General features: G+C 44.7%; 3 protein-coding genes and 1 pseudogene across 3 annotated transcripts; 2 read left to right on the top strand and 2 right to left on the bottom strand.

Annotated features, from left to right (window-relative positions):
• Positions 1-25692: 25692 nt before the first annotated feature.
• On the bottom strand, positions 25693-29165 carry LOC136450299 (uncharacterized). The gene is made up of 3 exons (XM_066450691.1): positions 28454-29165; positions 26979-27564; positions 25693-26009 (listed from the first exon to the last, which is right to left on the bottom strand). The coding sequence occupies exons 1-3, from the start codon at positions 29083-29085 to the stop codon at positions 25848-25850; spliced, it is 1380 nt and encodes a 459-aa protein (XP_066306788.1). The 5' UTR covers positions 29086-29165; the 3' UTR covers positions 25693-25847.
• A 2499-nt stretch (positions 29166-31664) lies between these two features.
• Positions 31665-42725, top strand: LOC136450300 (beclin-1-like protein; annotated as a pseudogene).
• Positions 42726-44052: 1327 nt separating this feature from the next.
• Positions 44053-49558, top strand: LOC136450301 (long chain acyl-CoA synthetase 4-like). The gene is made up of 19 exons (XM_066450692.1): positions 44053-44446; positions 44755-44818; positions 44961-45050; positions 45186-45242; positions 45676-45724; positions 45905-45981; positions 46323-46362; positions 46454-46548; positions 46733-46900; positions 46990-47100; positions 47185-47272; positions 47376-47442; positions 47537-47612; positions 47709-47826; positions 47941-48189; positions 48475-48614; positions 48742-48924; positions 49033-49152; positions 49242-49558. Exons 1-19 carry the CDS (start codon positions 44286-44288, stop codon positions 49272-49274), a joined length of 1986 nt encoding a protein of 661 aa, XP_066306789.1. The 5' UTR covers positions 44053-44285; the 3' UTR covers positions 49275-49558.
• A 3746-nt stretch (positions 49559-53304) lies between these two features.
• On the bottom strand, positions 53305-60479 carry LOC136452719 (dynamin-related protein 5A-like). The gene is made up of 16 exons (XM_066453315.1): positions 60251-60479; positions 59879-59942; positions 59686-59790; positions 59048-59149; positions 58421-58471; positions 58266-58327; positions 57883-57973; positions 57600-57664; positions 57192-57386; positions 56972-57091; positions 56523-56593; positions 55564-55789; positions 54944-54994; positions 54309-54537; positions 53968-54107; positions 53305-53700 (listed from the first exon to the last, which is right to left on the bottom strand). The coding sequence occupies exons 1-16, from the start codon at positions 60377-60379 to the stop codon at positions 53572-53574; spliced, it is 1830 nt and encodes a 609-aa protein (XP_066309412.1). The 5' UTR covers positions 60380-60479; the 3' UTR covers positions 53305-53571.
• Between the last annotated feature and the right edge of the window lie 11454 nt (positions 60480-71933).

Raw genomic sequence — 71933 nt, forward strand, 5'->3', positions numbered from 1 at the left:
ATTTCTCATAGGAGAGGGCTATGATAAGGTGACCCCCTCTCTCTAATGTTATTTATCTTGGTTATGGATGTCTTGGGGTACATGATTTTGAAGGGCAAAATTGAAGGCTTGCTGCTGCTGCTATTTAGACGTAACTTATAACATCGAATTTCCATTTATGTGGATGATGTTTTTCTTTTCCTCTGACCTAAAGCGGGCATTGTTTCTGTAACTCTAGGTATTCTCAATCTTTTTAGAGAAGCAATGGGGCTCAAGACGAACTTACAGAAGAGTAATGTGCTGTGCATCAGATGTGGCAACATAGAACTTGTTGCTGTACAAAGCCTACTGCCTGTGCACTTATAAATTTCCCATGCAAATATTTAGGATTGCCTCTCTCATGGAAGAAGCTCACCAAAAAACTAATCCAGCCAATTATTGACCGTATTGCTGATCTGCTCCCTAGTTGGAAAGCAGATTTGATGACTATTGATGCTGAAGATGACCCCAAGCCAACACACCAGCAGGGCCTTGGATGCCCAAAGAGGTTGTAGATCAACCTTCAATGCAACAAGAACATAGCATAATTGACCAAACTGATCTAGAGACCAATAAGGCCGATGTAGAGCCCATTCTTGACTAAAAACACTCCTGAACCACTCCTAGGAAGACCCCTGTTGACGGTAGTTAAGATTCATCATAAACCATCAATATAACTTGTATAAATGGCTAAAATCGATCACCAATGTAGACTTAGGAGTTTAAACTGGCAAATTCCATGAGTTTTCGTGAATCTGTGTTTCCAGTAGGATTTAATCAGAAAACTACCAAGGAGGACCTATTCATCAAAGAAAATTATGGAATTTCGCCGTGTAATCAACGTGGGAAGACTCTAGAAGACTCCAGAAGATGAATCACTAAAACGGAGGCCATGTCTCTAACATGTGGGGTCAGGCGGCCCCACCTAGAGGCCGCCCGACCTGTGGGCCCCTCATGTAAGCCTCCCATTGCTATGTTAGTTCTCTACCACCTTAAGGATTGCATCTTCGTTGTTTTTCAAGTCGGTTTGATCCGAGGGCTCAGGATTGACGCTCTAGCCTATATATAGCAGACTACACCCCCAGGGCAGATGCCTCATTTGATCCTAAGAGCTGAGAAAATAGAAACCCTAATTCATATGTCCACTAGGATCAAGGCTAGCAATCATGAGAAGATTAGTCCTCGATAGGATCTAGTCTTGTATTAGAGATAGTGGGATAGAGTAAGAGGGAAGAGTTTCGGAGGAGTCTCAGCCTGTGGTGCTCTCTCTATGGCTTGTACCCTGGCGGAATCAAGTTCTTCTTGAGCTTGCTTCTAAGTTTTCTCTGGTAATCGACTTCTAATTCAAGTAAGCATCTTATTCATATTGTTCTTTAGGTTTGTGACTCTCTTTTGAGTACTTTAATCCTTGTAGCTCCTAGGTTAAAGTAGTATTCATAGTGTAAGCATGGTGCTTAGACTCGGTTACTCGTGAATGTATCCTATTTTCTAGATCAGTGGTAGCTCACGAGGGTGACTCTTATAGCCTCGTTGAATCCTCTGTCTCGTTGAATCCTCTGTAGTCCACCTCCTATTAGTAGGCCTAGCAGGACCTTGTTGCCATAGGAAACATACTATGCCTGTGTTTTCTCTAGTAATATCCCTAGAATTGAACAATAGAAGACAAAGCTTACCAAAGTTAGAACTAGAAGACCTTAGCAGTCTCCTCTATGCTCCTATTATCTAGCCTTGATTGTGAAGTTGGGATAAGTTAGATTTGGTTATTCTCACATATGTTTCCTCGAGTTCGATATAAAACTTGGTACTCCTAGTGAAGTGCTACATCGGTATAATATCCGTGCGCTTGTGGATTATTCTATGTGCATTAATTTATACCAACAACCCGTTAGGGAGGAGCACGTGGAGGATCTCCTATGACCAGTAAGGCTATCTAGGATGCCGACAAATCTCATTGAGAGACGTGCCAAACAGTAGGAGGGGTTGATAGAGGGGAATTAGGGCAAAATGAGTTGATATGTTGTGTTTTTGATGATTGGATAGATGGGAACTCAATCGGCTGTGATCCTTTCATATATATAGTGGGGGTGGTCTTATCCCAGTAGAAAACATCTCCAAGACGTGTTCTCCAAGTTTCCCATGTCAAAATATACCAAAAACCATTTTTAGGAAGTCTCCTACTCGGTTTCTAGGACGAGTCAGCTTACCCGACCAGGGAAGTTGGCTAAGCTGACTTTTGTGGGTTAGATTAGCCCATCTAGGCTGGATGAAGGGGCAGTCGGCTTAGCCGACTTAGGATGTCGGCTAAGCCGATAGGGGGGTGAGCTGACCAAGCCAACTTGGCAAGTCAGCTAAGCTGACTGGCTTGGCTTGCTGGCAGCTCGTTGTCTTCTCCGTGTGCTTTGTTCGCTATTTTACCACGTTACTTGACCCCAAACATGTCCAAGATGTTTATAACTTATTTATGGTGCCCAAGACCATCCTAGGACATTTTTGAGTGTCAACATATGCCCCCATATTTTCAGGTGAATGATGCATGAACCTAAAAACACTTGATTAATCAAACACAATAAAACCGAACAACGACGATACCCATCTCAATGGCTGCTCAGCAACTAAGGGCGATGTATACATGTATCGGCCATTACTTGGAGAGCGCTTAGGCTTCTTGCCAAACACTTGGAAAATACTTTTTTAAGTACCTCCCATTGAATGCTCTTGTAAGACGTTCACCTTACAATGTCTCTAGCAGATAAGAATTACCGAATATGACTTTGATCACTCTATAAGGACCATCCTAATTTGGTGACCACTTGCGAAACTGATTGCTCTTCGATCCAATTGGTAGTATGGTTTTCCACACTAATTCTCCCACTTGGAAAGATTTGCTCTTGACTTTCTTGTCATATGCTTTGGCAGCTCAAGCTTTGTCTTTCTCTATTTCCTTGAGAGCTTTTAATCTAACATCGGTCACTTCATCAATATTATCCATCATCAAATCATCATACATAACAGCAGATAGATCATTTTGTTTAGCAGGCCTATATGCATCTAAATTCACCTTGATGGCTAACATGGCCTCTTGACCATATACTAGCTCAAAAGGAGTAACCTTTGTAGCACCATGCCTTGAAATGCGATGTGCCCATAGAGCTTCAGACAAAACTTCATGCCACCTCCTTAGATTCTCCTCAATCTTCTTTTTGATAAGCTTGATCAAAGTCTTATTACTAGACTCAGCTTGGCCATTAGCTTGAACATAATATGGAGATGAATTGAGCAACTTGATCTTATATAATTCGGCAAATTCCCTCACCTCCATAGACACAAATGATATCCCTTGATCTGTAGTTAATGTTTGAGGGATGCTGAATCTATGGATGTTATGCTCAGTGATGAACTCAATTACCTCCTTGTGTGTCATATTCTTTAGAGAAACTGCCTCGGTCCACTTAGTAAAGTAATCCGTCGCAACCAACACAAATTGGTGTCCCTTTGAAGATGGGGGATGAATTTGGCCAATGAAGTCTAGCCCTCAACCATGAAAAGGCCATGGTTTGATAATAGGATGAAGCATAGCAATAGGCACAAGCTGAATATTTCAAACTTCTATCACTCTTCGCAACCCTTGTAGTAACAAAAACATTCGGCCAACATAGTAGGCCAATAGAATCCAGCTCTACACAATAACCACTTCATCGTCGGGGCCGATTGATGCATACCACAAATTCCTTCATAGACTTCTCCCATAGCCACTCTTGCCTGATCTGATCCCAAGCACTTAAGCAGCAAGTCTTCGGTGGTTCTCCAATAGAGTTCATCATTATGCAACACATACTTGAAAGCGCTCTGTCGAACACTTTTATCAATCTTAGCACTTGGATCATGTAGATATCTCAACAAGGGAGTCCTCCAATCTTCTAAATCGTCCCCAACATCACTCGAAGTTACATTAGGCCAATTTGGTAGCTTCTCGGGCGAATTGACTGGGCTAATCATAGGGGAGTTGGCTGAGCCAACTGAGGCAGTCGGCTTAGCTAACTTAGAGGTGTCGGCTTGGCCGACTAGGGCAATTGGCTTAGCCGACTAGGCTTTAGCAGAGAGGGGGTTGGCTGAGCCAACTAGGACAGTCGGCTTAGTCGACTAGTTTGCACTTGCACGGGAAAAATTGAAATTTTCATGCATTGGCTATTCTTGAATATGGAAATTATGGCCACCGACGTCATAGCTAGATGCTTGTTGAGCTAACATGTTGGCCTTTTGATTTTAATGCCTTGGAATATGCTGAATTCAGCAAAATAGTCAACAACATTAAGGCAAGCATTAAGACAAGCTCTTAGTGATCCTTCTAAACATTGAAATTCACCAGCAACTTGATGTACCACCAGCAAGGAATCACCATAGGCTTCAACATGTTTTACTTCCATGGACCGCAACATGATCAACCTGAATAATAAAGCTTCATATTCGGTTTGATTATTGGTACAAGAGAAATCTAATTGGCTTGACATCCCAATTTCAGGGACATTGGGAGAAACAAGAATAACACCAACACCTTGACCATCTTTACAAACCGATCCATCAAAATATAATTTCCATGGAGTAAAAGTAAGGTAATTGACTTCATCATCTAAATCAATACCATGCTCAACAATAAAATCAACAAGAACTTGACCTTTTAATGCTTTCAATGGTTCAAAAGTCAAGTCATATTCTATTAATGTGTATGCCCATTTGCCTATCCTTCCATGAAGAATTGGCCGATATAACATGTGCTTTATCACATCGGCCTGGCAAGCAACAACAGATGTACTATACAAAAGACAATGCCTCATCTTAGCACAAGCATAGTACAGTGACAAGCATAATTTTTCTATATGGGCATACCTTGTCTCAGGATCAAGAAGACGACGGCCAAGATAAGCAATTGAATATTCTTTACCTTCATCTTCTTGAGTCAAAACAGCTCCAATTATCTTCTCTTCGGCAGCAATATATAATTTGAAAGGAACTCCCCTTCTAGGTGCACGAAGAACCAGTGGTGTTGATAAATATTCCTTTATCTTTTCAAATGCTTTTTGTTGCTTTTCCCCCAAGTGAATTTAGATTCATCCTTCAGCTTCAATATAGAGGTGAAAGGAATAATTTTCCTAGATAAGTTAGCAATAAATCTCCTCAAGTAGTTTACTTTTTAGAAGAACTTTTGCAAGTCCTTCTTGCATATGGGCGCCTGAACTTTCTTGATCTTCTCTATCCTCTTGGGATCGACCTCTATGCCTTATCATGAATTATGAAGCCTAAGAACTTTCTGGCCAATACTCCAAAAGCACATTTGAGTCGGTTCATCTTCAATCCATAGTGGCGCATCCTCTCAAAAGCAAGATGCAAATAGACCAAATGAGATTTATGGGCAGCCGATTTAATCATAATATCATCAATGTATACCTCCATAATCACCCTAATTAGATCATGAAAAATTAAATTCATAGCTCTTTGATAAGTAGCACCTACATTCTTTAGCCCAAATGTCATCACAACCCACTCAAAGAGACCAACAAACCTAGGACATATGATGGCTGTCTTAGACATGTCTTCTTTGGCCATAAAAATCTAATTATACCTGACATTACCATTAAGAAAGCTAATAACCAGGTGTCCTGAAGCATCATTGATAAGCATATCGGCGATATGCATAGGATATTCATCTTTTGGAGTAGCTCTATTCAGATCTCTAAAATCAATACAGACTCTGATCTACCTAGAATCTTTCTTCTCAACAGGTACAATATTAGAGACCCACTCCGTATACCTGCATGGCTGAATAAACCCCGCTTGTAACAGCCGATTAATCTCTTCTTTAATCCTATCATAAATTGTAGAATTAAATCGACATGGGTTTTGCTTGAAAGGCCTAAATCCTTTCTTAATGGGGAGCTGATGCTCAATAGGCTCTTCGCTCAATCCAGGCATCTCTGTATAATTCCATGCAAAACAATCAACATATTCCTTGAGAAGCACGTTTAACTCATCTTTGTAATCGGCTTCCAAGTTTTGATTAATAAACGTCGGCCAGGGCATAGAGCCATCCCTAATATCAACCTGTTCTAAAGGGTTGGCCGACGTAAAACCTTAGACCAACTTATCGAGCTCATCAAAATCATCAATAGCCTCATAGGCATCGGTCTTATTAGCCCGATACTGTTCAACACGATGTTTTAACCATTCAACGTTGGCATCCATTACAACAACGATTACATGATGATATTGAGCTGATTATCAATTGGCTTCAAAGATACAGGAACAAAACCTTGCCTGGTACCCTAATAAACTCAAAGCTAGAAAGGTCTCTACCAGATAAGCAAGCAATAGCATCATGCCCCCCAAGTGTAGGAGCATCGACTGTAGCAACATCAGCCGATGAATCTGAATGCACAACCTCAACAGCATCTCCCACCCATTGGATGAGAAATTGGTATAAGCTAGATGGCACGTAGCGATTGGCATGGATCCAATCACACCCAAGTATCAAATTATAGCTACCTTGCATATTGACGACGAAGAACGCCGTAGCCAAAATCTTGCTTCCAATGGTGAGCTCCATGTTAGCAACTCCTTTGACCGAAATGGGAGCACCTCCTCCAACACCACTGATGGTCATGTTGGTCTTGATCAGCTACTCATCAGTGCCACCAAGATTCTTGTAAAGCGGATATGGCATCAAGTTTACTATCGCTCCACTGTCCACCAACATGCCATGGACTGGCATGCCATTGATATGGCCCTTCACATATAGCAGCTTGAGATGGTTGATGGAGTCATCTATTTTCTAAAATACAACACTCTCCATTACAAAGTTAAACTCCACCGCTATAGAGTAATCTGCCATGATGTAGTAATCGACAGACAAAACAACCACATTGAACTCTACTCTCTTCGGGGTATCCTCATAATCAACCATCTCCTCATCAAGAACCTCAGGGACCTCCATGCCAAACATGGCAGCAATGTTAGTAGCAAAATCATCAGAGGACATCCCGGAGGCACTAGGGACAGTAGGAGTTGGCTCAACTGACTCTGAAATTGGCTTGGCCAACTCTAGAACTTCTAGAGCACAGGGGCAGCAACAGTCAGCTTAGCCGACTCCTTAGTCGGCTTAGCCGACTCTGGGCGCCTGTTGATGGTAGTCAACAACCATTATAAATTGTCAATATAACATATATAAGGGCATAAATATAATCACCAATGAAGGTATAGGGGTTTAAACAAACAAATTCCATAAGTTTTGGTGAATCTATATTTTCTGTAGGGTTTATCCAGAAAACCATCAAGGTGGACCAAGATGTTAGATTTAATTGCGCTTATCCGCAGCAAAATGAACACTAGAAGGTTCTAGAAGACTCGAGAGGACTCCACACTGAAGCAGAGGGTGAGATGCCAGCCTGCCCCACATGTAGGCTGATTGGCCCCTAGGGCCCACCTATCAGCCCCCTATTGTTATGTCGGTTCTCCACTGCCTCCTAGGTTGCATCTAAGCCATCCTTTAAGTCGGTTTGATCCAAGGGCTCACATTGGATGCTCTGACATATATATACCAGCCCCTGCCACCCCCTGAGGCATATTGCATAAGTCATTTGAGAAGATAGAAACCCTAATCATCCTCAGAGCTCCACCATATTCTAGAGCATAGCTAGTTAGGCTAGATCTAGAGGGAGGCAAGCAGGCTTTGCTTAGATTCCCGATCGTGTCAAGAGCGTGGTTTGGTATAATCTTTGTACCCCCTCTCTTTTGTACCTTCATTATTTTTATATGCTAGTTACAATTGTTATGACAATATTAGTATTCATTTTATTCATGTTCTTCGTTATAATGTTCAACGTTTATTTTGATTATATACTTAGTATAGCTAGTTTATCATTATGTTTATGCATAAGTTAGTATAGCGCTCATCTAAAGTACACGGGGTGGGTGGTTGACATTGTGTAAGCATGGTGCTTATACATTGTTTACCTACGGATTCACCCAATATTCTGGTCTCCATTATTGAGACCGGATGATGCACTCGAAGAGTGAAGAACTTTTCTCTAGCCAAGTCCTGTCTGGAGGACTTAAAAATCCAAACGCTGACCCTAAGGTAACATCGGTAGTTATCCATATTTACTTTTTAGTATTGCATAAATTACTTTTCACTTTATCATATTCATTTTTCTACATTAGCATTGCATTTAGAAAAGGAAGATAAAAAGTTTCATGACTGCATTACATCATTACATCATAAAGCCTAAGCTCCATATGAAAAAATTTCTCGGTGTGTAAAAGCCCAAGGGAGTATTCACTGTGGTGGCATAAAAATAATAATAATATATATCATGCAAGCATATTTTCTTTCTACTTATATAAATAAGAAAATAAAAAATATTAAATAGACATCCTGCTAGAACTTTGCCAATTAGGAAATCTATCTAAAACCCCAAGGATAACAAATCTCTGAATGGCTGACCGCTAACCCCTTATCCTAATCTATGCCATGAGTTTTGGTGTTCTTGTTGGAGTATTTTGCAGGATGATTAGGAGTAAAGCCATCCATCCGAAGTACATTTTCCTGAACTATCGCTACACTCGTTGCACGAGGAACACAACTTCTGAACGGATGAGAAAGACTTCTGCTGGTAGACTCACTCTAAGAAAGACCACGACAACATCTAGCTTGGGGAAAGAGCATCCCCATATATCTAGCTAAGTATTTCCTTCTCTTTTGGTTTTACTATTTTAAAGTTTGCTTCATATTTGCTAAAGAAATAAAAAGATGCATAACAAACTAAAGCAAAATAAAAATTTATCTTAGCTAGTTATATATATATTAAGGTGTGATCTTAAATTTTGAAAACAAAATAAAAGGTGTGTTAAGTTTTCTTTAAGTTTAATTTTTAAGAGGTAAATAAAAGGACTCTGAGAATAATCTCTTGCAAGGGAAATGATGAATAGTTGTTTTGTCCTAATTCCTTTCAAGTACCTAGTTTCTAGCCATGAATTCTCCCAAGTTTTAGATATGACTGTTTTGATATAAGAATTTACTCTGAACTTGAAACTCATAGGTAGCATATGCTTGATCTAAGTCTAGGTAATTGACAGATATGATATGAGAAGGATTGAGCTGTTGTTTATCTTGTTCCAAGTGACACTAAACTTCTGGAGATTTATCTTTTGAAAAACATAAAAATCCTACATGATGAGCTCCTATATGACAAAGCTTGAATTCCTACCAGAGCTATATATGATATTTAGATTAGGAAAACTTTCACTCATATATGTTGCTTGCATTGCATTGAGTTTAGTCAAGCTTTGTTGATCCTTATAAGAGGTTTGTCATGCTCTTAAAATCAAGATCACGTACACACCACCCAAATATGCACTACTCCTACACTGAGGGTAGACGCAACAACATGCCATTCCATCTAGATCCACCCAAAAATATTTTACTCCTACACTAGGAGTAAACACCAAAAATATTCTTGATAGGATATGCACCAAATAAATGCTCCAAAGTTCTTGTTGCTATCTCTCAAAAGTTCTATTATAGAAAAGAAGCATGTGGCTATGCAAAAGTTATTCATAAAAAAGATGAGAAAAAATAGACAAGTGTTCGAGATATTTAAAACAATGGGTACTTAGATGTCCACCTAGAAAAAAGAAGAAAAGATGAATAAGATAGCCCATGTTTTCTTGCAAAGTTGTTTTTAAGTTTCAAAAGAGAGATATGTTTTCAAGAAGCATAGTAGAATTAGGTTAGCCACCAAATATATCCAACATACATCCACACACATGCACATCTTGATTTGATTGTATGACTCTAACTCTCTTTGGATCCGAGGTTTGACTTTACAATATATGTATTGCAAGTATTCTCTTTCATGCTTTTTCCACTCCTATGAGCTCCACATAAGCCTTAGTTGTAGGAAGAGAAAGGCATAACATCATTTTTGCCTTGGTGAGGATCCACAAATATCACATATATTAAGAGACTTGAGAGTGTCATACAAAGGAAGCTCTAAGTTTTATTTTAAAAATATATAAAAAAAACTTTGGAATAATGGTTGAGCAAAGAACTTGAGACATAGTGCTTGACTTGATCGTTCTGTTTTTCAATTGTTCAAGACCCAAGTGAAGGCTAAAAAGCCCCATGGTTGAAGGTAATATGGGTAAGTTTGAAAGTCAGATCGATTTATTCCAATCCGAGGGAGAATTCTTGCTTGAACGCATGTGTACTATTGAGGAGTGAAAGCATCAACGCAACTCTTGATCCATTTACTAAGTTTAGCTTTGCTAAGGGACTAGCAAAGGTTAAGCTTGGGGGAGTTGCTTGATGGTAGTTAACAACCATTATAAAACCATCAATATAACATATATAAGGGCATAAATATAATTACAAACAAAGGTCTAGGGGTTTAAACTAACAAATTCCACAAGTTTTGGTGAATCTGTATTTTTTGTAGGGTTTATCCAGAAAACCATCAAGGTGGACCAAGATGTCAGATTTAATTGCGCTTATCCACAATGAAACGGACATCAGAAGTTCCAGAAGACTCGAGAGGATTCCACACCGAAGCGAAGAGCGAGACGCCACCATGTGGGGTCGGCCGACCCCACCTTTAGGCCAGCCGGCCCCTAGGGCCCACCTACCAGCCCCTCGGTGTTATGTCGGTTCTTCACCGCCTCCTAGGTTACATCTACGCCGTCCTTTAAGTCGGTTTGATCCAAGGGCTCATGTAGGACGCTCTGACCTATATATACTAGCCCCTGCCACCCCCCTAAGGCATATTGCATAAGTCATTTGAGAAGATAGAAACCCTAACCATCTTCAGAGATCCACCATATTCTAGGGCATAGCTAGTTAGGCTAGGTCTAGAGGGAGGCAAGCAGGCTTCCGATCGTGTCAAGAGCATGGTTTGGTATAATCTTTGTAACCCCTCTCTTTTGTACCTCCATTATTTTTATATGCTAGTTACAATTGTTATGACAATATTAGTATTCATCTTATTCATGTTCTTCGTTATAATGTTCAACGTCTACTTTGATTATATACTTAGTATAACTAGTTTATCAGTATGTTTATGCATAAGTTCGTATAGCGCTCACTCTAAAGTACATGGGGTGGGTGGTCAACATTGTGTAAGCATGGTTGTTTACCTGCGGATACACTCTATATTCTGGGTCATGTGGTAGATCATAGATGTGACACTCCCATTGAGTCCTTTATAGTCCACTCCCTAAATATAGGTGCAAGTAGGGTCCGGTTACGAAGGAAGAACAAGCTCTGTTCTTAATCTTCCTTAGTAATATCCCTTATGTGTAGATATAAAGATAACCTTAGTCATGACTACTAGGTGTAATTGCACTAATCAATGTATGCTTTAACTTGTAATTAAGAATGACTTAGGAATTATTCCTCTAATATTCTACCTGACCATGCTAATGCCATAGAAAGAAGTACTCTAAGTGATTTATCATTATTAATGATCAATACTTATCATATATATCTTATCCTATGACTTACAGCTGTTATGAGTAGAATATTGGTTATGGTTTACTTCTCCATCAATAGTATAAGTTATCAATACATGTCCATGCTAGACCTTTCCTGTGGTAAAAATATAAATAACGATACCTGGATTACTCCCGGGTGAAGTGCTACAATGGTATAATTATCTGTGCGCTTGCAGATCCTTTTCATTCATATATTTATATATTCTTCCTAGTCACATAAATCAATAAAGAACTACTTAGTATTATTCTAGTAGTAATGCTATGTAGTACCAACAAGCATCTCTGGCATCATCACTAGGGATGATAATCTAGTAAAGTAATGTTAGGAGATATAGGCTTATAATAGGTGGCTACTAAACAAGTGACAAGTAATACATACCAACAGCACCCTAAAGTAGTAGCAGGGGTAGCAGTCGGCTTAGCCGACTGACCATCAACAGACTCTGGAGTCAGCTGAACTGACCGGCTAGCAACGACAGTGGTGTTTTGGTCTTCTGATGTGAATAGGGTTGAAGATTTCACCCTCCATCTTTGCAAGCTTCCCCCTCTTCTATTGCTTATGTAGGGCACGCTGCAACTTACGCCGTTGATTTTTATTCAAACCACGAGGACACTATATGGGTTGTCGGTACTTGGAATCTCCTTCGGTGCATTTCTTCTCTTCAATTCCAGCAACTTCTTTAGGAGCTTCATCTTGCTTGGGTGCTAGAATTTCTTCAATTACAATTGGCCCAATATGATTAGAAACAGGAGCATCCATGGAGCTGAGTGTGATGACCGATTGAGGCCTAGCTCTTGGTGGGGAACAACGGGAACCTCAACCTTCTTAGGCACATGAACTTGCTGCATTAGAGCCTTTCCTGATTCTTGTGGAGTTAGAGTCCTGGAAGTAATCACGCGATCTTGATTTGCACCGCTGGAGCTTGATTGACCATTGTTCAATCAGCTAAACATGAAAGCCCTTGGGACTTGACTAGTAGGTTCTCCCCACCTTTGTTGACTATGCATAGGCACCACCGGAGGATACGACACCCAAACTCCATAGGGGCACCATTGTGGCATAACCGGAGGCAGAATCAAGGGACCCCAACGAGATACACGAGGAGCAACTTTCTAAGGTGGAGCTACTGGTTGCACCACTGCCAATTGCTTGGACTTATCATCTTCTCGCTTAGGCAGGGTAGACTCTCTTTTTTTATTGGCCGATTCTAGGAATCAGCCTTTTGTTGCTTATACTTAGTCATAAGCATATCAAAGGTGCATTGTTTCTTCATGAGCTCTCCCTGGTTCTTCTTTTCATTTGTCTTCCAAGTACCAATCTCTAGCTGCTGTGGAACAAACGTGCACAAAACACGGACACCAAAGGCGCTGGGATGACTAGAACTAGGGGAGTCGGCTAAGCCAACTAGGGCAGTTAGCTCAGCCGACTTGGCCAAGGTGGAAGTGGGGTCGGCTAAGCCGACCCCCTAAGTTGGCTGAGCCGACTAGCTCTGCTGCACGCTGGAATCAGCCTAGTCGGCCTTTGTTGTGCCATTGCTATTTTGTACCACCACTGCCTTATCAAGAATTGTGTTGATCCTTAGCTTGTTCTTAGCTTCATCATCCTTCTCAAGCACCACCTTGCGCCCTGAATTCTTTTTGACATTTGATGTTGTACGATCCCTGGTATGTCTAGAGGGGGGTGAATAGGCCTATAAAAATTCAACTTAAACCGAAATCAAATTCTCCCATGGCACTACCGCTCCGTGAGCGCGGCACTATCGCACTTGCAGGAGAGATTAGTTCATAGTTCAAAATCTACCCAACGAAAGTTAGATAGGATAAATTTCTTAGCTTCCTGCAGGGTGGTAGATCACAGACAATGTTTTCCTAAACGGTAAACGGTCATTACACGGTCACCCTTCGTTTAGCGTTTAGGTTGTTTACACGGTGTTTAAACGAAGTTAAACGGTCTAAACGGTTTTGTACTTTAAAAAAAAATACATATAATTATATATGTGCATGTAAAAAATCAAGTATTCTAGCATTTATACATATTTATCCGAGTAAAAATCAATTATTTTGGTATGTATATATATTTATGCATGTGAAAAGAACCAAATATAGATATTTATGCATGTAACATATCAAGTGTACACATTTATAAATATAATAAACTTAAGTATACAAATTTATCCATACAAACTGAACTAGATTTACCTCATGTTCGCCTAAACGGCCATTTAAACAGCTGTTTAGCCCGTTTAATGTTGTTTATCTCCGTTCCATTTAGGCCGTTTTTGACCGTTTAAACGGTCAACCATTTAATTTTCGTTTACCCCCTAAACAAAATAGTTTACCACCATTTACCGTTTACTGGCTATTTAAACGGCCATTTAATCCGTTTAGGCGAACACTAATCACAGATCGACAGCTAAAAGTGGTGGGAACACCACACACAAGTAGATCGGCCTCAATCCTAGAAATCACCTCAACAACAACAAGAACACAAGTGTAGCAACACAAGCACAAGATGACACAAGGATTTATCCCATGGTTTAGCTCGCCACCAAGGCTTGCCTAAGTTCATATTGTTGAGGTATACCACTAAGGCTTAGGGATTTGCAATCCTACCTCGTTCTCAAGTCAAGAGAGTGAACTCTTGAGATGAGGGGTGGTTTTACTTGCTACAAGAGGTGGTTACAAACCTCCTGGGGCTGCCACACAAGTTGGCAAGCTCCACGGGCAATGCTCTAGCTGGCTAGGAGCTAAGCTCCAAGAGTAACAAACACAACCGCCGGCTAAAACGTGAACCAAATGTTCTTTAGAGTTTAGGAATCATGGAGTTGCTCTCTAATCAAGTTGTGGACCCTTTTCCCTCAAGGATTGATGGGAAAATCAATGGATTTCCTTAGGGGCTTTAGGTCAACAATGGAGTGAGAGAGAGAGAGAGAGCTCCTGCTCTATTTTGGGTGTGCTAAAGGGAGGAAGAAGAGAGCAGGTTGGTTCATTCAGTTATCGTTGGGGAGGAAGGGGAAAGGTATATATACCCCTAGCCTCCAACGGTCACTTTCAATCGCAGATAGCCATTGGCGAGGAAAGGGAAAGGTATATATACCCCTAGCCCTCAATGGACACTACACCCAAGAGGTCAGGCAAGACGAGGCCGTGACCAAAGGGTCGGACGAGCTAGAGCCCATGACCTTGGGGTCAGGCAAGACGGAGCCCATGACTAAAGGGTCATGCGAGCCAGAGCTTGTGACCTTAGGGTCGGGTGAGATGGGGCCGCGACCAAAGGGTTGGGCGAACTAGAGCCCGCTCCCAAGTGGTCGGACGAGTCAGAGCCCGCACCACGCAAGACAGCAAGGGTAAAAGTGAAGTGTAGACTGTCTCTGCTGTGAATCTAAGGATGCTTGTAGTTGTTTGAGCACTTGGTAGCACATTGTGTCCCTCTTTATAGTACGACTTTTCCTATACTCAAATTCAAGATATAAAAGAATCTTAAACCTCTTTTGAGTTTGAAGCCATTTATATTTGTAATTGGAGGCTCCTCCGTTTCGTGTAGCATCCTCAAATATAAATTCCTGGATTGTCATCTCAATAAATCTCATTAGTTCTCTAATTGCGTGGTCATTATCACCAAAACCCATAATTAGGGATTGATTGCACTTTCAGGTGCCATACATGGTTCGCCGATAATCACATTCTTGCCTTGAGTTGTATTGGCTTGCTCTAGATGAATCAAAATAGCAGGCTCTCCTGCTTTAGCCATATGTATAGGAAAAGGAGCTTTATCAACTTGCATATCAGAAGGACTCAATCATCCCTCATTAAGGGCTTATTGGACCTACCGATGGAAAACATTGCAATCGCTAGTGGCATGAGAAAAAGAGTTATGATATTTTCAATAAGCTCTTCTCTTTAACTCATCAGCTGAAGGTAATGTATAATTAATTCTAATATAACCAAATTTTAACAATTCATCAAAGATTCGGTCACATTTAGTGAAATCAAAAGTAAATTTTATTTTCTCATTCCGATTCTTCTAAATCGGCTTGAGAGAAGGACAAGTAATCAGTTTATTTTCTATTGGCCTTTTAATTTTAGCAAAGAAAAACTCTTTATTATCATCATCAGAACAATCTCCAACAAAATGCACATTCTGATGATTAGACTTATAAGCATCACGAGACTCTATAAGGCGCGATTCAATCGAAACGGCCTTTTGTAGCAATTGATTAACATTAACAAATTCATTCTCTATTTTACCATGCTACTTGACCCCAAACTTGTCCAAGATGTTTATAACTTATTTATGGTGCCCATGACCATCCTAGGACATTTTTGAGTATCAATAATGACCAAAGTTGAAAGAAAGATTTAGGTTCCATTTGTGCTTACTAGTATGCTCATCTATCTTGTTATGGCTTTTGATTTTCCACCCTAGGCTATCAAAGCAGTGGTTCAAATTTGATGTGGTTTTCTTTGGAGAGGCCGTGAAGATTCTACAAGGCACTAGAGCAATCGATTAGTAACACAAATGGCATAATGCAATTTTGCTCTAGCTCTACAACAGTTGTAAGCCACCTATCCCAACAATCCTAGTTGCTATGATCACTAGCACACACAAGAGCTAAGTCACTACTTCACTAAGCTAGTGTGTTCTCACGGACTAACTAAAGAGCCACACTAACCAAACTATCAAGCTCTCAAAGACTAGCTACACTAAAGAGCTTGGCAACTAGTTTGCAAGAATGTAAAGGAGGGGATATGATGAATATACCGCCAAGTCAAGGAATGAACCAATCACAATCCAAACACCAGGAGAAATCCAATCACAAGAGACAAGATTTTTCTCTCGAGGTTCACGTGCTTACCAGCACGCTAGTCCCCATTGTGTTGACCAACAATTGGTGGTTCGGTGGCTAAGAGGTGTTGCATGAACCTCATCCACACAATTTGACACCGCAAGAACCTACCCACAAGTGAGGTAGCTCAATGACACGTGCAATCTAATAGAGTACCTTTTGGCTCTTCGTCGAGAGAAGGTCAAGAACCCGCACAAGCAACCGATCGAGGCCAGAGACAAACACCAACTCCGCTCAACGATCCTCCAATCACTGGGCCATCTAGGTGTCGGCAAACACCAAGAGTAACAAGCTCACAACCAGCCCAAATCACCCAACTAGTGCCACAAGATGATGCAACTCAATACAATGCACTAGAGGCTCACCAATCTTACTCAAATGATGAAATCAAGTGTGCAAATGAGTGGATTGTGTTTGCTCAGTTCACAAAGGGTGTGCACAAGTGTATGGAGTGCCAAGAGAGTGGCCAAGGCCGGCCACACCCTCTATTTATAGTCACACAAGCAAATAGAACCGTTGTACCCCTTGGAGATGTTTCTACGAGGTCACCGGACAGGGCGGTGCCTAGCAACGAACAGGGTGGCGGTGCCCTCCAAGGGGGGCACCGGACAGGGTGGCGGTGACCACCTAGCCATGCCCCCAAAAACCAAGCCTCTAGATAAAAAGGGTGGTGCACCGCCGCACCCATGGTGGTGACCATGGCAGTGCCCCCTTCGCTTTTTGGTGCTCTCGGGTGAAAAGAGGCGGTGGCACCGAACAAGTGTGACGGTGCCTATGGCGGTGCACCGCCATGCACCTGGCGGTGTACACCGGACACACTGGTGCCTGCCCTTAACTTGCTGCTCTCGGCCATGTCCAGGTGGGCACTACCCTAGGGGTGGCGGTGCCACCTAACACAGTGGCGGTGCTAGCCCTAGCACCAGCGTCTCTCGAGCTTGGCTAGTGGGTCACCGGACAGGCTACGGTGGTGCACCACCTCTGCCATGGTGGTGACCACCCCGAGGCAAACACCTCCGTTAGCTGTGTTTTTTATTCTCGATTCGATCCACAAATAGTCTAACACTCCTTTGCAAGCGTTGCTAACCCTCAAAGTGTTTTCTCAAAACATGTTAGAGCCAAGTTAGCATTTCTCAAATTATTTTTGATAAATATTTTTGCTTGCTCTCCGATGTGCGCTAGGCCTAAATGCAATACATGAAATCCAACACCTAGTGGCACTAGATGACCAAACTATCTAATTGAGAACCCCTCTCAATAGTATGGCCATCTATCATAAACGTGATCACACTCTCTATAGTGTCTTGATCACCGAAACAAAGCCCCTATTTAGCTTTGCCTTGATCTCCATAGGGTTTTGCTTTTCTCTTTCTTCTTTTCCAAGTTGAGCACTTGATCATCATCACATGTGGCCATCTCATCATTCCATGTGATCATCACCATCACTTGAGTGCCACCATGCTCCTCACTTGGAACTCATATCACAACTCATGACAAAGGTTAGTATATATGTTTCATCAATTATCCAAAACCAAACTAGGGCTTTCAACTTGTCCCTTTTTCATCTTCTTAATATAATGATGTGTAGCTCTCCTGCATTTTTTAGAAAAAAAATCAATATAAAACTAGAGCACCCACACGACCAACTAAAAATGACCCATAATTTAACTACACTGACAGAAGTAACAGAACTGCAAAACATCCTATCCCAAGAATTAAATTGAGTATCATATTGATTGCTGCATCAGAATAATATCGAATAAAACTACAACAGGCAACTGGTCTCCTCAGAAATAACTTCCAATGTAAGCGAGGTGTTAGGCAGGGGGTCCTCTATCCCCTTGCTAATTGTTCTGGTAGCTGATCTCCTTCAGTGCATCATCAATAAGGATCATCAGGATGGTCTCATTGAACTCCCCATCTCTTCCTATGAGTTGGATCAATACCCCATAATACAATATGCTGATGACACCCTGCTGATCATGAAAGCTTCCCAAAGAGAATTGTTCACGCTAAGGGGTTATTAGAGTCCTTCTATACCTCGATTGACCTCAGGGTCAATTATAAAAAAAATCATGTCTTGTTCCTCTCAACATGTGTGATGATAAAGCACAACAGCTAGCAGGTGTCTTCAGTTGCAAACTAGAAACCTTACCTTTCACCTATCTAGGTCTGCATTTAGGCACCACCAAACCGATAGTAGAGCACTACGACTTCATAATGAGCAAGATTGAAAGAAGGGTTACTGCTACCTCTAGCCTCTTAACCCATGCTGGAAGACTCCAACTTGTCAATATAGTTCTCTCTTCTTTTCCTACTTATGCCATGTGTACTTTCCAAATCCCAGTGGCTATCCTGGAATGCAATGATAGAGCTAGAAGGCACTGTTTGTGAAGAAGAGTTGATAGCAATGCTAAAATGTAGCCCCTTGTGGCTTTCTAGAAATGTTGCAAACCAAAATGAAAAGGTGGACTGGGAATAATAAACCTAAGAAGCCAAAACAAAGCTCTTCTTCTCAAACGCCTAGATAAATTGTACAATAAGAAAGAAGTTCTATGGGTTAAGCTCATCTGGAATGCTCACTACCTTAATGGTCAAATACACCATGTCACCTTTGACAAAGGCTCTTTCTGGTGGAGGGATGTTTTAAAACTTTGTGATATGTTTCGTGGAATTGCCAAATGCAAGGTGGGTGATGGTTCAGCTATTCTCTTCTGGCTTGACCTCTGGAATGACAATATTACGCAAACCAAGTATCCAAGGCTTTATACATTTGCAAAAAAAAAACACAAACATCTCAGTTGGTCAGTTGTTGACAAGTAATATATTGAAAACTCAGTTCGACCTACCCCTCTCTAAACAAGCTTATCATGAGTATCAAAGTCTCCAAGATTATTTACAAACAATTCAGGTTCAGCAAGAAGATAAAGACACTTGGCAGTACGTACATCTGGGGAAATTATACATATAGTTCTTCTAAGCTCTACAACCTTCCCTACAAAAATATCAAACCTCCTAAGCCCTTTATTTGGATTTGGGACTCCAAATGCTGTAATAAACTTAGAGTCTTCACTTGGTTACTTCTAATGGATAGGCTGAACACAAGGAACATCCTTAAGAGAAAGAAGTAGAAATTAGAAGGGAACAACTACAACCGTGTGCTCTACAATAGAAATTTGGAAGAAACAACCTTCCATCTCTTCTTCGGTTGTCCATTCCCTAAGTTGTTGGCAGCAACTTGGCATACATTGGAATCGTGGTGCAGATTTCTTTCAGATCATAACCCAAGCTAAGCAGTAGTTCTCGAGCACTTTCTTCATGGAAATCTTCATCATTGGAGCTTGGTAGATATGGAAACAAAGAAACAATTTAATCTTTGACCGAGGACGTCCCTCCTTTGTTTCTTGAAAGCAAAATTTTACGAAGGAAGCTAGACTGCAGGCCCATAGACTTTGTGATTCAAAAAAGGCAACCTTTCGGTCCTCTTTAGGACTCCAAGGTTGACTCCCCTCCACTGTTCTCTCCCCTCCCTCTCTCTCTCTTTGTACAGTTGTACAACCCTGTAGTCCTTTCCCTTTCTCCTTTTCTCTCTGTACAGTTACTTTATTTAAATATATATACCAACAGAAGAAACAATTTAATCTTTGACCGAGGATGTCCCACCCTTGTTTCTTGGAAGAAAATTTTGTGAAGGAAGCTACATTGCAGGGCCATAGACTTTGTGATTCAAAAAGAATAACCTTTCGGTCCTCTTTAGGACTCCAAGGCTGACTCCCCTCTGTTGTTCTCTCCTCTCCCTCCCTCTCTCTCTGTACAGTTGTACAACCCTGTAGTCTTTTCCCTTTCTCCTTTTCTCTATGTACAATTACTTTATTTAAATATATATACCAACAGTGGGGACTTCCCCTGCTGTATTTATGGCTAAAAAATAGGCAATACTGCTTAGAAACACCTACCATTTGTTGGTCGTAATTTGTATTTCTTTCAACTGTGATCTGCAAAGATCCTTGAAATCTCAAGACCCCCGGCTAAACGCTTGGTTGAACAAAAGATGGCTCTGAAATTCAAACATGAAGCAGAACCACGATAGAAGGCCAATTGGGATGAATAAAGCAAGGCCCATAATCATGTCAAATAATCTTCCAAGTTCTATAATTGAGGGCCAAAATATGGTCTTCATAACAGCCCTCGAGCACGCCTGTCCAGTCTAGGAGGAGGGGTGTCTGTAAAAACAAAATTTTCTAGAAAATCTAGGTAGATATTGAAATATTATTGCAAAGCATATGGTCACTCACCAGGACAATGCACCAAGAAGTAGCACTGAATGCAACTATCATCGATAAAATATTAGATATCGTAAGTCCAGACACCAAAAGCCACCATATGATACCCAGAAACATAAAAACATAGCCGCTTTCAAAAAGTGGAACGGGACCTACTGTTGTGTCCCAATTTCTTTCGGCCAACTTTGATCATCTGTAGACCAAAATGTTAGAACCGTCATGTGAGTATTAATGTGTGTATGCATATGTACAGGGGAAATGGCAGTGACTTAAGTTGGTGGAAACCACAAACACTAGTAAGAATCTTAAGGATTGTAGAACAATACCTTCATAACAGAAAGAATAGCTAATAGTATGATCCATGAAAAAAGATAAAGGTCAATCTTTTTTCAGTAGTTATGTTTATAAAAAATTTACCGCTCCTATGTACATCACCATTGGATGCACATTGAGATACGTGTGCAGCAAGAGATAAAAATCTCTCTCCTACTACACACGTATCCCATGGGCATCCAACGGTGCACTAATCTTATTATGTCACTCTAATTATTATCCAACTTTCCCGCGGTACGGTAGGTGTATTGTAGACGAGGGGGCTTGGTTGAGACCTACTCGCTAGCTTTTCTATACTGCTACTACCTATACTACCATTGTTCCCACGGCCGCATTTTTCCCGATGTTCCCCATGTCCTGCTCGCGTAACATTCAGTCGTCCATTCTATGTTTTTTCTAGTGTCTGGCTCGCAATCCGTCTCTATTCATTTCTGGGTGTTTCCGTGTCTAATTTCGTGTTATGCTCACGGTGTTCGACTAATGTTCCGTCCGTTCTACTTATTTTCCGTATGCGTTCACGGTGTGCGTGCTGCACGTTCACGACTTTTTCCTTTTCTTTCTTTTCTAAAGATTTTTTTGGTTTTCGTTCCATTTTTGTTTTATGTATTTTTAGTTCACTAAAGGCGTTCCGGTTTTACTTTTTCTACTATGGTTGAACACGAGTCCTCGCCCGTCACGCACGTCCGTCATGACAGCGGCACATGTTTTTTTTTATTTCTTTTCCCGTTTGATGTCATTTTTTGTCCGAACCTGCCTCCGATTTTCCTGTTCATTCCATTATGTTTCCTTTATTTTTCCCACTAAACTAAATGTGAATGTGTCTATGTTCCATTCTGATTTTTCGTTCAACTATAAATGTGTTTCCATTATGTCTTCTTTACTTTCCATGTTCAATTAAATGTGGATGTGAAAATAAAAATGGATAGATGAACAATAACATAAAAAAATAAAGAATAAAAACAACACAATAGGCGCTAAACTCTGACTTTTCACTGATTTAGAAACAAATATTCCTACCACCAAATTATTAATCTAATTTTGATTAAAAGCAAAGCTTGTATTATTATAACCTGGTTTAGTTGATGGTCAAACTAATCAAATCGTGAAACTAGATCTTGTGTAATTTGTTATACAGTCCGGTCTAAATGAATGTGCCCATGTATGCTATACGTATAAGTGCACTCCCCGACAATAGAGCAAAGTGAAAATTTGAGAGAAGCCTCCCTCATAATCATCGTCAGACATACCAACCCTTGAGGCCTTAACATACTGGTAACTAAATTCAAGCCAACTGGAATTACAAATTCTAAAAGAATTCATGAAACTTGATGTTTAACTGTACCAACTCATAGATTATAAAATTAAACTTAAGATATATCGAGCAAATATTTTTATGCTAGCAACGAGAGAAAAAATATATCATTGTGTGGATTTTATCTTTCCTAGATTAACATATGCTTGTTGATAGAATTGACTCTAGATTAGAAAACTCGTTGTGGGTTGGATAGGTAGAGCACACTAGAAAAACTCAAGGTGCACATCTTGCTAGTTAGTTTATAGTTTTTCAAGTGAAATTCAAGTCGAGTGTTGGACTTAAGTTTTTAGAGGTCCAATTCATCATCTCCCCCTCTTTCGGTCTTAACTAGTTTAGAAATCGAGTTTCCTTCTGGGATGCTAGACTAGATATCATAATGCGCCATGCTTTTCGCTTTTGATAATTAATTTCAATGCAAACACTCTTAATCAACTCTAGCTACCTATGGTGTTCAATGTTGATCTTGCACCCACTTTAATTTTAGTACTATGGATAAGGGTGTGGGTGGACAGCTCACCTGGGTGGAGGTGGAGATCAGCACACAACTGGGACTGCGGGATTACCTCCCTTAACAATCCCCCTCAGGGCTTGACGCCCTTAAGATCCACTGTAGTAGGGATTACCGAGCATTCCATCAGCAGCTCAACATGCTCATCTCCCTTCACCACCCACACATTGTTTGCCTCCTTGGTACTTTGATGAGCCTAATGGGTGTGTGCTAGTGTTTGAGTACTTGCTCCAAGGCAACATGCTCAATGGGCATGGAGGTCATGTTCCAAGTATTCATAGCACTATTCAATCCATGGCCTCGTCGCAACTCCATTGTTATGCACTCGCTAGCTTGCAGCCGCTAAGCGGCCACTGTATGCCACGATGAGACCCTCGCTTGACCTTGTTGTAGTGCATGCTGCCTCATCCCGCCAAAGGCCATGTTCGCTTTGCTGAAAAGTCATGGCTGAAAGTATTGTTCGTTGATTTGTTGTGAGAGAAAAATATTGTTCGTTCGCTGAAATAGTACGGCTCATAAGACAAGCGAACCGGGCCAAAGCCACCCGTGTCTGTCTTTTGAGTGGAGGAGGGAAGGCACCCCACCACAATGAGGAGCAAGCCTCCATCCCCCACATCGTTGGTTGTTGCATCCCCTACTCACTATGGCTTGTTGCGTCGTTGTTAGCCTCCATGGTTGTTGGTGACAACATGTACGGCCCTTGAGCCATTGCCCACACTTGAGATTCAGTTGAGGATGGCTTCGTGGTGCTCGGCATGATGAATTGTTGGCAATGAGCATGGAGGAGATTTGGCAGATGGTGTCATGAATGCTCGCCTACAACATGCTTGACAAAATGCCCTAGCTAGGGAGGAGGAATAAAGAAAGGAAGATGGCATGTTAAAGCCCAATCAACGTGCCAAATCATCGGTAAAGCCCACATTGAGAGGTATGGACTTGTTGTGCATCATTGAGCAAGATTAGTGTTCTAGAAATATATTTTAGGAGTTAGTGAACCAAAATAATGCATGATGACATGTCCAGACCGTCTGTGTATTTAAATAAAAAAAATTATCATACAACTTGTTCCTCACTTCTCCATAGGACATTGAACACATGCGCCCTGTTCGTTTGGACTTGTTTGGCTGATAAACCATGACTGAAAGTACTGTTGGCTGGTTTAGTGTAAGAGAAAAATATTGTTCGTTGACTGATAAGCCATGGCTTATAAGCCAAATACGACTAAGCGAACATGTTAATGATGTAACATGGTTCTTTGTTTAGAAAAAAAAATTACATAAATAGACTATTTGAAGTCCTTGGTTTACTGGGACAATCATTATTCCCGATCCTAAACATCATAACATAAGGCTATTTCCAACAACAACACCCAAAATACAAGACATATTCGTCCTTTAGGTAGTGCTACAGGCAAAAGGTTCAATACATATTCGGCATCTTCTCCAACAACAAGACCTAAAAGAGAATTCTTTCTGCAAATGGGTTTCTAGGAGAGAGGATGCCCATATTTGGGTTGTGCCTCTTAGGCAGCCCAAAATAGATCTCCCGTATAGGTACTCTGTTGAAGGCTGATTTTGGGTCTCTTGCTACCCATTTTGGGTTTGGGTGCCCATATAAATTCCTTGTTGGAGACAGTCTAAGTATGTGTAGACACATTGAACTTAGAGCATCGGTCTTTTTTAAATCCATTTTCTAAGTCATTATTTGGAGTCATTGCGAATTCTAATAATAAATGTTTTCGATCTCTCCATCCTCCAATAATTTTGCTATATTAACACTTTAGAGAGCTAACTTCGCTTTTTATCTTGGGCGAGTGAGAAACCAGAAATAGAGGATGAAAATATTTAGAGATCTAGTTGAAAATGTTGTTGCAAGGAATTTTTTCATTAAAATCTCAATTCCTACCAATATAAAGATATATAAAGAGACTCTTGGAATATGTGATCATCTGCTTTTTCTTTTCTTTTCATGGAACACGTGGAGATTGTTTGGTGAAAGGGTCTGAGGCCCTATTTGGCTCTAGCTGATCCAGCTTATAGCCTAGTTTGCATTATCCAACCACCCAACCAAAAGGAACTCTAAGCTAAGCTCACTGATTGGTGATACAAACAACAAAAGTATCTTTGAAAAGAATGAGCGACATTTACCTCAAGCGGATTAGGATGACAGAAAACCAAATTAAGAGGACAACCTGACCCTTGGCCTTATATCCAATGTAAGACCCTTTTTCAAACTAGAGAAGATAGAGGGAAACGGGTAGAACGTCCATGCTCGGATATGTTTGGATCACCTTGGATTATGATAACTACTAAAAACAATCTCAACACTTTAATTATGAGATATATATTATAAAAATCCAACCAGTGGCTTGTAGTAATCCTATAATCCACCTCCAGCTTACTAATAGGAGATTATAGTCCAAACAACAATCCAACACCTAAAATCCAAGGTTCCAAACAAATTAAATTATTATAATCCACAATCTAAGATTACTGTAATCATATTTTATAATCCAAAATATAATAATCCAAAGTGGTACAAACACCACTAATCCGAGTGAACTTTTTTCTTTCATTTTTAAGATGCAGTTCAGTTAACCTGTAGTGGCTTCATGCTAATTTCTAAGCCCTGTTCTATGAGACAAGAGATTAGTGGGCAGCGCACTCAAGCATATGCCTCTTCAGAACAGAACACTTGTCACACATTCTTCAGAGCTGTTCTGAAATCCTACCTAAATCATGGACAATCTGAATAGGTAACCAATCCTAGGGCTGAACAGATGTTTGGCAACGGAAGTTTAAGGCATCACAAATTCTAGTCCAAACTTAGGGCTTCCAAGTAACAGTTAACATATACGTACATACAGACATCTCATTAATTGTCAAAATGCCAAGCCAAGGGCTTATAAGTTGTAACACATGATTCCACGACAACAGATTTCCATATATGGCCAAATAAAAACTTAAACATTGCACCTCCAGTACTTGTTTATATGTTGCTACAGCTTCTCACTTCCCCCCAGTAGTGGCCTTTGCAAGCAGCTTCTTTGGTAACTTATCCAATGGAGTTGTCTTCAGAAGGAAGAGTCGGGCAGCTCGCTCCTGTAAAGTTCCACCACATTTTAATCCACGAGATTGCAGCTCTATTTTTAGCTTCTCCATACCAAGTACCTATAAGGCAACAACAAAACCAAAGAGGTGGTTAGCAATGTGAGAATCAACATTGAGATCAGGACATCATAAAGCAAAAGGTTTCTGATATATACTTTAAGTTCATACAGAGAAGGAAAACAATGATCAAACAAAAGCAAGGAAAAAAATCAAACAAAAACCCAGAACCTTTCTGTGGATAGCATATGGAAAAAGGAAGGAACAGAAATCCAGTGAACTGTGCTCAAACAGCCAAGTAGGACATTGACATATTACCACAAGTCCACAATACAAGTCAAACAGATTTACAAGTGTGCGGTGTGCCTAAAGAAAATGGAATGAAGCATGTGTACTCACACAGTGTGCTGATAGTGTGTGTTTGAATGAGCATCATCATTGTTGCACATTACACTTCACATGTATGGAACTATGGATCTCTCATAAGCTGATAGCCCATTAATTTCCAGCCACTTCAAATGAATATCAAAATGCAACAGAATTGGAAGAAAGAGATAACTAAGTGTTCGTCAGAGTATTGGACGAGAGCTAATGATATCTACTACAATAAGCTGACTCCACATTAACTTCCAAAGCCATCCCATTTGCCACTTCAAGTGACTATTAAATTGGAACAGAATTGACAAAAAATGATGACAAGTGCTAGACAGAGTATTTGAGGGCCAATGATATATACATAAGGCGATTACCCATTTCCAAGGCAGTCCCATTTGCCATTTCATATATGAATATATGCTGAAACAGAAATAGCAGAATTCGACAGTTCAGTGTTTGTCAGAGTATTGGAGGGCTAACTATACAAGACAATAGTGCCATTTAGATTGACCTAGTAACTGCTTACTAGAAGAGCTAGCTAATATCCTCATAAGTATTCGTATACTTCTAATTTCTGACAAAGTCATTACTCGGGAAAAAACATTTCTAGAGCTGACTATCATGTAACCAAAATTGCCATGAAAAAAATAAACATACCTCCAATTCTGCAGCTGAACTGTACTTTGCAAGGTTCAATTGCTCTGAATAAGATTTGCTGGCGTCAGCATATTCTTCTACTTGTGGCACCTCTGGATTGTTTTGGTTTGAAGTAGCTGAAGCAGTGCTATCCTTGTCTGCTTTCAGCACTTCTTCAACTTGTGGTACCCCTGAATTGTTTTGGTTTGAAGTAGCTGAAGCAGTGTTATCCTCATCTGCTGTCACTTCATCTGATTTCAGCACTTCTTCTGAAGCAGCAGCAGCAGCACTGTTCACACAAATGAGATGATCCACCATTCCTACCTCAGGCTCCGCACTACCATCAGATTCGAAGTCACCACCTTCAGCTCCTGATCTTGTTGTCAGTTGGGACTTCTCCCCTGAGGACTCTCCTTCTGAATGTGACCCAGAAACAGAACCCAGATCAAGCTTCTCCTCGTTTTTGCTGGATCCATTTGAGCAATTCCTGTCATCAACTACTACAGACTTTGCATCTGTGCTCTCATGACCTTCATTGTCCTCATCATCCACATCACTGTCACTGTCACTATCACTTTCATCTTCTTCTACTTTGTTCTTTCCCAACCTGCATAATCGAAATAATTCAGACACCACACAACACAAACTAGAACAGCAAACATTAAGCCATTGTGAAGGGATATAATTGATTTAGTTAGCTACCTAAAAACACAACACAGACTTGCACAGAACTTTCTTTACCCCCAACCCCAATCATCCCATAAGTAACTTAAATTTGCGGCTTACCAGAACAACTACCAAAATTGACATGTTGATTTGAGAAAATCAAACATGAAATGCCACTTACATGCCCATATTACTCACCCAAATTTGTGAGAGGATGAGAGTTCCATGGAGATGAAACGACAATATGACCATGTTTTAATATGCTAATACTTAGAACAATATTAAATGGATAAATAGTTCACATGGCACATTTGATCACAAAAACATTGAATAATTAAATGCTGCAGCTAGCCTATGAATCACTAAAATGAAACCGTACAATTAACAGAGGATGTTTCATGTCCAGTTTCCAAGACTGCCACATCTTGAAAACGACGACATCAAACTTTCCATTGAGACTGGTCTTATAAATACTCCCTCCGTCCCAAAAATAAATCAACTTCTAGAGTTGTCCTAAGTCAAACTATTTTAAGTTTAATCAAATTTATAGAAAAGAACACCAATATCCAAGACACCAAATTAGTATCACTAGATGGATACTCCATGAAATATATTTTCATACTGCACTTATTTGGTGTCATAAATGATGTTACTCTTTCCTAGTATAAAGTTAGTCAAACTTAAGATAGACTTCAAGTGATTATAGGAATTGATTTATTTTGGACGGAGGTACTAGCTTAATTAATAAGCATATAAAAGTTTCATAAGAACTAATTGATTTCGGCGATCTGTAATTGAACTAACATGTTAAAAGATTGGACGGTACTCACCAAATCTTAAGCTTCTTAGCGTCTGCGCCAGAGGGCGGCTTACGCGCTGTCTTCCTCTTTCCAAGAGATGCACGCACGGATTCTTCAACCGTGTTGACGCAGATCTCAGCATCCTTGCGGTACTTCTCCAGGTACTTGTCCACCTCAGCAGCTGAGGGTCCGCCGCCGCGGCCCGCCTCCTTGGCCTTCTTCTTGATGAAGTTCTCGGCGAGCTTTTCTAGCTGGCGGTCGGCGGCCTCGGCCTTCCATTCCTCGAGGCGGCGCTCGGCGTTGACGTGGCGGAGGCGGCGGCCGTTGATGTCGCGGCAGGCGTCAAAGTTGCTGGTCTTCTTCTGCCCCGCCTTGGAGGCGGCCCCTCTGAGGAGGGAGCCGAACCCGCCCTTGCCTCCTCGAAGGCGGAGGAGCGCGGACGCGTAGGGGAACTGGCCATCAGCTGCCGAGGAGAGGACGGAGGAGGGCGAGACGTCGATGCGGCCGGTGACGAGGCGGAGGGCGGCGGCGGGTACGCGAGAGATCGACGCGACGGCGTCGAGGAGCACGGCGCCGGAAACGGTGGGCGTGGAGAAGCGGAGACATCTGGTGCGCCCGTCGAGGAGACGCACCAGGATCTGATACGTGGGGGTCTCGGCCATGGCGGGCGGAAGTGGCGGTGGCGCACGAAACCCTAGCTCTTGCCGGCGTCGGCGAAGCGAGAGACGGAGAGAGAGATACCAGAGACATCCTTATAACGGAGAAGGCACGAGGACGATACCGTCCTCCCACCCACCGGCACGTTGGCCCGGATACTCTTTCCGTTATGGGTCCCACACGTCATGGAATGATGCTATTTGCGGCGCCGTGCGTATCCGTCCGGTTCCGTCCGCGTCTTCCTCGGGTTCCTCCTGGTGGAGTCCTGGTCGTCCTCCCCCGCCCGTCACCTTCTTCCTCCGAGTCGACTCCGCTCGTGGCGAGAATAGCTGATACAAAGCAGCTTCGGAGTCCGCGAATCGCGACGCTGTTACGGTTCAGCGAGGATTCTTGCTAGTCAAGAGCGGCTACCCGGCGAGATGAAGCGTCCGACCGGTGGCAAGGGCGGCGCGGTGGACCCGTCTCCGCTCCGAACCAGGTGTCAGGAGTGCCACGGCGCGCTTCTTGTCGTCGGAGCCGACTCCGGTACCCATTCTCCGGCCCGATTAGATTACACTAGCCCTATTCTGTTGCCTTTACCAACTCGTCGTCCTCAACTGATTTCATCATGGTTAAATTCTTAGAAGGTGAATACATATTACCATGACGACTCGAGCACGCTTTATTGCCCTATAACTTCAAGTGCATTTTTCTAATGGAATGCAATAAACTGTAATGTTTCTACTTTCTAGTAGAAAAAGTAGAAAAAGAAATGCAGCAATTTCAAGCACAATTTGGGTATTTTAATGGTTTGCAATGCTCCCTTTGGATTCTAGGAAAAATATAGGATCCTCATTTCTATGGATTGAGTTACTGTTGTGTCCTTTAGTTGGAAGGAAACCTTCCTTTGTGTTTTATTTCACATGAAAACCATGGGAAAAACATCCACTCAAACCTCTTGTTTCTTGTGTTTTTCTTGGTGTTTATCCAAACACTTATTCCTACAAAATTAATGTTGTTTCCTCTATTCTGCTTATGTATTCATGTCCTATTCCTGTGTTTTTCCTATTCCTGCATTTTTTCAATCCTACATTCCGAAGGAGGCCTAGTGAGCTCATGGCAGGAATTGAAAAGATTTTGGCTTAAAAGAACATTTGCAATCTTCTCTTCCTTTTAGAGTTTTGAATAGAGGTATTCACACAATAGAACCTTCATGTCCACACTGAGGGTAAGCTAAACAGCTAAATACTCGGACATGCGACTCGTTCAGGAACATAGCTATAATTCTTTTCTTGAATGGGGAAAAGGCTGCTGCCTGCTGCCTTGATCATACAGTTAACAATTCTTCTTTATTTTGTTTTGATGATGCTAAACATTGGAATTTATTTTAGTTGCCAAGCAGGTTTAATGATTAAATTATTTCAGTGCATTAATACTAAGACCAGGATTATCATTTGTCATTTGCCTTTACTCTAGATATCTTCTTTTAAATTATTTTGTGTCACAGAATTACCTTGACAGCCATTGTTAAATCTACATTTTCTTCCTTCAAGCACTACCCATACCCAAGTGTCTCTATTTTGCAATTTTGCGATAGTGGTGGCTCTTACCTTTTGTGCTGTTATTAATGGGTGCAGTATGCATGCATCTGCTGTTCAGGGTAGTACCTTGGGCGCAAGCAGGATGGACAGTTCTTATGTAGTATTATCAAAGAACAATAGATCACAAGGTCTTGGAAGCCCCCCACGTCCACGAAGTGCAGCAGCCCCGCATATTGAACCTAATCAGCCACCAAAGCCGATAGAGGCTTCATATATTATGCTTCCACCTCCTGCTGCTTCCATATACAAGACATCTTCCTCTGAAGGAGTTGGTAGACAGTTGCTGCCACCTGTAACAACCCGGATTTTTCTGGAAACCAAAAATTACGAACTTTTTGGAATTTTTCCTGTAATCGTGTGAAGCATGTAAACGTTAGGTCCAACACGAGTCAAACCCGCTAACGAAACGTTGCAGGCATACAGAATTGTTTGTAGAGATTTGCCGGAGCTCTTTTGTTGCCTCGTGTTTGAGTCTTGGTTTCATTTTGGAGAAGCACAATCTATAGCAACTCCCTTGGATTCCTCGCGAGATTATTCCGACTCTCCCTTGAACCTCTCTCTCGAATTCTTCTCATTAAACAACCATAACTCGACACTGTTGTTGCCGTGGACTTAACCCTAAACCCGTAGATAACCCCTAGAGGACCCCACTAGGAGCTGTACATGTTGGCAACACGTGTATACCAATTTAGGAGCTTTTGGAAGTAAATATAATAGAGGAATAAATAGATAAGGAATTAGAAAAAGGGAAAGGAAAATAGGAAAGCCAAACCGGCCCAACCAGCTCAGCAGTTCGGCCTGCTCGCGCCTGACCGGCCCAGCCCGCCCTGCCAGCCCACTCGCCCTTCCTCTCCCTCGCGGCCTGCCTCGCGCGCGCTGAGAGCCCAGCTGCTCGGCCCAGCAGTGCGGAGGCCCGCTCGCGCGCACACGACCAAGCGGCCCAGCAAGGTCGGCCCAGCTGCCCCCTTGCGGCCGCCCCCTTCACCGAGCCCCCCCCCCCCCCCCCCCTCTCCTTGCCCAGCCGGCCCAAGCCGCCCCTTCGGAACCCTAGGGCGCACGCGACCCCGCTCCCACGCCGCCGCCGCTCGCCCGCTGCAAGCTTGCGTGCGTGCAACGCCAGCCCCGCGCCCTCGGCTCGCCCCGCGCCCCCTCGCTCGATGCGCGCCGCGTGCCCGGGGAGCGCGGACCCCGAGAATCGCCGCCGTCCGCGACCCCGGCTGCCCTAGCCTGCGTGCATAAATAGCGTCGCCCCTCTTCTTCTTCCTCCAAGCCGCCGTCGTTCCTTTCTTCCTCCTCCAGTGCTCCGCCGCTCTCCACAACTGTCGCCGCGGCCACGACCTCGCTCTACGCCAGAGCCGCGCACCGCTGCTTCGAGCTCGCCGCGGAGGCACTCAACGCGACGCACCGCGCCGCCGACGCCAGGCTCCGTCGTCCTCGCTGCCGGTGGCCCCTCGCCGGTCCACTCCGCTGCCGGGACTGCTCCACCGCGCGTCCGTCTCTTCGTCCGCAGCGCCTCGCCACGCCGGAGCCGCTGCTCGCCACCGCGGCGCTCGGCCTCGTCGTCACCGAAGTCCATGGCAAAGGGCCACGCCACCAGCGACCCCACCTAGCCGAGCCGCGCCACCGTCGCTGCCGTCCGCGCCCTTGCCCTCCACGCTGGCCGCCGCGTCCACGCCGCCTCGCCACGGCGACGTCATCCACAGCCACGCCGAGCACCTTCGCCACGCTGCTCCGAAGCACGCCGAGCCGGGGCCGCTGCCGAAGCCGCGGTGCCGCCCGCGACGCCGTGCTCCCCGGCCGCCCGACGAGCGTCGTCCCGGACCTGAGGCTGAGCCCGAGGCGCCGTCCTCGCCACGACGCGTCCGCAGGGACTACCGGTGGAGCCGCGACCGCGTCAAGCTTCGCCCCGTCCCCAAGCACCGCGTTCACGACGAACCGTCGAAGCCGCGTCCATACTTCGTCGCCCTCTGCGCCTCGTCCTCGGCCACGGCCACGCCAAGCCCCGACCCTGTCTCGGCCACGGCGAGCCCCTCCGCGCTGATGTCGTCGTGCTTCACCAAGGCCGCACTGGTGCCCTCCACTTCGATCCGCACCGACGTCACCATGGCCGAGAGCAGGAGCTGCATCGCCTGCTGAAGCTACAGCTAGAATAGCAAGCCGTCGCCTTGAAGCACTGCCGCAGCATGTTCGTCCATGCCCCAGGCACGGTGGCAGCACCTCGACGCGCCCCCGTTCCAAGACCGCAACGACCTACCTGAACAAACGGTGAGCACCCAAAAGCCCAGGACCCCATCTTTCCCCTCCCTACCGTTACTCATGCTGAGCCCGGCCTTCGTGCCGCTGTTTCCACTATCGCAGGGAGGAAGCGACCCCGCAATGCCACCATGCCAGTGGACGACAGCACCACCTGGCCATGTCCATCCTTGTGTCCGGCCTTCGAGCCGTGCAACTCTATGTGCAGGGAAGAAACCGGCCCCTTGCGGCGTCTTTCGCGAACCATGGCCGAGCCCCGTCCAACAGCCACCACCGAGCCCCTCTTTCCAACCCCAACCTTGCTTACCGGCCATGGCGTTCCAATCATGGGATGCGTAGACCGAGGTCACCTCCGGCCTTTGGACACAAGCACACACACACGTGACTAACCCAAGCCAAATCGAACCGCCGGAGTTCCAAGAACGCCGGTGTGGTTGCCGACTACCATTGAAGCATTCTCTAAAGCCATGCCTCGTCCACCGTAAACCACGCCCGAATGAGTCAAGCCTTGATCGCCATCTCTGACGTTGCGACGGAGCTCTACCGCTCCTAGACACGCCCGCACTCACTAGCACGAGACCGGACTTAGCCAAACGGATCCACGGCGTAGGAGACGCCGGAAAGGACTTGTCGCCTATAAAACCCGTCGTGGCCAAGCCATGCCGTGGCGAAGAGTTACCATGACCTCATCGTGAGCCCCGAAGCCGTAATTGGACCACGTGGTATTGATCGCCGCATCATGGACTGCAGGATTCCCTTTTTGGTTGCCTTGACGGTTCCGTGGAACCCTGTGCCCGTGTTTCACCACTGTTCCAGCTACCTCGAGTTACGAAAACATGCCGTCGAGATCTACCGGGATCCGCACTAAAGGCCTTTTGAAGTAGTCACATTGCACAACCCACGGACAAAGCCCTGGTATGCACCGCATGACCTAGCACCGTGCCGTCGTGGTATTGAGTCCGTTACCGACATTCCGGCTGCCTCGTTAAACGAGGGCGAACCGTTGAGAAACCGTGTAATCCCTAGCATCGTACCGATGACAAGTGGAGTCTTCCGACGTCCCGGTCGCCTTGCCTTGCAAGTGCGTGCCGTTGAGGAGATATCATGACCCCGTCTACTGCGAGCCGTACCCTCTGGACCATGAACCCTAGTTGTATGTCTTATCGAGACCATGGAAAGCCCCATCTCGCATCTTTCCGTTTACGCATATCTACCTTGTTGGGCCCTATTCTTACAACCTATCCGTTCATGACTGTCTTACAGGAATTCATCTATCACCCAGCTATGGAATGTGCTACTCCGCAGTCGTGTCGAGTTGTTGCATCTTTCGGTCATGTTTGGTTTTTATCGCTGGTTGTTGATGTTGTTGCTGGTGTGCCGAGCCTTCGAGCCGGCTGAGGGATCGTACCTCGTTCGGACGTTACGATCGCAGGATCCATCTCGCCATGACCGTGATGCCGAGTGTAACTCGACCCCTCGCTTCTTAGCTAATTTCATACCACGAGTGTTAGCTCCTGTCTTCGGCCCTAGAACATGGTCGTGATGGATTCGATGTCGATACTAACATCGATGCGGATATCACCCACACGCTTTGAGCCCTCCATGACCAAGTCTTGTGGGAGATGACCTGGGAGATAACAATCATGGAACGATAGATGCTAACTCGTTGGTGTAGCTTGTGGCCGCGAGTTCGCCTCGCCATGACCATGGAGCTACGCCACTCTTTTGCTTTTACTTGTCTCTTCGTGCTCAAACCCCTGTATGCTTGTACCTGGTATGACCATCGCATTTCTTTGATTCCCGCGGTGACAACCGCACCGCTATGAATTAGAGAGAAGCCTTAGTGCCAGTGCACCTAAGTCGGGTACCCTACGAGTGGTTTGCGCACTTGGTGTTTGTCGCTTCCTTCCAATGCCCTGTCTTTTGTCATGGCGCGAGTGTTGGAAGAATTAGACATTGTCCCTTGTTGTGCTTGCTCTTGTTGCACCGTTAGCCCGCTCCGTTCGATTCCGTCTTGCCCATGACGATTGGATCAAAGACCGGACTATTCCCTTTGGGTTAGCGAAGCTATGGTCTAAGTCGTACCTCGGACCCGTGCGTATCGACCCGATCGACCGTCTAAAACCATCTTTCCCGAAGATGTGTCTGAGAACATGACATGGATGTGCCTAGCTAACCCCCACATCTCTTGCCGTGTTGAGCGACCCTCTTCTCAGCTCCCGACGTTATTGTGTCGTGTGGATCGAGGGGGAACCCGTTGATGTCCAATCTCTTTGCGCTACCGCATTTTACCATAGCGGGCGAGCGGAAGTACGTTGGGGCCAAGTCACAATAGTGTTAATCGTACTTGTTTGCTACTCGTGTCCAATTGTGACTTGCGGGATAAGGCTATAAGAGCCGAACCCCATCATTCTTCTTTCTTGGGGCCCGACTTCCAATCCCCATCAATTCAATGACACCGGATCGAAAGATCGTGAGCCGTTGTGTTTGCTCTGGATAAGCTCTGGCTTAAACCGTTTATCGTAAAGCCATACTGGCTTGGCCATGACTTAAGCTTGTGCTCAGCATACCACCACTCGTGTTTCTTTGGCCCGAGGGAATCGGACAACCGCCAAGAGGGCCAAGCCGTGTATCTTTTATTGTCTCGTTGGTGTTATTGGATCTTCCTGCGCCTTGTCGTCTTTTCGAGTGTCGAGTGTTCTCTTGCCTTGCGTGACGCTTAGCGGAGTAGCTGGCGATCGGACCAAGAGAACGTGGACGACGACAAGGACTACGGAATGGAGTCGACACAGGAGGAGGTGACCCCGCTAATAGAACACCAACAAATGGAGAATTGTACCACTACTACCTCTACATCGCAGGTGTCATGGCAGCACCCTCTTTTAGAGAATCCTATTAGACATTGCATAATATTTAGAAATGCTAGCGCTTTATAATTATTCCTTTGATAGTACTTTGATGCATGCTACTACCTGGGCCATTATTACCCTGATGCAACCCACTCTACCACGTCACCCTGCTTTGCGCATTCGCTCGCTTATATATACTTACTTGCCTGCTTGCTTGCATATTACACCACTATACTTATTATTAACTCCACTTAGCATTATATCGGGGATGTGATGCTGGTGGTGAACCCCCTGGGAAGGGTTTGGCTATGGGTGCCAGACTTGGTGGTGTGTGAGCGTGCTGCGTGTGTCTTGGGTGCGTGGAGAGTGAGGGTTGTGTCGACCGGGCTGGAATAACGACGAGCCTGGGGCGAGTCTTGCCATGTGGTGCTACCTGGGCACTTGGATATGGAGTACCTGTGGCGGGTAAATGGTAATTGGAGGTGGCCTTGGGTGTGAACCTCGGAGAGGTGGAGCCCGGGGTAGAGGTGCTGTGGTGGCACGTAAAACGGAAACCCTGATGAAGACATTCTGGCTTGGTCAATCCCTAAGGACTTACTAGTACTCAGACTCACCGGGAATCCTTTACATCCCACTCGCCCTATATGGTGCGGGACGGTCGGACTACTTGGTAGAACAATACCACTACTGCCAAGCGAACGTGTGCAAGGAGGTACGGGGCGCGCTGTTTTCCCCCACACCCTTCCGAGACTTCAGGAGGCCTTGTGGACCTGGCTCTTGACATCCGGAGGGCCTCGGTTCTGTCTACGACTCACAGTATCAGCCATCCCAGACTAGACTTGGGATGTTCCAGGGCTGAGAGGTAGGGTGGCATCGTTCTAGGCTAGCAAGCGGCCGGAATCTGCCTAGACGGGGCACCGTCGAGGATGGTTATCTTGTGGGTATGTAAAACCTCTGCAGAGTGTGTGATTGATCGATCGATACATATGCCGACTTGTCGGCTATGGACCTTTCCTAGGTTTCGCTTAAACTAGATAGGAGGTGAGTCCTTCTTTCCTCCATCCAGGGTTTGGGGTATTTCTCGGTCGTGAGCCTTGGGGGTTGCGGGCCGTTGAGACAAGGCCGAGAGGGAGTTGGCCTGTCGACCCGAGTGTGTGAGACGAGATATGGTGTGGTGGTGTGGAGATGGTTTGGGATGGATGGGTTGGTGGATGGATGTGGATGTGTGTGGTTTAGGGAATGCGTTAAAACTTGATAATTATTATATTATTTATCTCTTCGCATGCGCTAAGGATGCAAACCACAGCCAAATTATAGGATAGCCAGATCCCTTGTTTTATCTTTTTCACTAAAGCTCATCGGTGCTGACCATGGCCTGCACACATCTGGCGGTGTGCAGATTTCCTGCTTCTCAGAGATGCTGACTTTAAAAGGATTAGAAGATCTCGTGCCTACGCTCAAGTTTGGTTCGGAGATGGAATCTACGCTGCACTACGCCAACTCTGATGATGCCCGTGAAGGAGGAGCCTTCACTCGAAAGTCTTCCGCTAGATTAACTCTGTAATAGGTGTGTTCCCCAGTGAGATAATATCTTGTATTCTTGTAATCTTACGATGTATGACTGTGACATCGACTGAAATATGATAATATGATGGAATCAGTTCTTGGTTTTATCATATTAAAAATTCATTCTGTGAATTTTCCCTTCAAGGAAAATTGAGGATGTTTCACCACCAAGTGTTAACTCCAGTAGCTCTATGCCAGGAAATAATTCTGGATTTCTCTCTAGTGTTACTGTATTAAAAAGAGCATTTGAGATTGCTACCTCACAAACTCAGGTACTATTGCTTGTTTAAGATGCGTCAATATTCATTATGTGAGCACGGATATATTTGGTACTTCTGTCATTCATATTTTTCTTTTTGTGTTTGTGCTATTCATTTTTTATGTTAGTGATTTGATGGCTTAATTGTCATATGCAGATTAAGCAGCCGCTTTGTCTGGAATGTATGAGAATTCTTTCTGATAAGATGGATTTTGAGATTGAAGATATTAGTTCTGATATTCAAGCTTATGAGGCTTCTCTTCAACATTTGGAGCTGGAGTCCTACAGCATCCTCAGTGAAACGGATTTTCAGAAGGAGAAACAAAAGGTGAGCGTGCCTCTTGGCATATATGATTTGATTACAACTAACTAATGAAGATACAGGATCCAGATATTATTGTTTGATTGGTATTGGTATACTTGATGAATAACCAAACATAAGCAATCAACTCATGGCAGAATATTACTGTCAGATATGTCCTTTCTTTCAAAAACTGTCAGATATGTCAATGTTCCAACCTTATTGCAGAAGCTGTCAGAATTTTTGTTGGAATGTGTAAGTTATAACACTTTTGTGAATTCCATTTGTATTTTGTGCTGTAATTTCAGATTGAGGAAGAAGAAAAGAAACTTAGAGCTGATATTGAAGAAGCTGAAAAGTAATATTCAGAAGTTATTTCTGAGATGAAAGATCTTGAAACAAAATCTAAATAATTTAAGGAATTGAAAGAGCAGTTAGTACTTTTTCTCCTTGCCATTTTCTTTCAGGCATCTTCTTGATATTAGTTTTAAAGTTTGTCTAGGTTGCATTGTCTTGAATCATGTTTATTTACTTGATGCTAACAGTAGGTGCTCCACCTGTTAGTTTTTCTTGCAGTGTTTTTTTTGTTTTTCTTGCTTCCTTTGTTTCTTTCCTGTTAACAAGAGGTTGATGAATATTGCACCCACTTCTTTACTTGAAATGTTAAATAATTTGGTTCTGCTATTTAATTAACTAAGTAAAATATTCGATATAAGTTGGCACCAATACCACCACTGGATAATTATTATCACAGGAATATTGTTCTGCGAATCACCACCACAACTATGCAGTTGCTTACACAGTCTGCAATTTTTGGTTGACTCCTATTTGTATACATACTAAATGTGTCATATTCTTGGCAGATACTGGCAAGAATTCAACAGCTTTTGGTTTCAGCGGACATCTCATCAGGTATACCCATTATAGTTCATATGTATATGGATATCTACTTATCAGATTAACAATGCACTGTCTTAATGTTGTCGTACTTCAAAATGTGTTGACTCCTTCAGTGAAATGTACATACAATTAGACATGTACTCTGTTTCATATCAGCTATAATTCAGAAGGTCACAGTTTACCAAGTCTACGTTGCTTTTGTCATCATATATTTCTTCCGTGTCAACAAATTGATGGCTAAAGCCAATAATGTTGTTGCAATGTGCATATTGCCTGCATTGGTATCTCTATTTCATACTGTCTTCTTATCTGCAGATAGCAGCAGAAATTATGATTCCTTATCTATGTGCAGGTTTCCCTAGGATTGAATTGTTTCCCAACATTTTCTTCTGTTACTGATAGTTTACTACCTAAAAAAATTGCCACTTCACTACGCAGGAAGAACAAGATGCTATTTTGGCAAAAATAGAAGTTTCTCAGGCCCATCTGGAACTGTTAAAGCATACAAATGTTCTGAATGATGCATTCTATATTTCACAACATGGAGTATTTGGAACAATAAATAACCTCCGTCTTGGACACTCTCATGAGGTTGGTATCCTAACTGCAAGTTGCAAAGATCAAAGATAAGACATTGATTCACTACATTCAGTGCTTCGCCTTCATTCTATTTGAGGCATACTTCTGAGTTCAGCTATTTGATTTAAATCTATGTCACTCTTAGGTTGAGTGGGGATGAGATAAATGCTGCTTGGGGTCAAGTTGCACTTCTGTTGCATATCATGGCTCAGTATTTTACCTCGAAATTTCAGTATCCTTGGCGCATAATGATGTTTTCTATAAGTTTATGTACTCATCACTCTCTTCAGAAGTATATCCAAATTATGGCTCCATTGGCCTATTATTATGGTACCTGTTTCGATGTTTTGTTCTTTTCTGATATGTTGCTTTCTATAAATCTATACCCAAATACATTTTGGCTCGAAGAAGTCCGGTAGTCATCTTCTGTATTGTTAGGGGTGCATATCCAGATATACTTAGGTCCAAGAACCTCTATCCGCCAGCCGTCTCCTCAACTATTTGGGGTGTATTACTGCCTAGGATAGTAGTGTAAACATATGTAAGTGTGTCAAAGACTAAGGTAGTTGAGTAGTATTGCTGTGTTTGGTTTGCAGCCTAACTTGCGATACCTTTCTGATGCCACAGTTACTAGTTAAGTGTTTGGTTGATTGCCACATATGTCCATGTTTTTGGTTTTCTAACCACACTTTGTTAGCCCTCAAGTGCACGTGTCACACACTAAGTTTTTTTTAATAACTTCTTTGCTACTTACATTGCTAAGTTGCATGTTTCACTTCATTGATTACATATGGATGGTAAACCTTGATACTTAGCACGCTATAGTTGTTCTAGAAGGAAAACTGTGCTTTTGACTTGCTCAGCGTTTGCATAGATACCGGATCAAGATTCATGCTGTGGGAAGCTATCCAAGAATCACAGATATCAATAACAAAACGTATAAACTGTAAGCTTTCTGCTTTGTGTTTGTCCCTTTCTAGATGATCTGTACGCCAGTATTCCTCAATCCTCACTTTTCAGTGGTTCATAATAAAATGGAAAAAAAATCCATCTCACTATGCTGAAAATTTTTTTTTGTTCATTTGGTCGTCTGATCAAATTTTGACTTGTTTCCTCCCCAAAAATAAACATGAAATTTCTTGTTCTTTTTTTCTCCCTGGACAAGTTTAGTTTTTAGTTCAAATTGTGTGGTGATAGATGACATCATAAAAAATACTTTCAGAACTTTCATGTTTATTTTTAATGGATTTTCATGTCGCCAAAGTTAAACTAGTATCGGATGCTGTTAACATATGAAAGTAACCATAATATTTTTTTGGTAATATGGGGTATATACCAAAATGGAACCTATAATAACCAATTGCTTTGGTATTTTTCTGCATTTACTGTTCACTTTGATTGGCAATGCAACTTATCATGCTTTGCATGTGAGTAAGTGAATGGTTGATATTCAGGTTTGGTCCAGCGAATGTGTTGTTCAGCACCCGATATGATGATGCCATGACATGGTTTCTGAGGTGTCTGCAAGAGTTTGTTGAGTTCGCTGTAAGTTTGGATAAAGAGAACAATGTTCCACCTGACAAGTCATTGAAGGTTCCTTATAAGTAAGAATTTCTTGCTACGCTAGGGCTCTCGTGTTATGTTTGCTTACAAATCATGTCACTCTCCTTGTAATTGCCTTTTGGCTTTAACTTTTAATAAATTTCTGTAGGGGTGTAAACCCCTCCAGCTTCGTAAAAAAAAAATCATGTCACTCAAGCATCAGATTTCTTTTATTTGTTGCTTATTATGTCATATCTTCACTTTGCAACTTCGCTTAAAGAAATATTTTAATCACTGAAGATGCCCTCACCTGGGGTTCAGGGGTTGAATTTATTTAGATGTGTTCTATGCTTTTTTTATGCTTTGTGATCTCCTTTTTCTTTACTTTGTTCATTCGTACAAATCTGTTGTTTTGTACCAAACTGACAACGGACAAAAGGTTGGAAAATGTCTTATGTCCACAACGTCGCCCAAATTGACACAGCTCGTTCGGATGGTCGCCCAAATTGACACAGCTCGTTGGAAAATGTCTTATGTCTAGGGATGAAAACGGTACGGATATTTTTTGACCGTATTCGAAACCAAATTCGTTTAGAGAGGTTGAGATCTGTCCGTATCCGAGTCCGGATATTCAACATTCGATACCGTTTCCGTATCCGAATACTCAAATCGCATATCTATGATGTCGATATCCAATCGTATCCTATCCGACATAGTTGACACTATCCGTATTCGAATCTGAATCCGGACAGAAATATAAAAACAAATGTAATATCGGTGATATCCATCCGTATCCGATCCGTTTTCATCCCTACTTATGTCCACAACGTCGCCCAACGGACAACTGACACAGCTCATTCGGATGGTCCGGTGAACAGTTTTTTTTATATGGTTTTGGATGATTGAATAGTATTCTGTGAGAGAGAATAAGCTGAAATAAACTGTAACTATACCAGCCGAACGCCCTAACATGTATAGTTAATTTTCTTTGCTTCACAGGATTGATGGTGACAAAATAGGGGGGCTACAGGGTCGTCCTTGGTGATTTTAACACGAAGGAGAACGCGACCAAGGCGCTCAAGAACATGCTTTGCATTTTGAAATGGTTCTCTACTGGTTCAACGACACTGGAAGTTTCGCACTACCCCCGGGATCACTGCAGGCGCAAACTTCGAAGAGATAGTTTCAGTACACGCCAAGTTACTAACAACTAATCCCTCCGTCCAGAAAGCATGAAAATCTCGAGTTTCAAGGTTAAATTAGTAGGACGTCAGTGCAGAGAGCTTCCGCTCTATACGAGTCTGAAAAAGAGCGTTAGTGGCAAGTTTTATCCTCGACCGTGCAATGCAAGAAGACTACGTGTATGCCCCTGGCATCTGGTGAATGTGAGCGCTTCTACAGAGTTCCGATGTCAGCGCTTCCATGTTTCTAGAAAGTGCGGGAGTCCAGTGGTGTGTAGCGTGTGGCTGAGAATGACCGTGAGATGCATGGACTGGGATGTTATGTGGTTGGTGCATTCGGTGCTTTGTTTAGACAGATGGGTCTTACGCTAAAAAGTTGATCAGCCTGTATTTGAGTTATAAGTCTCGGTTTATCCGTCAACAAATAGTATTTTTCTTTCACACCAAACCAGTCGGCAATATTTTTAGCCATAGCTTATAAGTCAATCCAGCCGAAACGAAATGGCTTTGACTATGTTTACATACTTTCTTGAGACATGTTTTGAACTCCAGAATTCCATCGTTTCTGGGACTGAGGGAGTAGGAGCTGATTTTAGCCCCCCTGGGCTAATAGCGTGACAATACGATTGTTTGCTATTTGTTCTGCTCATGGTCGGTTCTTTTTACTAATATAAAGATGGAATAAAGTATGTATATATTAATATATATTATATGTGCGATTAAGATAGCATGTACGACCCGAAGAGTGGGAGATATGCTATGTTTACTTGTTTATTATTACTTCCTCAATTTCAAATTATAGGATGGTTTGATATACTTCTCCATTTAAAATTATAAGATGTTTTAATTTTTTTAGGTACATAATTTTTACTATGTATTATATACACTATGTCTAAATATATAATAGTGAGTTGTGCAGCTAAATATTTGTTTATTCTTTGGATTCCACTCCTCAGCATGTGAATTTTAGGCCACCGTTGAGGACGCCTTGTTCTCCTGGTCTCATTCCACTCTTAACACAGACTTCCCATAGAAAGCCACATAGCCGACAGCACTACAAGTTCCTGCCAACTAACCCTTAGAATAAAAAGCGGCTGCTAGAAAAGCCAAGACGTCTTATAATTTGATTGTAGTGGAATATATATCAACGAAACTGACATCCATGGGTTATCAACAAAACTGAGATCGAGACGAAACTGACATGGTGGGTTATCAACAAAACTGAGATTGAGAGGGTATCGAAAAGGAATTAACTGAGATTGAGAGGGGGTATCGAATGTTTCCCCAAGAAACAGCGCACGAAAAACATCCGAGAAGATGAGATGCTGCCATAGTTAAAGCCGGTCACCATCCGTCTGGCAGGTCGCTCAAGCAGTCCTCCTCTACAGTACCTATCGAATGAGTAATAAAGAAGAACCTGCCACCCTACGCCATGGTGTCATTATTGCCGTGGATCGGAGTAAATGGCCGGGCCGGCCCGGTCCCTTCCGTGCAGCGCCCACCACCACTCAGCGCCGTGGTTAGTTAAATAAGGGCCAGCAACTAACGACCGTGGAAGTTGAACCGAGATCCGATCCTTCAGCCTGTTCGGGAGGCCGTCCCTCGAAGAAATTCCACGCCACGCGATCAACTCCACGAGCCCCCCGCCCCGGGAAAAACGTCCGGTCCATCGTGCCGTGCAGTACCACGTCGCCGTGCCACATAAACAAATCCATCGCCGTACGTGACGCGCTGGAAAAAGCCATCCCGTCTGAACTCTGAACCATGCGTTCTGCATGCGTCCCGTATCCCCGGTTGTTGGGGTCAGGTTCGGGTCAGCCTTGGCGATCGCGGCACAGCCGCACAGGCCATGCAGAACGCAATGCAATAGTAGTACCGCTGACTACTGCATCGGGTTCGCGGGCCGCGGGCTGGGATACAAATAGAAGAGTCGTGGCTGGCTGCGCTAGCGAGAATACACACCTCGCCCCGTTGCGTGCGCCGTGTGAGAGATTCTGCTGTTGTTGTCTTGTTGGCGTTGGGCACCGCCCGCATCACCACCAGCCCGGGTCGCCGCGTGATAAATTCGCCGCTCGTCTCGTGCGCTCTCACGTACGCGACGCAAGGCAGAGAGGGACGAGGAGTTTTTCCTCGAAGGCAAAAATAAAAAGGGAGGGAGGAGAGGCCGCCGAGAGGCCGAGAGCACAGGAATAGAGATGGTGGCGGGATCGATGAAGCACCTCGTGGAGGTGGAGCCGGCGAAGGAGGCGGCGGGCGGGGCGCCATCGGCGGGGCCGGCGTACCGATGCGCGGCAGGTGGCAACGCCGCGTCGCCGCCCGCCGTGCCGGGGCTCGACTGCTGCTGGGACATATTCCGGTAAGTACGTCGTCCGTCCGTTTTCCGCCGCCGCGCGCGCGTGCCTGCGTGCGTGATCCTCCCCGGCCGTCCGTCCGTCCTCCTCTCGCTTTTTTCTCCCCTGCACCGCGCGCGTAGGCGTACAGATAGATCTATTCCCTCCCCCTGGGATTCGCAATGCCAGGCTCTCCAACCTGTGGATTGCGCTCACCACCTACACGAATCCACCGCAATTCGCTCGCTGTTGAAATTATTATTATTGTTTTGCTCCCAACCCCTGGTAGTGACGTGACGTGACGTGCTCGTGCGCGTGATGTGACTCCGTGCAGCTTGTCCGTGGAGAAGTACCCCGACAACAAGATGCTGGGCCGCCGCGAGATTGTCAACGGGAAGGTTGGTGATCGTGGCCCGCAGCCTGCTTCCATACCTTCGCCCGTGCTGGTTCCATACCTGCGTCCGTGCGCTTCTTTGTTTTGTTTTTATATGTTGTGCTGACTGAATTCCACTGTCGCCTCTTTGTCTCACGCGTCCTCAGGCTGGCAGCTACACATGGCTCACTTACAAGCAGGTATACGACACCGTGCTCAAGGTTGGGGCCGCCATCCGGAGCTGTGGCGTCGGCAAGGTATGGGCGTTTCCTTAGCTTATTGAGCGTGATCTTCCATAGTGCGAGGCTAGAACGATTCTTCGTTTATTTTCTTCCATTATCCGCCATGCTGATGCATGGATCGCTCACAGTTGCATGTATGATTGTCTGCAGGGCGGCCGGTGCGGCATCTATGGAGCCAATTCTCCTGAGTGGGTCATCAGTATGCAGGTGCACTTGTTATAGTAGCAGTATCCGGAACCCAACTAGAAACATAGGATGGTACTGTGTAATCATCAAATGCTGAATAAAAGAAAAGACTGTTAGCCTCATAACTACAAGTCCTACTGATACAGCTTTCTTGTTCCACCAAAGAAAAAGATGGCCAGAGCATTTTAACTTTTCATAACGTGCTGGAATTTATTGGAAAGTAAAATTCTTCTTTAGTACATGGTTTTTGACTTTGTCAATCGTTTGGTCCTTTTGGGGAAAACACCCGCCCCTGGAAAAGTTTGTGTAAATTTCTATGGATGTGAATGCCAGAATTCTACTGTCTTTTACGAATATATTTCTGCATCTTTTCGGTTATTGACCATACCACAACTTTCACAATGCTATCACCCTTTTACTTGTTGCTTATGCACTCCATTGCTTTACTGTTCAGGCCTGCAATGCCCATGGCATTTACTGTGTTCCACTGTATGACACGCTTGGTAAGTTTTTTTTTTTTTGTTTCTTTAGAGCAATAAAAATTGTTCAGAATTATCATGTTCACAAAGCAATTGTCAAATCACAACATGTGTACAGTCACACACGCACACATGTAAAGGTCCTGTTTGGGTAAGCTAATAACAATGGTCCGCTGCATCTACCGTCAACTTTTATGGCTGTAGGTGCTGGAGCAGTAGAATTTGTATTGTGCCATGCAGAGGTACAAATTGCTTTTGTTGAGGAAAAGAAGATTGGAGAGGTATGCTTCTTTATTGGAACCTTTTGATAATATCTCCACCCTTGTCAGCATATATGTATAGAATTTAAAGCAACTTATAAATTGTTATTACAAAAACAAGACATTATTTTATCACCTATTTCAAACCTATAAGTTTTTCTCATACAACATTTGAATGTTACAGCAGTCTAAAATCATTATTTGCATTTTCCTTATATCCAAAAAGACAACAAAATAGTACATTGATGATTTATTAGAATAATCCACAGCATAGTGTACATTTAACTTGCCTGATCTAGCGAGAATACCTTGTTACCAGCTTGTTTGTTTGGGCGTTTCAAATAATTCATTGTTCTTCGCAGATGCTCAAGACATTTCCCAATGCGACCAAATATTTGAAGAGTAAGTTTGAGAAATTTCCTGGATGTGTGGATAAGCTATAATGTAGTGGATATGACTTACTGATAGTCATTCATTTTCATTTTGATTAAAGCAATTGTTAGCTTCGGTAAGGTTGATCCCGGGCACAAGGAAAAAGTTGAACAGAATGGCTTGTCCATCTACTCATGGGAAGAGTTTCTGCAATTGGTAAGGTTCTCCCTTCCTGACAAAATCACATATGGAATGAATAAATGCTTAGTTACAAGAATACTACTAATGTGTTAAGGCACGTTTTCCGTTTCAAACTTATACATTTTTTTGGGACATCATTGTGGGAAATATGACTTGACATATCAGTTAGAAAGATTAATCTTTTCTGTTCTAACAACAGGGAGGTGAAGAGAAGTTTGAACTTACACCCAAGGAAAAGGATGACATATGCACAATAATGTACACCAGTGGGACAACTGGTGATCCCAAGGGAGTGCTAATCTCGAACAAGAGCATTGTTACTATTGTTTCAGCAGTAGATGAGTTCCTTAACAATTCAAACGAGCAGGTAGACCATTCATATTTTGCTTCTGTATTTTCTCTCCCAATGCATTGTCTCTTCCTTTTACAAAAAAAAATCTGATTTTGTTCTATCAGCTTCACGGGGATGATGTTTACATTTCCTATCTTCCACTTGCTCATATCTTTGACCGGGTGATTGAGGAGGTATTCATTCGCCATGGTGCTTCAATCGGATTTTGGCGTGGGGTAAGGATACAAAATACATGTTCTATACTATTACTCGCTACCTGTTTTATTAGCGCGATTTGATCAATAAGAATTCTGCTTCAGGATGTGAAACTCTTGGTTGAAGACATTGGAGAACTCAAACCAACAGTATTTTGTGCTGTTCCACGTGTTCTGGACAGAATTTATGGAGGTAAATTTGATTAAATATTCTTTTTTACCATACCTTCTAGCAGCAATATTCAAATACTTATTCAAACCTTAATCCAGATACTGATGTTCTATCTCTGACTCAGGATTGCAAGATAAAATTACAGCTGGTGGATTCCTGAAGAAAACCTTGTTCAATGTTGCTTACAAATAGTAATGCTGTTTTTTTTTTTCTTATATGCACCAAGGTACATCTTAGTTAATATAGTGATCAAACTCTTAACTTTTACTGCAAATGATTGTGCAGCAAACAAGGCAATATGTTGAAGGGAAGCAAGCATGAAGAGGCTGCTGCAGTTTTTGATAAACTGGTCTTCACCAAGGTACAATGAAACGGCGAGAAGTTATGATTTCAGAAGTCAGTTTATCGCTTATCGCTACTTATTTACTGATTTGATTTGTTCTTTTGTATTCTGTAGGTGAAACGGGGACTAGGTGGAAGGGTTCGATTGATTCTATCTGGCGCAGCTCCCCTATCTAGACATGTTGAGGAGTATCTGCGTGTGGTGACATGCTCCCATGTCCTTCAAGGATACGGTATCCTCATCAACATCGAAATATACAGTTCCAAATTGACAAAAAAGAACAACCTTGAGCAGTCGCCCAAAATGTCTGATAATCTTAATCGCCTATCCTTTTTCCCCTCTCTAGGACTCACGGAAACCTGTGCTGGGTCCTTCGTTTCCCTGCCGAACAATATGTCCATGCTGGGAACTGTTGGCCCTCCAGTCCCATACGTCGAAGTACGCCTGGAGTCTGTCCCTGAGATGGGTTATGATGCACTGTCGAGCGAAACGCCTCGTGGTGAAATTTGCATCCGAGGGGACACCTTGTTCTCAGGGTACTACAAGCGAGAGGACCTAACAAACGAAGTTTTGGTCGATGGCTGGTTCCACACAGGTATCATCCATCCCCGCTCCAGTATTCCTGCAGCATCTGATCGAACATGTCCATGTCAGCATCACTGGCAGTCAAGAAAATGTCTAAGGGAACTGGTGCTTTCATAGCCCTTCTTTGTCAACAATTTATGCTGTGCATTAACTCCTGGAAGATCATTGATAACTGTCTTGAAAGAGACCTGATTTAACTTGCCATCTGAAATACCTTTGAAATTTTCCAAAAGTCCAGATATCTTTCCATGTCTAACGGTTGTTCACTGTCAAATATTACTATTTATTACTGCAGGAGACATTGGGGAGTGGCAGTCTGACGGAAGCATGAAGATCATTGACCGCAAGAAGAACATTTTCAAGCTTTCACAAGGAGAGTACGTTGCGGTCGAGAATCTGGAGAACATCTTTGGTCAAACTCCTGGTGTTGATTCGGTACAGCTCAAAACAGCCTTCATCTACACACTTACTCAAGTGTTCTGCAGCTAATGATTACAAATAATTCCATAATCTATCCACTAATTTCTAAGTCTAAATCATTATTGGTATGGTATATCTTCAGATTTGGGTCTACGGCAACAGCTTCGAGTCAAGCCTTGTTGCAGTTGTGAACCCCAACAAGCAAGCACTGGAGCGTTGGGCAGAGTCGAACGGGGTAACTGGAGACTTTGCCACGATATGCGAAGACCCTAAAGCGAAAGAGTTCGTCTTGGGAGAACTTACAAAGATGGGGAAAGAAAAGAAGGTAATAAGAGTGAAACCGAAACCCTCGTCGTCTATTTATTTAGAATGATATTGCTGCTCGCTCAACTAGATCTGACGCATCGTCATTCTCTTAATCCTGGTGCAACAGCTCAAAGGCTTCGAGCTCATCAGGGCTGTTCATCTAGACCCCGCACCGTTCGACATGGAGCGCGACCTTATCACCCCGACGTACAAGAAGAAGCGGCCGCAGCTGCTGAAACACTATCAGGTATGGGCGCAGTTTCAGGTTACTCGCTTGGACTACCGATGTTGGCGAAGCTGACCTTCGCGTGCGTTTTTGTGTCGCTTTTCCTGCAGAGCATCATTGACGGTATATGTACAAGAGCATGAAGTAGGCTGGCCGCGGCTCGACCTGTTGCAGCACGGCACGGAGAATCAAAATGCACTGCTAGCCGGTGACCTCGGCAAACGGACTCTAATGTGAATGGAGATTATTTATTGCGTTAAATTGTGTCATTAAAAAGTTATACTACATGCTGTTAGCTAGGTCTTTTCCTTAATCCCTCCTGAAATTGGCGTACATAGTGGAGCTGCGTGAATGCGCCCGTGTCAGTGTTTCCATATAAATACACAGTAATTCTTTTTTTTTAGCTCAAATACACAGTAATTCTGCAGATACGCGTATGCCCCGGCTTTTCTTCTCGTGGAAACTGGAAAAAAAACGGTCTTCCCTCGCTCACGACGTGCCATCCGCCGATGTGCGCGCGAGACGAACCGCACGCCGGCCTCGGTCGCTAGGCACGGACGCACGGTTTATGCACCTAAAGCCTGTTTTATTTGTATCGCTCTACCTAACTCTGCTCCCCAGTAGCTCCATAAAATGTATGCCGTTGTACTTGTTTGGTTGAAAAACGAGGACTGAAGCCGTCTAGTTTAGCTGAAAAACAAAGAGCGAAACATAGACCCTTAGACCGTCTCCAACGGCGTGACCCAAACATAAAATGCGTCATGCACAGTATTTTGGGTACCCAAAACCACCCTCCAACGAAAGACCGAAATCAGATTCCCATTCGAGTCAGAAGGCAATTCTGTGTCTTCGAAGAGAGACGACGCAAACATGTAGTGGTGGGCCCGTAGGAGCCGTCGGGGCAGGGCGCGGCCGGCTCAACTCGGCGAGGCGGGTCCGCGGTGGAGCACGGACGCACGGGGCGAGGCGGGCTCGAGGCGAGGAGCGCCCGGAGCGGCGCGGCGTGGCGAGGTGGATTTGGGGAGGAGTGGAGTGGAGGAGACGGGCCGCCGCGGGAGGAGTTGACGAAGGAGAGAGCGCCGGGGGTCCGCCGCCGCCACGCGCGAGCTTGGGGAGCCGCCGTCACTTGGATCTGGGGGGGGCCACCACCGCGCGCGCCTAGATCTCACCGGCCGCGGATCAAGAGCTCGCCGGCGGGGCCTCTGCTCGGCGGGGAGGGAGGGAGAGGCTCGGCACTTGGCAGGGAAGGAGGCGAGCGGGCGGCGGCGCATGCAGGGAGGCGTGGGATCTATGGCCAGCGGGATTTGGGGCTTACTGCTCGGGACCTCTGTTGGAGAGGTCAAGTTATGAGTATATAACTCTTTTACTGTGCGTTATCTAAACTGTGAAATGTGTCTCAAGTTTGGGTTCAAGCTGTTGGAGCCAGTCTTGGATGGACGGGTCCCTTAGACGTCCCCGACAAGGGTTGAAATCGCCAGCGTTTAATATATTTTATTTATGCCACCTGGATGAAAGAGAACACAGAAAATGCACTAGCTAGCGAGTTCTCAAGCAGCGGCCTATTCGGTTTGCTGGTTTATATCGTTGCTGGTTCGTGAAGAAGTACTGCTAGTTGATTTGTATGAAAGAAAAATACTATTTCGGCTAAAAATTTACGATCGTTTACGACGAGCCACAGGTAAACGAACATGCTGCAGGTAGCTCGGACGGAGTCTCAGAAGCTCGCTGTCTCTGTCCCTAGGGTCCGTTCTCATCTATCACACGTATATACTATCCTCTTTAATATTTTAATTTTCTTTCTCTTCTTCTAGCTAGCGATTTCAATCCGTCCGTTGGGGACGCCCTAGGTGGGTTGGACGGGTTAAACAGGATGTTATCCGCTCCACCGGTTTGGCTCAGTATGTTCGCTTGTTTGTTTCAGTTAGGGTTTATCACCGTATTTTCTTCTCACAATAAATCAGCATCAGCCGAGCTTATCAGCTCAGAAACTAATCAACAAATAGGCCGTAGTACTCTAAGAGCAAGTGCATGTGGGCCATATCAATGATCAGGGAGTCCAATAACATCAAGGTCATCTTCAACCTCTGGTATAGCAGTGTCGGATGCTAGCGCCGCCGCTGCCATCCCGCTACCGGATGCAAAATCTTCGACCTCTTCAAGCGCTATCTCAGTTGGGTACCATGTTCTACTGAAGTTTTGCATGCCCAAAGCTCCCTCTCTATTCGTCGTACTTGACAAATGGGAAATTTCATTGGCTGCAAGACTAATGCCGGGTGTTGTTGATTTCAAACCGCTTGGGCCCAACCTATTCACGTCCTCCTTACACGGTTTGGTCCAGGTTGATTCACCGGGCTGAGCGATTTGGAACCAAAAGCCACGACCCACCCAGGGGCGGAGCCAAGGAGGGGCTGGGCCAACACAAACATATTTTTTACTCGATATTCATATTAAGAAATATATAATAAAAATTATTACCATATATATTTGTTGGTTATGTGATACTTTGATTAAGTAGTTAATGATGTTATTTGTACTTTGATTTCTTGTCCTCTTCCATATTAATCTCTTATGGCATCTTATATAATTAAAAATTAGTCTTTCTATTATTTTCTTCGTCTCTTTTGTTCCTGCAATAACCCTCTAATTAACTAGTAAAATATAATTAGTGTTTTCTTGTTTACCCTCTTCTGAATTCATCTCCAATAACATCTATATTATTTGGGATTAGTCTTCATGTTATTATTGTGATTTTTTTTTTCTAACCCAAGAACTAGACTGGTCGTCGTACGAGCGTTAGAGATCTAGGGCTAATCAATTTTGTTCCTTTTTTCTTTAAAATATTTTATATTTTTCTAGTTTTTAGTTTCTTTAGTATTATAACACAAAATATTTATTTGTTAGTATATATACTTTCATTATATATGTATTTTGTCATGAGTGATTGTTATAACACCCCACGCATCCACGACCCAACCCCGTGCAGTGCACCACCCAGCAACCAATGCGGTATGCTGGTATGGGTGGTTGGCAGATGGCGGGCGAGCAAGCACCATTTTTTAGGTTCTGTGGCTCGCCGTCCCTTTTACTCCTCGGCTCCCTGACCACGACCGTCATGGGCTCACGGCACGCCGGCACTGAAGGAGCAAACGAACCGAACAGACGCCATAGACGATAGATGGGCCTTGTCGGATCAGAGCGCGAATCCCACGAGCCTCTCGGACTCGGATGCTCACCGTTTCACGTAGGAAAAAAAAAGTTCACATTACCCCCTCAACTTTTGCGAAAGGCTGTTTTTTTCTCCCTGAACTCTAAAACTAGTTAAACCACCTCCCTAAATTTTTAAAACTGTTCGTTTTACCTCTCTCCCTGACCGGTTATAAGCGGTTTTTAAAGGCGGTTTTATATTTTTCTTTTTTATTTATTTTGGCGGAATCTTTGAAAAATCATAGTAAATCATAGAAAAATCATAAAATAAAAAATCCAATTTTGTTGGACTCCACATGAGTAGATCTACACAGTGAACATATAATACGGTATGATTTAGATATACAGAGTGAACATATAATTGGATTTTATATTTTATGATTTTTCTATGATTTTTCAAAGATTCGGCAAAAAAAATACAAAACCGCCTTTGAAAACCGCTTATAACCGGTCAGGGAGGTAAAATGAACGGTTTTAAAAGTTCACGCCGATTTTAGAGTTTAGGAAGAAAAAACAAACTTTTAGAAAAGTTGAGGAATGTAACGTGGACTTTTTCCTTTCGTGTATGACGTTGTGGCCATCCCATCCATGGCCCGCTTGACTTTGGTTGGGTTGGCCTACTCGATTCGGCCCATAGGCCCCGATGGGCTCGTCTCCTCGGCATTGTTCAGAATTCAGATCATTCCGAAAGTGAAATCAGAGCAATGCACATCGTACTGTACAATTTGATTGAGAAGCTGCTTTCTCTGTTTGGATGTCGTTCGGGTAAGCTATTCTCGGTTTGCTTGTCCCTTTGTCGTGCGCAGTTGGCTCGCACAAGCAGGCGTGCCAAGTGTCACCTAGTCTTAGCTAAAACTTCTAAACTGATGGGTAAAGTCGCGTCAGTATTATAATACCGCAGCACCAGTTTCCACTATGTTAAGTAGTTGGCACTACGTATCCATCCAGGCCCAGTGTTGTAAACGACTACGAGGTAAATGTGCAATCGACTTGCTTCACTTCGGCTCCACGGAATCGACCTAGCTAAAAACAGATGGCAATCGTTTTTAGCACACAGGCAGATCATAAAGGCGCTATGACATACTTAACTTCTAGATAACAAGATCTAGCGCATCTGATGTTCACTACCTCCTGAACTCAATGAACTAGAACCAAGGAACAGATAAAAGAGAGAAGCGAAATCAGAGATGGTTCCACCAGAAAAATCGGGTAAAAGATGTGGAAGCGCGAAGGACACTATTTGGCCCATGCGACCGCCTCGATTTCTGCTTGGGCGCTCCGATATAGCTCCAACCTCTTCGCAAGCTTAGCTCTGCGCTCCATGATCTCAGGGTCCTCATCAAGAAGCTTAGAAAGCTGCTTGGTCTGCACAGCAAATGACAGAGATTTCAAAGACTATGTATTAATGCGATCATCACATTAGCTAGACGCCACGCTTGTATTCAAATGTCATATGAAAAAAAATTATGACAGCATATATGAAAAAAATTGTTAAGAGTACTAGATGTATGGGTGAATCGGTGAACTGTGAACACAGACAAGCTACATAGCACTTCAGCTACAAGAACTAAATAACCATTATGTTCATGTGAAAAAAAGTTGACATAATGCAAGGTGCAGAAATAAACTCACCTCTCTTGCTCCCAACTCCGTAAAGAAGTGATCGAGTAGTGAGCGCTTGGCCTCACGGACTTGGCAATAAACGATAGATTTGGGGATGGAGTTCCTCAAGGTTGAGCATACCATGTTGACATATGCCTGTACATTACTACCTATAAGATAGCAAGAGAAATTGGATGTTATGCTGTGTAAATAATCATGCAATTAAGTTATTTCCAAGAACATTAAACAGCATTAGTTGCACAGAATTATTCTTAGGAGTCATGCATTGAGAACTTGATGTAATAATTCGTAAGCCACGGTAAATTGTTTAACAGTAGTGGAAAATGCTTAAATAACTTTGAAGCCCTTACCAATTCGTCTGAGGTACGAATCATTGTATCTATCAAAGATGGAGTGTGTTGGACTTCCTCCCTTCTCAACATCCTGAGGAAGCTTCCTAAAGAAATCTACAGTCAAATAGCTGCACTCCATATCAACAAGCATCATTGTATTTTTCTTGCTCTCCTCCCGCATTCTTTCCAATGCTTTAAAAGCTGCACTGCTCACTTCCACACGAAGAGTCGGAAACTGCTTCAACTCCTGCACGAACGCAGTCAAACAACTTAACTTCAATTCTAAGTGAAGTTGCCATTCAGGATATTCTTATTCTGAGTAACACTTCCCATCACTTTTATTGCTATATTCTACACTAAAGTATATCCATGAATGATATACAGATGCAGGTTCCTGCATATAGATACATCAAAGCTACCCTGAATTCCTGATGGATATCTCATAGCAGTTTTTTGTAACACTCAGGAAATATAACTCAAATCAAATCAGAACGACGATTCACCCACTCCTTCCAAAAGAGGAAAACAAAGGGATGCATTAAATCCTACCTCAGTACATACGCTCACCACAGGTGCATACCATACAAGCAGATTATAAAACCATGTAGGTGCTGAAAAAATAGTTCAATAGACCAAGAAAGAAGAAAACATACATGTGTCTCCTTTACAGCCCTGTGAACTAGCTCCTTGAGTATTGCATGGACCTGCCAAATGCTCATGTGAAAAACTATCATGTTTTGGAACTGAAGGAGAACAGTCATGCCCATAAAGGTAATGTTAATGTTCAATAAGTAAACACTAACAACCTAAACTATTTCGGTCAAGATTACCTAAACTATTTCGGTCAAGATTATTTATATATGAAAAGTGATGGAGCATATGGGGATTATCATATCCAAAACTAAATAAAAATGGTGAATAATAAAATACAAGGATTTGACAAAGAACAAAGGTTTTGCCTTCCTGCTATCCCAAACTCAAGAAAATTAGAAAATTCGTGGTGCAATAATTAAAACTAGCTGTGAAACACTGGCCAATGTGGTGTGGGCCCAAACAGAAATGAGATAAGTCATATTTTCGAAAGTATGACTGTTCACAGTGCTAGGAATGAAATATTTACAGAGTGGATTCGATTTTGACTTTTTGGACATATACATTTTGAAGCATTTCAGGGCACATCAGATTAGAAATAATTAGATAACTGCAAGAGATGGTGCAGAAAACTAATTAAAATGTGAATTATTGAGCAGATCAACATATATGCACAGCATACCGCGTCAACAGCTGCCTCAGCTGGACCTTTGATGCTAACTAGACAGGACTCTATTAGACGCCGGTATCCTTGCTCTGGAGCTATTAAGTGTGGTTGGTATCCATCGGCTTGTGTTATGAGTTTCTTTACGTTTTCCATTGTAAGATGTTTTTCAAATTGCAACCGTTTAAGAGCCACTGGAAATTGGTTGTCAAAGACATAGTAGATCTTCTCACCACCAGAACGCCTGTCCAAATAAAAGGAGTAACATAAGTAATGGACAACCTTGCAGAACAATAAGCTGAAATGGTGTAAGAAAAGAGGAAAAGAAGTTTAGTTTCCATTGGATAAATCAATGAAACGATTATGTAAAAATTGTTCTTATGGATTATGATTAGAGTAGTACGGGCAGCTGAGAAATAGCACACATGCAAGCAAATTTTTAGCGTTCCGATGAAGAAAATATTTCTTAAACACAACTAATATGGCAGGCAAATATGCAATTATTGAAATGTGCAGTTAACTACCTGTTCTTACCATAATGTCTGTGGATGGCAGGTAAAATCTAATGGACAATACAATAATGTCACATTTATATAGGTGTAAATTCCAATTTCTACAAACTTGGAAACAAAATATTGTAGTTCATGTTCAGGCACCCAAGCATATCTGAAAAACTACAACAAGTTTCTTGTACCGGTTTGAACATGAGGAGCTATCGTTAGTATAACAGTTTCACAGTCCAGACCCTACACTATATACAGAACTCACAGTATTGCAGCTAGGAATGCTATATGTTGCAAGGGAATATTTTCCATGCAGTAGCAAAAATATATATGTAACGACGAAAGACTGTTTTCCCCCAGGATAGCTTACATCCATACTACCAAAACCAAAAAACTTCTCAAAATTTTGAATGTAGTACTCAATGGAATATCTCAAAAGACATAATGAACGAAAGCTATGTGTTTGAAACATACGCTCCATCTAGATGCTCCTTGTAGATACTGTCAAACATGCGGCATATTTCCATAATAGTGTACAGCTTTCCCTGCATATCAGGAAGAAGTGTAATCAATATACTTATAGGCGACCTGAAATACTAGCTGCAGAACAGTTGTTGCGCATGTAATAGTGGCTAGTGATTATGCTAGAACTATGAAACAAGAAAACCATAAATGTGTTACAGTTACGGGGTGGTGCATGCCATCTGAATGGACATGACAAATGCATATCAGCATATAAGCTAAGTCTAGCTGGCATAAACAAATCATAATATCATAGTAATTAGTAAAAGACTCATGTACACCCTGAATGGGAAAAACTAACTTTGGGGGCTAAATAAGTTTTAAAGGATAAACATCACATACGTAGATCGATAAGATGAAGTGGCATCTATTCAAAGACTGATAACATGCAGAAATCTTACTCCAGCATCTGCAGCAATGGGTTTTCCAAGACGACAAAATTCACTTTCTAGCTCTGCAGTGGCCTTGGTTATTAGAGACTGGATCCCTGGAATTCTTGATTTAATCACAGATTCCAAATGCTGCAGGATGATGGCTAGTAAATAATCATGAGGTCATCAAGACAAATAATTCAATAGGATTGCACATATCCATACATCACAAATAAATCATGTGACATACCTTTGAAAGCATCTTTGCTAAGTGCTCTGATCCCATTCTGTGAGCAAGGTGTTTATATTCTGGTAGACTTGCAAAATATTCACACTCTCTAATCCTAGCAGCGATCATGTCTACGTTCTTGTTTATATCTTGTTGGGAACGATTGACAACACCAATCCATGGAAATTGTAGTCGATATGACCTTCCTTCTAGTATCTACAAAGCACAACTCAATTAAAATCAGGACACATATGTTATAAGATAAATTACAGTTAGTGGTTCGCTGCCTTGATAAGAAGCTTTGACTAATAGTAATAGGTCAGCGCATATCATTCTTGCTAGGTTAATATTTTTGGGACAGTATCACACATCACAGAGTAGTGAAACAACCTAAACATTTGAGTAATATAAATATAAATATGAACTTACATCAACTGCATCCGTGCCCTTGTCCATTAAGTCAATTTTTGTAAGCACACCAAAGGTCCTTTCACCTAATTAAATTCACCAAATTAGTATTCAATAAAAAAAATCAGATGGTTCTTTTTACGTTAGTCTATTTAGGTCTATGAAATTAATTTATCAAATTACATGAATTTTTTACACATCAATTGAAGAATACAGACATAATCTGAAATCACATTATCTTTGAAGATACTTGAAAACCACACTGCTCATCACATTCTTCATTAAGTTTCTACCTGTATTATACCTTTTGGGTCAACTTCACGTGAAATCTTTATTGCATCAGATGTTGCAAGATCCTGATTGGCTGGAGAAATTGCAAGAATGATGCATTTGGGCTAGAAAAAAATACAGAAACGTTGTTATGCATAACATTTCTGCATAGGTACTTGCACATAAAAGACAGTTCAAGCATAACCTTTACAAAATAGCAAAGAGCATAGCAGAACACAAAGATCACTGTAAATGTAAACTGGTGCATGCTAAAATATAGAGGGAAAACTGGATTAATATGCTGGACAAAATTCTCAGTTTGTGTGTGATTACCAGTCATCACTTAATTCAGTTGAAAGTAGAAGTTGTGGTCATCAATAATAAGGAAAAGAATGTGCATGGGTTATTATAAAGTACCTTCTCAATGAACGAGCGAACCATGTTTTCAATTTCATGCACGATACTATCAGGTTGTCCCTCTATTATCAGAACATATAACTCCAAAAGTTAGTAACACAAACTACTGCAACAGGAATAAAGGAGACTATATCTCAACATTTAGAATGACTTACCAACAGCTACCTTAGTAAGCCCAGGGAGATCAATAAGAGTAAGGTTAACAACTGCAATGGGTAAAAATATTTAGAAGAAAAAGGGAGGTAAAGGCAGAATCTCATCAAATATAACGAAAATATAAACAACAGGGGTGTAGGATTTTATAGCCATCAGCAACCCTGCACACAGGTTTATTACAGCAAAAGATCAACGTCAGCATCTATACAGGATTTTCCCAGCACTATTTTGCTTTTTTTTATGGTTTTCCAAAAAAAAAATTCTCAAAAACGCGGTTTTCTAAATATATATAAATTCCAGAGACAAAATACATACATTCCATTGGAAATATCCCAAAAATAGGGGTTATAATAGTATTGTAGTCTGAGCCAGTTGAACTAGTCTCAAGAAGGGATGCTGGAAAGGTAGCTTTTAATAGGAATGAAAGCCATGTTCATAATGAAGGTTTTGCTAAGTACCATTATGCTCCACTGGCTAACTCGGAAAAGTTCAAGCAATCAAGCTTAGGATTAAAACAACCCAATCCCAAACCCCACAAAACCAAAGCTGAACAATGGAGATGTGGTAAAGCAATAATGGCAAACAGTATAAACTCAGCCAACACATTGCCAGGATTGTGGTCTTACCATTTGGGGAATATATGCTCAAGTAAATGGGCACAGTTGATATTTGCTTTGTGCGGCCAGTTTCTCGGTCAGTTTCATCTGCAATCTCCTTCCTCACTAGGGCTGTAAAAGCGTGAGTGTATCAGTTATGAGCTTTTAAATTTTATCACTGTTACCACTCACCATGCATACATAACTAAGACAGAATAGAAATTAAACAGACAACTGAGCCACTAAAACATTCACTTCTCTCATGAAATATACAATTCAATCCACAATTAAGGAAACAAAATAAATAAAATCATTAAAGTAGTACAGCAACATGAGTGAGCAAACGTAACCCTGCAGCATTACCTCACCTCGTGAGAAAATATATATATTTGAGGCCACAGAGTGCCATGAGCAATTTACATTTACAGCATGTTCGCTTGCTCGTATACAATCGTGGATTATAAGCTGGAACAATATTTTTCTCTCACACCAAACCAGCCAACAGTAAATAATCCACGATCGTTTACTACGAAATGAACAGGTTGTTAGACCTTATCATTCAATGTTGTTCCGTATTGCAGTTGCATTATTTATATACGAATTGGTCATTAAGTTCAGATGATCAAACATACCCAAGCAATAATTGACTAATTGAGTATAGGATTTACCAAAATCTGTGAATTTTTTATTCTTAAGGTGCATGAACTCTGCATATTCTCCTGCCCCATCAATCCTGTGGAGTTGCAGAACCAGGGGACGCCTCGTAATAATTCCTGAAGAATTCCAGCGTCACAAAATTGGACAGAAGGGGTTTATAGTGCTAAGGTTTTTGGGAAGATTGTAACCGTGAAATCACTGTACCTGAACCCCGAGGTAGGAAATCCTTCCCAACGACACTCTCCAACACCGAGGATTTGCCCGAACTCTGTCACACGTAACAGCAAACGATGGAAGTTGGCATGTCAAAACCCACATTGGTAGTTAAATTCCAAAATTTTGAAATTCGGAACAACTATGATGAAAGTACGAAGTTGAACTATCCTCATAAATGTGGGTTAAACTAGTATAAACTACTAAGCGGGCATCACAAAAAGCTACGGTTCCACACCACATATATAGCCAAAACCCAAGCATCGCCTGTTCAGAAAAAAAAAAATATCGCGTCGAAGAACAGTGAACAAAAAAAGAGGAAAAGGAAAAGAAAAGGCAAATGCGAGATCGCGTGCTTGTCACCTGTCCACCGACGACGGCGATAGTCGGTAGCGAGTCCCATAGTGTGGGGAGCGCGCTATCTTCGCCGTGGTCACCGAGGGCGGTACACGCGCGCTGAAGCTTGTTGACGAGAGAGATGAGGTTCTCCATGGCATCCACGCCGGAAACCCTAGGCGGCGGGGGCCCTGGGCGCGGTCGATTGTTGAAGAGACGCCAATTACTCGCGAGGATGCGTGGCCGTGCGCAACGGGGTGTGTTCGATCGTGCACGCTGCACACGAGCCGACGGGCATTCGTGCCAGTCGAGGAGTTGTTTGGTTTTTGTGCGCTCCGACGTTTTCGCTTGAGGGTTGCCTCGACCGTTTTCGCTTGAGGGTTGCCTCGACTCGAAGTTTTGACCAGGTGCCACGTGTCTTCCTTCTAAAGAACCCCGAGAAGAGTTTCATGTGTATCTCTCTCTATCTCTAGTTTCATCCGTGTCCATCTACTAGCAAATACAGTATATCCATTATGTTGCAACAAGATAAAATAAGATATGAAATATTCATAGAAAATGAGAACAGGAACTGGCGGGTATCAGTATCACGGATACCCAGAAGAAGGAAGCTAATGACCGTGAACGCTAACTCCCTCGGATGGTCTCACGCCGGTCCCGAGGGCACGGGCTCTCTCTCACCCGACCTCAAGGATACGGGATCCGGGTCGTCCGACCTCAAGGATACGGGATCCGGGTCATCCGACCCTAAGGATGCGGGCTCCGTCTCACCCGACCCCTCGGGCGAGAGCCCCGTCACGCCCGACCCCGAGGGCGCGGACTCCGCCTCGCCCAATCTCGAGAGCGTGGGTTCCACCTCGCCCGACCCCGAGGTCCGTACCGCCCCCTACCACTGCGGGTCTACAAGTACGAGTCTAGGGTCAAACTTCTGACGCCAGAAGGAGAGCAGGCGCATCTTGATGTGACCCGCGGCCATAATGGGCCACGTCTGAGGACGCACGCCACCAACAGCATCGGGTGTGCCGGCGCTGTGTTACCTACTACCCGTACGACCTCCAGCGGAGATGTCAGCGAGCCATACCATCCGCTGGGACGGGATTGAGCGCCACGACCGGCTGACACGTCCGCGTACGGTGCCAGTGACGAATAGGACCGTGATGTGGAGCCGTCCCCGTCGTCATCTACAGGGTCGGCGGGACCCGCGTAAAGGAGATGAAAGACATTACAATCCCAGAAGCCTTTCTCTCCTCGTCTCTCTCTCCGATGTAACCTGCATCTTCTCCTTCATCTATAAAAGGGGAAGCAGGGCACCCCAAGGAGGGGGCATTCACAAACATCTAACACGTCTGAGCGGCTGGAGGCTTAGGCACTCGACAATAGACAGAGAGCTCAACCAGACTCACTCTTTTTACCAGAGACTTGGGACCTTCTCCCTCTCTTACATGTTTGTAACCCTACTACAAACTAAGTGTCGGTAACACGAGCAGCAGCAGACTGGACGTAGGGACGTTCCGCCTGAGCTAGTATAAATCCTTGTGTCCTCCGAGCACAGCCATCCGGGTCAGACGGGCAAACTAGAAATTTACTAGCCGGTGATTCGAAAACACCGACAGTTGGCGCGCTAGGTAGGGGCCTTTTGCATGTCTCATCGTCCACAACAGGCCACGGATGGCTAGCCACGGTGTCAGCTGGGTCCTGGGCGCGCACGTATGCTTCGAGAGCCTGGACTTCATCATCACCACGAAGGGAAAGCTAGTGCGGGCTCCTGCCCCCGTCCAACTTCTTTGCTCCATCGGCCTCGACGCAACCGTCAAAGCCCTCGAGAAGCTGTAGCTACGCACACTGGAGGCCCATGTCCCGAGGAGCGATCAGCTCCTTAGCTTTGATTATGGGAGGCTAGAGCGTTAGCTCGACGCCATCCTGGGACCTCGACCGTCCTGGGAGGATGTACGCTGCCTCACCTTCTCCTTCGCCAATGTCATGACGCAGCTTACCGGAGGAGAGCCGCTCTCCCCGGAATATCTCACTCGGGACGCCCCGATAGCGTTCCCGTTCGATCTGCACAATGACGCGAGGACCGTTGGTCACCTCGCAGTACAACGCATGTACCCGCCTCCGATGGATGACAAATTCATGGGAATGGCCGATTACGTCGCGGAGTCTTTCCACGATCTTCTCACGAGAGATTCAAAGTCGATCTCCGACTCTGACTCCAGTAGGGGGAGCCATCACCCCTCATGAGAATGTTTTATGGCAGGTACCCTCAAAGGACGCATTGAAAGCGTCCATGAGGGAAGGGCTACCCCACCGAATGACTTCGACAACAAAGTCGAAGAAGATACGGGGGCCCTTCCCCGCATGCAGGTGGAATAGCTAAGGGCATGGCATCAGGAGCTCGAAGATGCGTGCCTCCAGCTAGAGCTAGAGCTGGAGCGCACGGAGCTCGAACGTGAGATCAAGCATCACGGGGATGGTGGTTGCGCACGCGCCATCGCCCGTGACGTAAACCAGAGGATCATCAAGGACAACGGAGGCCTCCCACACTTCGCCCCGACAAGTCAGAACATAGCTGCCACAACGGTCCTACTCTAAAGGCTCTCGAAGCCTGTGACACCCGAAGACTGTCGGGCCCACCACGAGATCCGCACGCTGCTCGAGCGACCAGCCGTGCAACAGGCGGAAAGCTCACTGTCTTGGCGACACGAGCTCGATGCCAGTTAGTGCGTGTCTTTGGGATGACATGGTCGGGACATGTCCATCCAACAGGCGCCACACGACGGCGAGGGACTTGCCATGGTCCTGGTGCATGAGCATCTCGGCCCTAACCTAACGCACGCAACACCATAGACGCCCGCAGGTATGGATGGGATGACAAGAGAGAGGAGGCTGGCCGTGGCTACCGTCCTCGTCATGGCGGACGCTATGACAGCGGTGAAGACCGGAGCCCGAGCCCCAACCTGCCGAGGCCCCAGGCTTTCAATAGGCACATCCTCAACGCGGCTTTTCCGCCGCGGTATCGACCGCCGACCAACGTCTCGAAGTACTCTAGAAAGACGAACCCTGCCTTGTGGCATGAAGACTACCGGCTTGCTTGTCAAGCCGGCGGCGTGGATAGTGATTACTTCATTATCCGTAACCTTCCCTTGTTTCTGGCCAATTTGGTGTGAACATGGTTGGAGCATCTTTAGCCCAACCGTATTCAAAGTTGGGTGAACTTAAAGGAGATCTTTGTGGGGAACTTCTAGGGCACCTACACGCGCCCTAGGAACCCCTAGGATCTAAAAAAATGCTGATAGAAGTCTAGAGAGACTCTTTGTGAGTACATCCAACGCTTCTCCAGGCAATGCAATGAGTTGCCTGATGTCGCCAACACCGACGTCATCGAAGCCTTCCTGTTCGGGGCCACCTATGAGTCCCTGGTCCACAAGCTAGGACGTAAAGGCCCTTGGACCACCAAGGAGCTCCTCAACATTGCAACCAGCCACGCCTCATGTGAGGAGGTAGTCGGAGCGATTTTTGATCGCTCCAAAGGTAAAGCAAGGTGGGACGAGGATGCCAGTGAATAAGAAGAAGAACAAGCTACAGCACGAGGGCTCGCTCGTGGCTGTTGTCGAGCGGAAAGGTGGACGGGCGCCCACCGAGAATGCTCTCGACCATTTCGAGAAGCTGCTCAAGGGGCCATGCCTAAACCATGCCTTCCCCATCAAGCATCTGTACAAGGACTGCGCCCTCATAAAGCGGTTCCTGTCCGGTGGCTCCAACAAGGGGAACCAAAGAAAGAAGCCTGAGCCAGTGGCAAATGAGGCCAAGGGGAAGGATGGTAGCTTTCTGACCCTAGACAGCTAGCTCATGATCTTTGGTGGGGCGGTGGCCTATGACTCCAAGCGCTGCCAAAAGATCGCACGCCATGAGGTCTACGCGGCCGAACTAGCCACGTCGTCTTTCCTCCGGTGGTCGGAGTCCGCCATCACCTTTGACCGATCCGACCACCTGGATAGCATCCCACAGTCGGGGAGGTATCCGCTCGTGGTCGACCCGATCGTCAGTACGAAGCGCCTCACCAAGGTGCTGGTGGATGGAGGCAGCGGGTTCAACATCATGTACGCCGAGACACTTGATGCCATGGGCATCGACCGATTGCGCGTCCGACCGATTGAGGCGTCTTTCCATGGCATCATGCCGGGGAAGCAAGACATACCGCTTGGGCAGATCGACTTGTCCATCACCTTCGGGGATTCGACCAACTATAGGATTGAGACCCTCACCTTTAAGGTGGTTGGATTCCACGGGACCTACCACGCCATCCTAGGACGACCATGCTACGCGAAGTTCATGGTCGTCCCCAACTACACCTACCTAAAGCTCAAGATGTCGGACCCACATGGGGTCATCACCGTCGGCACCACCTTCTAGCGCGCTTACGAGTGTAAGGTTGAGTGCTGCGAGCATGCCTCGACAATCATCGCCTTCGAGGAGCTCACGGTCATCAAGGAAGGGACTGCCGAGGAGGCACCATACTCCAAGCGGTCAGCCAGATCCTTTGAGCCCACGGAGGGTGTCAAGGAGGTCCTCATAGACCCTAGTAGCTCCGAGGGCAAAGTGGTGCATTGGCACCACGCTTTCCTCCAAATAGGAAAGCGCGCTCATCGACTTCCTCCGCGCCAATAGAGATTTCTTCGTGTGGAAACCCTCAGACATGCCGGGCATCCAAGGGAAGTCGTTGAGCACGCCTTGAAGATCAGGCCGAGCTCCAAGTCGGTGAAGCAGCGCATGCACTGCTTCGACGAGGAGAAGCGCAGGGCCATCAGCGTAGAGATCATAAAGCTTTTGGCAGCCAGATTCATCAAGGAAGTGTATCATCCTGAGTGGTTAGCCAATCCTATCCTTGTACGAAAAAAGAATGGAAAATGAAGAATGTGTGTTGACTACACGAGTCTCAATAAGGCATAACCAAAGGATCCCTTTCCTTTGCCACATATAGATCAAGTAGTTGACTCAACCTCAGGGTGCGAAACCCTCTGCTTCCTTGATGCGTACTCTAGGACCATCAGATCGCCATAAAAGAGTCTGACTAGCTCGCGACTTCTTTCATCACCCTGTTTAGGTCGTTCTGCTATGTCACTGTGCCTTTTGGTCTGAAAAACACGAGAGCTACAAACCAGCGATGTATGCTCAAGTGTTTTGGAGACCTCATTGGGTGAACCATTGAGGCCTATGTAGACGACATCATGGTCAAGTCCAAATGGACCGACCAGCTCATAGATGACCTAGAGCAGACCTTCACAAAACTACGAGCAAAGGACATCAAACTCAACCCTGAAAAATGCATTTTCAGGGTCCCGAGGGGCATGCTACTTGGGTTCATCGTCTACGAGCATGGTATCGAAGCTAACCCAGAAAAGATCTCGGCCATCACGAGGATGGGTCCGATCCAGAATCTAAAGGGAGTGCAGCGAGTCACGGGGTGCCTTGCCGCGCTTAGCCGTTTATCTCACGCCTTGATGAACAAGGCCTCCCGCTGTACCGACTTCTAAAGAAGACTGATCGGTTTGTGTGGTCTCCCGAGGCTTAGGAGGCACTCGACAAAGTTAAGGAAATCCTGACAAAAGCCTCGATCCTGGTCCCCCCAATTGATGGAGAGCCGCTCCTCCTCTACATCATGGCCACCACACAAAGTGGTCAGCGTTGCCCTAGTGGTAAAGCGAGAGGAAGAGGGATGCGCCCTCAAAGTGCAGTGCCCCATATACTTCATTAGCGAGGTCTTGTCCGACTCCAAGACTCGCTACCCGCAAATCCAGAAGCTCTTGTACGCCATCCTGATCACCAAGAGGAAGTTGCGTTACTACTTCGAGTCACACCCGGTGATAGTCATGACATCCTTCCCTCTCGACAAGGTCATCCAAAACCAGGATGCCATAGGGAGAATCACTAAGTGGGCACTCGAGCTGATGGGTTAGGGCATTTTATATGCCCCTAGGATGACCATCAAGTCCCAAGCACTAGCCAATTTTGTTGTGAAATGGACCAAGGTTCAGATGCCGCCAGCAGCCATCAACCAAGAGTACTAGATGATGTACTTTGATGGATCACTGATGAAGAGAGGCGCCGGTGCGGAGCTGGTCTTCGTTTTGCCCCTCGGGATATGCATGAAATACGCGGTCTGCCTCCATTTCCCCGCCTCCAACAATGTGGCCAAATACGAGGCGCTCATCAATGGCCTATGTATTACCATTGAGTTGGACATCCGATGGCTTGACGTTCGAGGCAACTCACAGCTGGTCATCAATCAAATCATGAAGGAGTCAAGCTGCCATGACACCAAGATGGTTGCTTACTACCGAGAAGTCTACTAGCTGAAGGACAAGTTCGATGGCCTCGAACTCAATCACATCCTAAGCCGGCTCAACGAGGCAGCCAACACACTAGCGAAGATGGCGTCTAGCCAAGAGCTAGTGCCGACAGGCATCTTCGCCAGCGAACAGCACAAGCCTTCGGTCCGCTACGAGGAATAGGGACAGACCGAGGACAAGCTGCTTGCCCTAAGCTCAGGGACTGACCGATCACCCATTCCCTCTAACCCCAAAGTCATGGAGCTTGGCGAAGGTCCAGTGGCAGAGCCCAACCCTCTAGCTAACTAGAAGACCCCGTACCTCGATTGGCTTCTCCATTAAGTGCTCCCAATGGACAATATGAAGGCCCAGTAGATCGCACACCGAGCCAAGTCTTTCATCATTATCGAGGAGGAGCTCTATAAGCGAAGCCACACCAGGATCCTGCAGCGTTGCATTCCCACCGAACAAGCAAGGCAACTGTTGAAGGACATTCACAGTGAGGTCTATGGACATCATGCCGCACCCAGAACCCTGGTCAAAAACGCGTTCCGATAGGGCTTCTACTAGCCGACCACGGTGGCCGACGCCGAGTAGATTGTGCGCACTTGTGAAGGGTATCAATACTACGCTCAGCAGACCCACCTGCTGGCCCAAGTACTCCAAACGATCCCCATCACATGGCCATTCACGGTCTGGGGGCTCGATATGGTCGGACCTCTCAAAAGAGCACTCGAGGCTACATGCACTTGCTTGTCGCCATAGACTAGTTTACAAAAGTGGATAGAGGCTCTACCGATCTCCATGATCAAGTCCGAGCAGGCCGTGTTATTCTTCCTCGACATCGTCCATCACTTTGGAGTCCCAAACTCCATTATCATGGACAATGGCACATAGTTCACCAAGAAGAAGTTCCTCTGATTCTACGATGAATACCACATCCATGTTGATTGGGCTGCCGTGGTGCACCCCGCATGAATAGGCATGTCGAGCATGCAAATGGCATGGTCCTACAAGGTCTCAAGCCTAGGATTTTCAACCGGTTGAATAAGTTTGGCGGGCGTTGGGTCGCGGAGCTTCCCGTAGTGCTCTGGAGCTTGAGGACGACCCCTAGCCAGGCCACCGGCTACACACCCTTTTGAAAGCTCTAGTTTGATTTTGGTTAATTGATGAAACCCTAAGTGCTAACCTAGTATATCAAAGTGATTATGAGATAGGTAGCACTACTCCAAGTAATGAAGCAATGATGAAGATCATGATGATGGTGATGGCATGGTGATGATCAAATGTTTGAACTTGGAAAAGAAGAAAGAGAAAAACAAAAGGCTCAAGACAAAGGTATAAATAGTAGGAGCCATTTTGTTTTAAATGATCGAGACACTTAGCGAGTGTGATCACATTTAGGATCGATAGCCGTACTATTAAGAGGGGTGAAACTCGTATCAAAATGTGGTTATCAAAGTGCCACTAGATGCTCTAACTCATTGCATATGCATTTAGGATCTAGTGGAGTGCTAACACCCTTGAAAATGTTTGTGAAAATATGCTAACACATGTGCACAAGGTGACACACTTGGTGGTTGGCACATTGGAGCAAGGGTTATGAACTTCACCGATGCCCTAGACAGAAAAGACGGAGGTCACTATAAGTGACTGGACATTGGTCTCGGTTGGACCGGCGTGTCTAGTCAGTGGCAGCAGAGGTGTAACAACCCAGAAAATCCACACACCAAAAGTCACAACTACAAAATTTTTCTCAAGGATCCCATGTGATGATGAGTGACATGGTAGAACCCAACCTAGAGTTGCATTAGAAGTAACTCAACCCAGATTAACACATAAGCATGGCATATCATTTGTTGATTATGATTAATAAATTTCCTTCAAATAACATGTTGCATACAATGTTAACTTAAATTGTGATTTGGGATTTCATTTGCTTTATGCTATGTTTAACAATTCCATTAAAGTAATAAACCATAAAGTTATTATTAAACAAAACTCCCAAAATTCCAATAAGTAAGTCACCTCAGTTTTAAATTCAAATTCTAAACTAAATTTGAAATCAAACAAAGGAAAAGAAATGTAAAACGGAAAAAGGGAAAAAAAAGAGAAGAAGAAGGCCTCGCGGGCTCGGCCTGCTCAGCCCACGCCGGCCAGCCACCCTCAGCGCGCGCACGGCCCAGCTAGCGGCCCAGCATCGCCCGCGCGCTCGTCAGCCCGCTTGCGGTCGCTGCCACCTTGGCCCCGCGCGTCAGCCGCTCGCCGCTCGCCCGCGCGCTTACCAGCTTCGCCCGCAGCCGCTGCCAACGGACCCCGCCTGTCAGCGCTACTGTGCTTCTTCCCCACGCCGCGCTCAAACCACCGCGTGACAGAGCCCCGACAATGGTGGCAGGGCGGGCCAGGGGTCATGCCCGGGGCATGGTCCTGTCTCCCCCTTGGCGCCGCGCCCACGCAACCCCTCGTGGCCGTAGGATGCAAGCAAGCCCCGCGATTGCCCTTGATTCCAGTCCGCCGATCACCGAGCTCCATGGCCGAGCTCGGCTATAAAGGCCACGGTCCTCGGAGCCCTAGCGCTCGTCCCGTCGCCCGCCGCCACCTCGGTGGCCAACCACAGCCCACCCAAGCCAAGAGAGAAGAGGGAGAGGAGGGAGAAGAGGAGCACGCCGGAGCCGCTGTGGAGAAGGAGATCGCCGGAGCCAAGCGCGACGCCGTCGTCCACATCACCGACGCGGTTCGGCACGGCACTGCACGGCTTCCGGAGCTACACGGCCTCGAGTCGACACGGCATCACTATCCTTTCTTCCACGCCACCCACGGTGAGCCCTTCCGGTCTCTTCTTGCCTGTCGTCGCCGGACCTTGCCGTTCGGCCATGGCGCTCCATACCAGGAGCGTGTAGGCCAAGGCCGTCGCCGGCTACTGGGAACACAAACACCCATGCACACGTCCGTAGCCATGCCGTGACCACCCCGCTGGAGCCCCATGGTCCACCCGTGCGCCTCGCCGTCGTCTTCATGACCGCCGTGGCCACCGGGAAGCCCCTAACGGCCACATGAGAATCCGAGCCCCGCCATTTAGCCTGAACGCCCTTGCCGTGACCCCAAGAATCCGTAGAGACCTACACGCCTCCACTGTGACGCTTCTCCGAGGACGTAGCCGCCTCATCGACACCGCCGTCGTGCTCGGGAAGCCGCCGCCATGGCCAAAGCCACCGGAGCCCCTGGAGGACCCCTCGCCCTACCAAACATACCCGTTGGAACGTTGTGTCGCCCACGCGCACCACAGAATCAGTCTATGCCGCAGCCCAGCGCCGTTTCCCGCACGCCGGTGGAGCTCGAGCCGCCGCTCGCCGTGGCCAGCACCTTGGGGAGCCTTGGCCGCCACCTTGACCCCACAGACATAGTCGCCGTGGCCCAGGGAAGTTTTTCCCCTCCCCAATCGGACACCGGCGCCACCGCGGAGGCTCGCAGCGAGCTCGCCACCGGCCGGAGCACCGCCGCGGGTGAAGCAGAGGGCTTCTTCCCTCACCGGCCAACTATGGGTGAGCTCGGTGCACGTGAGCCGAGCCAGGGAGAAGGGACGGTGGACTTGGTCCACTATGGACCAGTCTGCGGTCTATGGACCAGCCCACTTGGTCCACCGTGAGCCACACCCACACGACCACAGCTGTGGACGCAGCCCGGTATGAGCCCATGACCGTGACGTGGCAGAACCACAGCGTGCCACGTGTCTGGACCGGCCCAGCCCAGACCGGCCCAACCCAAATCCCAATTCGAGTCAGCCCGTGTTGACCGTTGACCGGTCAACGCTGACCGTTGACCTGGCCCACCTGTTAGAGACACAGACACCATGGACCCACGCGTCAGATGCTGACGTCATGGTGACGTCACGCGAGACCCACGTGTCAAAGGCCAGCACAGCCGAGATGACGTCATGCTGACGTCTTGCTGACGTCAGCTGGGCCCCACCTGTCAGCTCAGATCCGTGACGATGGCATCATGATGACGTCATGCTGACGTAAGCATGTCGCGTGGACCAACCACATTGTGACATGTGTCAGCCCAAGAATAATACAGCCTTTTTCATTTTCAGAAATGGATTTAAACTTCGGAAATTCATAACAAATTCATACGACCTCAGAAAAATATGAAACCAGGACCAAAATTCATCTAAAATCGAGCTCTACGCAATGAACCCACGTTTGAGTGCATTTGGCTCTTTTGAATTTTCATTGCTTCTTTGTGCTATTCTATAGACGTCGCTGACGCGGCTATAATACGATCGTTGCAGACTCGGAGGAGAACCTGACGGACGAGGATCGTGAGTACCGAGAGGAGTACAGAGACGACTACACTGAAGGTGCCACATCCCACCCAACTTCGTAGCACCTATTACGCATGGCTAATATAGAACTGCTAGTGCTTTACTATGTGGATATATTCACACTGTGATAGGACTTGCATGGTAGTATGCCTTCTTGATGGCCTTTACCTTGACGCAACCTTGTCCCTGCTCACCCAACTATTAGGCTAGTCACACGCTTGCTACTATATTTCATTACTTATTACTTCTACTACGCTTGCACTACATTGATGCGTGATGGAAACTAGTATTATCTGGACTATGGGGAGAGTGCTGCGTGTGTGACTTGGGTGCGTGGAGGGTGAGGGTTGTGTCGACCAAGTTGGAGTATACGACGAGCCTAGGGCAAGTCTTGCCGTAGGGTGCTACCTGGGCACCCCTGGAATGGATACCTGTGGTGGGTAAATGGATACCTGTAGTGGGTAAATGGTATACAAGGTGGCCTTGGGTGTGAACCTATGGTGGGTGGAGCCCCGGGTGGAGGTGCTATGGTGGCACGGTAAATGAAAACCCTGATGGAGACATTCTGGCTTGGTCATCCCTAAGGACTTACTAGTACTCAGATTCACCGGGAAGCCTTACGTACCACTCGCCCTATATGGTGCGGGACGGCCGGACTACTTGGTAGGATATTGCCACTACTGCTAGGTTGTTAGCGGACAGTGTAAGAAGGTACAGGGTACGGAGGATCTCCCCCACACCCTTCCGAGACTTCATGGAGACCTTGTGGACCTGGCTCATGACTCACAGTTTTAGCCACCCCAGACCGGACTTGGGGTGAACCAGGGCTGAATGGTAGAGTGGCACTATCCTAGGCAAGCAAGCGGCCGGAATCAGCCCAGTTGACGACGGTCAGCGAGGAAGGCGGATCTTGTGGTTATGTAAAACCTCTGCAGAGTGTATGGTTAATCGATCGATACATGTGCCGACTTGTCGGCTATGGACCTTTCCTGGGTTTCGCTTAAACTAGATATGAGATGAGTCCTTCTCTTCTTCCCCCAGGGAGTGAGTGTTCGGT

Source organism: Miscanthus floridulus, chromosome 5 (assembly GCF_019320115.1).
Source record: "Miscanthus floridulus cultivar M001 chromosome 5, ASM1932011v1, whole genome shotgun sequence".
NCBI classification, from domain to species: domain Eukaryota; kingdom Viridiplantae; phylum Streptophyta; class Magnoliopsida; order Poales; family Poaceae; genus Miscanthus; species Miscanthus floridulus.

Bases quoted from the DNA above. Each gene is read 5' to 3' on its own strand.
- LOC136450299 (XM_066450691.1), bottom strand. From the start codon at position 29,085: ATGGCCGAGACCCCCACGTATCAGATCCTGGTGCGTCTCCTCGACGGG. The intron at 27,565-28,453 runs GTGAGTACCGTC...TCGATTATGCAG, and splicing joins GCTAAGAAGCTTAAGATTTG to GTTGGGAAAGAACAAAGTAG. The intron at 26,010-26,978 runs GTATGTTTATTT...GTTGCCTTATAG, and splicing joins GTTCAGCTGCAGAATTGGAG to GTACTTGGTATGGAGAAGCT.
- LOC136452719 (XM_066453315.1), bottom strand. From the start codon at position 60,379: ATGGAGAACCTCATCTCTCTCGTCAACAAGCTTCAGCGCGCGTGTACC. The intron at 57,092-57,191 runs GTATGTCACATG...ATCATCCTGCAG, and splicing joins TAGCAAAGATGCTTTCAAAG to CATTTGGAATCTGTGATTAA. The intron at 56,594-56,971 runs GTAAGATTTCTG...CCTGATATGCAG, and splicing joins CCATTGCTGCAGATGCTGGA to GGAAAGCTGTACACTATTAT.
- LOC136450301 (XM_066450692.1), top strand. From the start codon at position 44,286: ATGGTGGCGGGATCGATGAAGCACCTCGTGGAGGTGGAGCCGGCGAAG. The intron at 44,447-44,754 runs GTAAGTACGTCG...GACTCCGTGCAG, and splicing joins TGCTGCTGGGACATATTCCG to CTTGTCCGTGGAGAAGTACC. The intron at 46,363-46,453 runs GTAAGTTTGAGA...TTTTGATTAAAG, and splicing joins TGCGACCAAATATTTGAAGA to CAATTGTTAGCTTCGGTAAG.